Source organism: Nelumbo nucifera, chromosome 2, assembly GCF_055504915.1.
Source record: "Nelumbo nucifera cultivar China Antique chromosome 2, China Antique-T2T, whole genome shotgun sequence".
Taxonomy (NCBI): domain Eukaryota; kingdom Viridiplantae; phylum Streptophyta; class Magnoliopsida; order Proteales; family Nelumbonaceae; genus Nelumbo; species Nelumbo nucifera.
In genome coordinates, this window is record NC_142650.1 from 25037001 (window position 1) to 25108617 (window position 71617).

The window sequence follows — 71617 nt, forward strand, 5'->3', positions numbered from 1 at the left end:
CCAACCAAGCCACCGCTCAGTGAATGTTTTGATCTTTCTCCTTGCTCCTTTGAGACCTTTGTATCAAGCCACTCCCTTTTTCATCTGTGTAAGATTGGTCATCCTTGCACACAAGCACAACCAACCACTTTAGTCAGCTTCCTTCATTTTAGTCACAAAATGTCGTTATCTCAAGTATCCCTTGAAGGTGCCCATTTATGCTGATGCTCATGCATATGTTGGGCATCCATTGGTATATGCTAATTATTTAATATTTAATACATTATATCTGCTCTTCTCCACTTTAATAATGAATATGGCATTAAATAGAACGGAACACGACACCTGTAGCCGATATGGATGATTAATAGAGACACAAATTAGGCGAGGTTAGGTCAGTTGATATCGACCCTAACCCAATCCACACACTATTGAACCCTAACTCTAAACTTAAGCTTACACATAAGTCGGATAACTCAACTTTTTGGGTTGGGTTCGGCTGGGTTTGGGCTTATCTGGCCCAAGTTGGAGTTGGGATCTCTATAAGTTGCATCATATAGAACGCGGACCAAGCCAGAGTTGGGCTGAAAAGTAAAACCGGGGCTTTTGTCAACTGGGGATAGGACATCTAAACGGAAAACCCAGAAAAACCTGATCAGAGGAGTTTAATCATGGTTTTTAAAATCAGACCAGACAAGGAATCATTTTGAGGATCGATTTCTGGGTTGAATGTCCGACCATCCGGTTTGAATGGATGGCCCATTTTAATTTAAAAATAAAATATAAAAAACAGCTAAAAATTATTATCCGGATCAATGGTTTAATGATTCAACTGTCCCGATTAGCAAGTTGCTGACCAAATCAATGGATTTTGGCCAAAAAGCGATTTTAGGGTAAAAAGAAACTGATTACCTGATCGCGTATTGGTTTTTCAGTCTGATCGTTCGGTCCGATTGGTTTTCAATACCATGGTTCCTAACCCATGAAAACCCTGAGCCTCAAAATATAGCATTAAAGCAAAGATTGTGATTAATTAAACACTTTAAAAAGAAGTAAAAGTCGGAAACAAAAAGAATAGAAGACCCCCTGATTAGGAATTTAGGATTGAAAATCTGCATCCATATTCAATTCAATGGACTATTTCATTTGGCACTAGATAGGCCTACTCAATTTGGGTTCAATCCGGTTGGACTATCAGACCCGGATTCAACAGAGAAGAGGCTACTCAAATCGAGTTCAAAAGAATCACCATTTAAATAATGAGCTTTGAGCAAAAAATGAGTTTTGATCCCAAAAAAGAATTAAATTTGAACACTTCTCATACATCCAGACTTAGAAAATTATTTTCTACCCAAAAAACTTAAACATGATTCTAAAAATCACAAAAATCATTAGAATGAATTCACAAAGAGCATACCTAACACAGCCAAAGGGCTTAGTAGGCGATCAAGACTACAATCAGCCTCGAATCCTAATGGATTTCAGATTAGAAAAGGTAGAAGAAAAGTAAGGAAAAGAAGGAAAGAGAGGAGAAGAACATGAGAACACAAAGGTTTGAAAGGAGGGACAGATTCTCTAATTGATTTGCCGCCGCCACTCTCTTAGTATTTATAGGTTATGTTCAGTACATAGAGGAAAAGACAGATCTACCCTTAATACTTACATGACAGATAAAGCAAATAACAAGCTGACCACCAACTAACACTAACATGACTGAAACAAATAATTGGACATACTGTCCTATGAACACAGTGAGGACCACAGTTGTGGGGCCCGCATTAGTGTTCTCTACACTCCCCCTCAAGTTGGGAATATATATTTATCATTCCCAACTTGGATAGGTCTGCCTCTAACTTCTTCCTTGGTACAGCCTTGGTTAGGATATCTGTGAGCTGCATGTTGGATGTGATATATGGGAGACACACTTCTTGTGATGAGACCCTCTCTCGGACAAAATGTCGATCAACTTTGATATGCTTAGTTCTGTCATGCTGCACTGGATTGTGAGCTATATTAATAGCCGCCTGATTATCACAATACAACATCAAGGGCTTCTCATAATCAATACCCAACTCTTCAAGTAGTGATCTCAGCCATAGGATTTCAGCCACTCCGTTAGCCATTGACCTGTATTCAGCTTCGGCACTAGAGCGGGAAACAACACTTTGTTTCTTACTCCTCCAAGAGAAAAGGTTACCTCCCACAAGGGCACAATATCCAGAGGTAGACCTCCTGTCATTAGCACTCCCAGCCTAATCAACATCTGTATAGACCTCCACCTTCATGTGATTATCGTTCTTGAACAGTATACCCCTACCCGGGCATCTCTTCAAGTATGCTAATATTCTCTCTGCTGCAAGAAGATGAGTAGTTCTGGGGGAATGCATGTACTGGCTGACAACACTAACTGCATAACTGATATCTGGCCGAGTGAGGCAGAGATATAGGAGCTTTCCAACCAACCGTTGGAACATAACTTTGTCTTCAAGAGGCTCCCCGCTCTCTGCACTGATCTTGTGATTATGTTCAATAGGTGTATCAGCAGGCTTGACACCTAACTTTCCAGTTTTCGCCAATAGATCTAGAACATATTTTCTCTGAGAGATAAAGATCCCTTGTTTAGATCTAGCAACCTCAATACCCAAAAAGTACCATAGTGCACCGAGATCTTTCACCTCAAACTCTTGATGAATGAGCTGTTTGAGGGACTCAATCTCACTACTATTATTTCCTGTCACTACAATATCATCCACATATACAACAAGCATGGTTAAAGAGGAGTCCACCATTTTAATGAACAGTGTATGATCTGACTGGGCCTATACATAACCGAATTTTCCAAGGGCTAGTCTGAATCTATCAAACCAAGCTCTAGGTGACTGCTTTAATCCATACAATGCCTTATTTAGTCGGCAAACCTTCATACCTGTCTCTGTATCATAGAATCCAGGAGACAACTACATGTAGACCTCTTTCTGTAAGTCTCCATTCAGAAAAGCATTTTTAACATCCATCTGGAACAAGGGCCAATAATAACTTGTTGCAAGGGATAATAGAACTCGGATGGTGATCATCTTGGCTACCGGGGCAAAGGTCTCCAAGTAGTCTATACCATAAGTCTGGGTGAACCCCTTTGCAACCAACCAAGCTTTGTACTTTTCAATGGAGCCATCAACATTATGCTTCACAGTAAATACCCATCTACATCCAACTGTCTTCTTTCCCTTGGGTAAGCCAACTAGCTCCTAAGTGTTATTTTTCAACAGGGCATCCATTTCAACTTGCATTGCATCTTTCCACTCTGGAACTAATAAGGCTTCTTGTACTATTTTGGGAATAGGGACATTGGCAATGGAAGTGAGATAGGACTTGTAAGAAGGAGATAGGTGATCATAGGATAAAAATTGGGAAATGCAGTGAGTTGTAGATGTGGTGCAATGCCGTTTCTCTTTACGGACGACAATAGGGAGGTCAATTCCTTCTACGGCTCCAGATCCAGGTATTACCTCCTATTCTTAGTTTTTCACAAAAAACACCCCCTCTCTCAGCTGGACTTCACACCAGCTTCCCAAAAACTACAATTTAGCCATGTAACTTCCCTAGTTTTTCACAAAATTTGCACAAAGATCCTCAAATGTCACAACATTGAATTTAACTAGGAAAATGGCACACTTTGACTATTCTAAGGTCGAAAGTACCCCTCAAATGATGCCCTTAAGGCATCAAAATACTGTGTTATCACACCCCCCAACTTAACCATTGCTAGTCCCTTAGCAATGCAGTCTTAAAATTACACTGAGCATAGAGATTCTTCCTATCTTAAAGTCATCCCTGGCAGAATTAGTCAAGCATCCTAATTCCAAAATTCTCAAACTCTTTATAGATCGGTATTAGGCTTAAGGGGTAAAATTGTCATATTTTGAATATTGCAAAAACTTGACTTAAAAATCTTATTTACCCTTCCAATTGCAAACTATCTTGATAAGCTGAGATTGATTTTTGAAATCAGGTGGGTATTCTTATCATTTTTGATAGTGGATTTCTACCCCTGAACTTGATATGCACACTTATTTTTATTGTTACCTTCCACCGTTTGACGTAAATCTCGACACTTGGCTTAGGTGAAGAGACCTGGTTACTAAGTGTTAGGTAAGTGTCTTTGGCATTCCCTTTTCCGTTTGACACGAATCTCGACACTTGACTTAGGTGTCCATTGACCCTTTTTTTTGTAGAACTGTTCAGGGTAGTCCACTATTTCTAACAATTTGAATAATTTTTGTCTAATTTCTTCATCTTTCTCTTCTTATCTTGGCAGGGGCAAACTTGGTAGTATTTTCAATTTCTAAACAATTTTGACAATATTCAAATAAGACCAATTTTTGACTCCTATCACTTGCTACCAATTTCTACAAAATTCAATATTCTTTTATCAGTTTCCTTAACTTTTTCTGTTTGGGAATCTCTTTTAATGGAAATAATTTTAAAAATTTCAGTGAAATTTTAATTCTACATATTTAAAGGCTTAGCTTCACATTTTTTTTTCAAAATTTCATTTTTTTTCTCTCTTTTCCTCACCCTCCAACTTAAGTGCCATTGTCCCCAATGGCATAACTAGGATGATGCAAAAGGGACTTAGGCCAAAGGGAACAATCAATAGAGTTTTCCTGAGGGGTTCAAGGTCTGCCACCCGGTCTCGAATCATGGAAAGAAAAACTCAAATCCTAAAAGTAGAAACACTAAAAACTATGTTGGGTTGCCTCTCAACCAATGCTAAATTTAACGTCTTCAGCTAGATGCATTACTCACTTCTTCCATCCAAACTCTTAGACTCACTTTCTTCTTCATACCAACAGGGCTCAGACTGGGCGAACCAAGGGGTAGACAAGTCATCCAAAAGATCGTTCACTATATCCACATTGCACTCATCTTCCCCTAGGTTTGGATAATTATAGGCACTAAAAACATTCAATTGGACTTTCTACTCCCCAAATGAAACGGTCGTCCTAAGTCTACAGGGAAATAACAATTCTCTATCCTAACAATGACATCCTCGATAACACCTCGAGCAGTCTTGACCGACTGATTAGCGAGTTACAGAATTACCGGGGTAGATTTTAACTCGCCGATCCTGAACCTTTCATAGATGATGAAAGGAAGCAGATTTACACTGGCCCCAAGATCCAATAGGGCCCTATTGAAAGTGATTCTAGAGATGACACAACTGATGAGAGGAGCACCTGGGTCTTTCATCTTTCGGGGAAGTTTGTTATGGTCCCGCGCGTAGGATCCCGTCACGGGCCGGTCCACGGTGCGAATGCCCTGCCTTTCCTTACGTCTTCCCTTGCGTGCAGACCCTATTGCGGGACTGAATGGGTGATTTGTCCAAGAGACCACCCGAACTCTCCTCACTCTTTTCTTGGCTGAAAAATTGAATGCTTTATTTCAATTCGTAGCTCCTTAAATAGGAGATTACAGAAGAGAATTCCTTATTGGATTTGGCTAGGCTAGGGTAATCCAACTTAAACTAAAACTCCTAATTACCTACTCCAAATGGTAACACAACTCCTACTTAAGAAGATAAAATAAGACAAGGATAAGGGATAGGGATAAGATAAGGATAAGGTAAGCTGGCGGCGAGTTGGTTGGCTTGACGTGTCCAGATAAGGGTGGGCCCACCCCTATGAGCTATCGTGTGGTCCCCGCTCTGCTACTGCTACTGGGTGCGTGCGTGCAGTGCTACTGCCGTGCAGTGCGTGCGCACGGCTCATGGTGCTGCTGCCGTGCGGTGCCGGGCGTGTGCGCGGTGCGTGCTGCACGCCATGGTGCCGCTGTCGTGCGGTGGCGGGTGGGTGCGCGTTGTGCGCTATCGGTGCATGTTGCTGTGTGGCGCTGCCAGGTGGTGCTTACTGCTGTGCGGCCTGCCGTGCGTGCTGCTGCCTATGACTGCTCCGCAGTGCGCTGCCGGATGGTGTGCCCATAACAAAGTTGGTTTAGGAGGACCGCACTAACATCTGCAAAGAGCATCACTTTTTGTGGGGCCGACCATGGCTCCCTCTTTTGAGTGCATAACTCTTTCAGAAATTTGGCGTAAGCAGGGACATGTTGAACCGCATAGAGGGATGTTAATATGGACTTGTTTGAAGAGTTCCCTGATCTCCTCGTTGCGAATCACTTTCTTTTTCCGCAATGGCCCGGCTGTGAGTGCGGTTGGAAAGGGGACCACATGTTGGTTCACTATGGGCTCTTCTTCTAGGTTTTCCTTTCCTTCTTCTCCCCCCCCACCCCGCCGAACTTAGGGTCTTCTTGCTAATTTTCTTCTTCTCATATGCGCCTTCTAAAATTCTCTCACTCCTTAAGGTTGTAACAGCTTTAGCATTTTCAAACAGGGGGTTCTTAGGAGGTGGTTGAATTTGTTGAGGAAAACCTGGTGGCTGATTCCTAGGGTTTACAACCGGTTGACTCGGTAATTGCCCCACTTCTCTCCTTGCATTAGCTTCAGATAGCTGTCCTATTTGGATTTTTAACCTAGCAATGGACTGCTGCTGATTTAGGATCAGCTGCTGAAGTTGCATGAATTGATCATCTACTGAACAGGATTGTGGAGGTTGTGGGTAACCCTGATACGGTTGGGCCGGTTGGTTCCTAGGGTACACCTGCTGGAATTGACTTTGTAATGGTGGCCTCTAAATCTACTGGGCCATAGAGTTAGACGGATGATGATACTACTGGGATTGTGAATTGGGTTGATGTGTCATCCAAGAAAAGTTAGGGTGATTTCTCCACCCAAGGTTGTAAGTATTAGAGTATGGATCATTGTTGGGCCTTGGGAAACTCTGGGCTGCCTGAACCTTTTCTTGGATAAATGGTGAAAGCTGGGCCGCTGTGGGACAGTCATAAACCTGGTGGGCCGGGTTGGCACAAATGGAGCACACTTCGGGATAGGGTGTAGATGGGCCCGATTGCTGGTTAAAGGTGAAAAATTGATCAAGCTTTTGGGCTAAAAGATCTACCCTGTCCAACTTTCTAGAAATGGCATTCAAGTCCATTTTTGCCTCGGGCTCTATATTATTTCTGACCTCATAGAGCCCTACCCTCTTTGAGGGTCCCACCGACCTTTCATAGGAATACAAAGATGCATTGTTAATGGAATTCTCACTCAAGGTCTTGAAAAGAGCATACGCTTCACCCTTGCTTTTGCTCATAAATGCTCCCCATAGGATGCATTTACCATTTGCCTGTATTGATCCGTCAAACCTTCATAGAAGGCTTGGACAATTTACCACTAGGACAGACCATGGTGTGGGCATTTTCTCATAAACTCCTTCATTCTCTCCGAAGCTTCATGAATTTGTTCACCCAGTGTTTGGGTGAATCCAGTGATGGCTCTTCTCATGGTATTGGTTCGTCTTATAGGGTAGAACTTTTTAAGGAACTCTTGTTGCATTTCTGCCCAAGTTCTAATGGGTTTTCTGTAGTCCCTAACTAGTGCTTGGCCTTGTCTTTCAAGGAGAAGGGGAAAAGAGTCAATCTAAGGGCATCATCATTGAAATTCTGGATCCTTACAGTGGAATAGATTTCCAGGAACTCGTCTATGTGCTTGTGTGAATCCTCACTCAGGTTCCCATAGAAAGAGGGGAGCATTTGGATTGTGCTTAACTTAATTTCATACTGTAAGGCTTGGGTATTTGGCAATTGTATGCAGGATGAAGGGTTATATTGGATTGGAGTGAAGTATTCCTTCAACTTTTTGAGTTGGGCATAATTGATTCTAGCCATTTGGTTGCGTTGTTGATGATGAAGGTACCTCTCTATTTCAAGTATGGATTCTACAGTTTCTCTCCTTAGAGATCTCCTTCCCAACATACAACTCAGAAGTCCCTTTTTCTTCTTGGTGAAATTTGAAATTTAAATTTTGAATTTTAATTTCAAAGTGATCTTTTGAAATTTAAATTCTGAAATTTAAACTCAAATTCAATTTTTTTTTATTTTCTTTTTTTTTAATTTGAAAATTTAAATTCAAATTCAGATTTTGAAATTTAAATTTAAATTTGAATTTTTTATGTTTTATTTTTTTTTTAAATGCAAGCAAATCAACCAGATGACCTAGGGCTAACCTAGTGTTTCCTAAACTAGTGGTTCAACCAATGTGAATCCTTTTAGGTTCACGTGGAATTACACTACTTCGTTTGGTTAGCCAGGTAAGAGGTGGGGATGTGGGAGGCTCTCCTTGTTCTCGCAATGACCTAATTAAGTAACCACAAAACCTGCTTTGGTGTAGTCGTTTAACCTCTTTACTTAGACACCAACCGCCAGTTATGGAAAGTAATTACAAGTTTTCCTAAAATTCAGCACACCATTGAACCAAGTGTGAGGCTTCCCTAAAGGATCTTGGTATTCAAAGATTAAATTAGGGTTTAGCGTAAACCGTACGTGAAGGGTGGTGATTTTTGGGCCAAGGGAGGGTGATGAAATCCCCACCTTATCTTATTTAAGTTGGGTGCCCTTAAATAGATTAACGAAACAAAAACAATCAAACAAAATGAGTGCAACTAATTACAATGCATGAACAATTATTTCTAAAATGCAATTCAGCAATATAACATAAAAGAATAAAACAAACTAATTAAGCAAAAGTAATAATTAAAATAGTAAAAAGAAGAAAACCTAACACATTCGCAACTAACAAGATGATTTCAACAATTAAATAAACCTATATGATGCATGCTCTAGAATATGAAACCCTAAACGTTGGAATGCAAATGCAAGAAGTTTAAAATATTAAATAATTTTTATTTATTTATTATTATTATTTTTTTTAAATTCAAAATTTTAAATTTAAATTTCGAAATTTGAAATTCAAATTCAGATTTGAATTAAAATTTAAATTTAAATTCAAATTCGAAAATTTGGACAATATTCTAGTTAACAATTAATTATTCAATTAAATAACTAAAAAGGAAATTAAATAAGGCAACAACTAATTATAAAAAAACAGAAAATAAAAGAAATAATTATGCAAAAAAAGAAATTAACTACTACCAAAATAAATTCTAACAAGAAAATTGCTATTCTAAAAATTAAACCAAAAATAAAATAAACAAAAGAAAATTATGCGGCAATAAATAAAATAAAATACACAAATTTTATTGTTATTTTTTATCTAAAAAAAGAAAAACACAAACCTAATAAGACAGAAATTTGAACAAGAAATTAAAATAATGAAAGAAAAATAGATCTAGAAACAAAACAAAGAAAAATAATACTAAGAATAATAAATTGGATCTAGAAAAAAATTAATTAAAATTTCGAAAATCATTATTTTACCAAAAAAAAGAGTTCGAGAATAAAAACAAAAAGTCAAAAATAAAATGGGACGACTACACCTGAAACGCAATCCAATTTAATCTTTTGTTCTCTTCTCTCCCATAGTCCCGCAATGCTTCGGTACCCCGCCTCTCGCTATTTCGTCCTACAAAATCAAAGAGAAGTAAGAATTAAAATGAGATAATGGATCAAGTAATAAAACAAAAATAAAAAAATAATGAAACAAGCAAATAAAAAATTTTTCTTTGTTGCTTCCCCGTCAGCGGTGCCAAAAACTTGATGTTTCTAGAAGCGTGTCGCTAACCACTTCGGAACACCAGTTTAATATTTATAAGTTTTTTTCCGATTCTCAAACAATTACAAACACAGTAAAATGGTGAGAATGGGTCGTATCCATAGGGAAGCGAGGAAAAAATTGTTATTTACTTAGATCCGGGAAAGAAAACACAAGTGGGAGTTGCAGAAATACAAAAATTAATTTATTAAACTGGAATAAAATAGAATTTGAACATTGTTGAAAATTAAAAGTGCAAAAAAATAAATACAGAAATAAATAAATGAAAGAAAGAATTTGTGATCCAATCAGAGGTAGCAGTCTCTAGATATTTCATTTAACCCTCGAACTTCTCAAGCTAGGCCTTCCGTCATACCTAGCCGAATTCTAGATCTGTAGACAAGTAAACGGAAATTAAATTGAATGAAAGAAAATTGCAGAAAGAAAGAAACAGAACTAGAAATGAAAGAACGAAAATTAAAACTAAAGATAATGGTTGGGATCTGAATCCAGAGGTGGCAGTAGTGGTGTTGGCGAACTGCAAGTAGGAACCCCTTCTCTTACCTGCGCGTCATCCTCTTCTTCTACCCTTAAACTTCTCAAGATTAGCCTTCCATCTTACCTGGGGGTAGAATCCAACCCTTTCTCAGGAGCCTTGGGTCATTTTTATAGAGAATGGTGGATACAATTGGAATTAGAGAGAAAGAGGGGGCGACAACTGGGTTTTAGCAAAGATATGGGCGCCCTAGGGTTTCTAATGGAGGGTTAGGATGGTTCTGGGGTGATCGTAGGGCTGAGAAGAAAAGGAGAGGGTGCCCAATATTATGTAGGGCTGTGATTTGGGTGCCCAAAAATGAATGGAGGAGATTGAGGCACCTAGGGTTGAAAGGTGGAGATTAAAAGAGGTGGGTGGCACCTTAGAGTGGATGGCTGAGATAGAAGATGGAATGGAGGGCTGAGATCTAGTGGTTAGGGGCTGAATGGTGAGGATTAGCAGTTAGGTAGTGCCCTAGGGTTTAAAAACTACAAAGAGAATGCCCTAGAATGAATGGTGGATATTAGAAGAGGTGGAGGGTGGAGATTAAACAGCTAGGGGCGGCTAGGGTTTGCTAAGAATGAAAAGAATGGGTTAAAAGGCGCTCTAGGGTTTGCTAAGGAGAGGGGAGCATGCTAATATAGTAGGAGGGGCGCCATTCTGGGTTTAGCAAATAGGAGGTGCCCTCCTGTTCTCAGTTTTTTCACAAAACACCCCCTCTCTCAGCTGGATTTCACACCAGCTTCCCAAAAGCTACAATTTAGTTGTGTAACTTTCCTAGTTTTCCACAGAATTTGCACAGAGACCCTCAGATGTCACAACATTGAATTTAACTGGGAAAAAGACACACTTTGACTATTCTAAGGTCGAAAATACCCCTGAACTGATGCCCTTAAGGCATCAAAATACAGAGTTATCAAAATGTGCCATTGAGTTTGTAATTAGAGAGAAGGTGTGAGAATTAGGCCTTTGTGTAGCATTTCCTACAGATGGCGCCAATTGATGCTGTGCAATTTGACGTTCCTGCTGGCGGACAACTTAGACGTTGAACTGGGTAGGTCGTGTGGCCGAACTACAAGAGAGAAGTGATCAAAGTGTCCCGGTTGCTTTACTTGGGGTGGTCACTCTGATGCATAAGTTAGAGACTAAGTTTGCATGTTTGAAAGTATGAGAACTAGAGTGCTTAGAGAGCTAAATCACACGTATATGTTCTATGAAAGGGGATGCCTTATATAGGCAAGTTGTTGTGAAGCTCAAGAAGTGTGTCTGGGATCTCCAGCCCATCTGGTTTGAAGGTGGTTTCACGCCTAGAGGTGGATTCTACGTATTTATCCAGTCTCGCCCGAAGCGGGCAGGGTGATAACCGGCTCTTCTAATTTGGCATCGTGATCCCGGGGAAGTTGGAGATGATAGTTCGCTTAAGGAGGAGGTCACCGACACTTCGGACAAGTCGCTAACTGAAGTTGGGTCTCATTGGCGGGAGCAAATTGCCTCTTACACCGAACTAATGTCTTGTTGGGAAGTTCACAGTTTGGCCTATCGAAGTGGTGCCGAGGTCATCAAGGTGGTTGCGAGGTATTCGAAGTGCTCCCGAGGTCCGCCTACGTGGTGTTGAAATGTTGGATGACTACTACGAAATGCCACATGTCATCACGTTAGTGGAGGGCCAAATTGCCCTTCATCAATCTTCTTTATGTAAAAGAAAATTGGGGAATTAGCTGCATATCCATATCCATAGAGTGTTAATTAGTCTAATCATGGATGATGTCAATCGACATCTTTGGTTAGCGACTCGTTTTTCTTCTTTCATTTTCTTTGGAAGAAGGTGTAGGAAGGGGGAGGTTTTTGTCCACATTAGACAGATGTCACATGGTGAAAAGGGGAAAGTTTTCTCCAAGAGCAAAATTGGATTTTTCAGAAAACTTAAACTGCACATGATGTCGTGTGTATCAGGATGCAAACGGATCAAATCGTATTCGAATCAGGGTATTTCAAATCCCATTTGACATTGTTCACTTCGGATTCGATCCAATATGAAGATCTGATTGGATCTGATAGGATTTGATTTGAATTCGAATTCTATCGGTAAGCCAGATCTTTATATCTGACTCGATCCAGTTTATTTTCTTTAAAAATTAATAAATTATTGAAAGAAAAATAAAATATACTAATTTAAATAAAGTAAACACAAAAAATACAAGTATTTTTTAATTATGTTCATCATATATATACATGTTTTTTATAAAAAAATAAATAACACAACAAATTTATAAAAATATAATGTAAAAATATATCTATAAATAAATAAATAACATATATATTATATATACTTATATTTATAAGTATATATATATATTATATATATATATATATATATCAGATCGGATAGAGGGATCCGAATCCGATCCAATTTCTAATGAAAATTCGATCCAAAAATTCGAACAGGGGTGATTCAAATTCGATCAAATAGGATCGAATCTCAGATCAGATCGGGATCTGATCCATTTGCACCCCTAGTCATGTGCTGACAGAAATGAATGGAAAATCAACGGATGGAAGGTTTTTATACGCTGAGAGGAGGTCTTAGTCGAATGCTTTAAAAAGTGAGGGGATGTTTCAGTATTTAGGTGAAACATTAGGGGTGGTTTAAGTCTTTTAGAACACTGCATTCGATCAAGTAAATTACCCATTTACATCCAAAGATCAGGATTTTCTAATCATGCTGATAGATCAACTTCGAAGCGTCTCTCCGGCCTACTAACAACTATTTAATTAATTAAATTTCCATCGTCTTTTCATTTTCAAAATTTCAAACACATCTGAAAAAAAAAACCGTCTTTTGGTAAACGAATTATCAGTTGATGCGTCTAAACATCAAGAAACAAGAGAACCCAGGACCGTTGATTTGTCCAACAACGAGACTACGATAATTACAGATTCTGGCAAATGCCCCCGGCGCAGCCCGCATCTCTATCTCTTTTTTCTTAAAAGCTTGTGTATTGCGCCGTTCAAGTCGGTTACTTCAGTAGTTATTCTCCACATTATATAAAGGCCCGCATTCCACGACCCCAAGACATTCATTCTACAAATAAGAAGAAACCAAAAAGCCTCCCTTCGTAGCCCTCTCCATTTCTGATTCTTGCAACCTTTGATCTTCTTGGGCGGGATTCCAACGGATTAGAGAATAAAGGTCAGTCTTTTGTATCTGGGTTCTCTTCAAAATTTGTTTTCGTGTAATGGGTTTCTAAGAAACATAAGAAAAAATGTTATTGGATTTGCATCTTTTATGGTAGATCCGGTTTTAAAGCTGAGAGGGGGAAAAAAACAAGTTTTCCACTTTTTTCTATTGATTGTGTTGATGATTTGTGTTGTTTTTTCTTGTACCTGTAGTGTTTTGGCTTGTTTCTGACTCTGCATTTCGTTTTGTTCTGACTTGGTCACTTGGGTTGCCACCAAAATAGAAGGTTGCTTTTTTTATATCATCTTTTCTGATTTGTTTGTTGATCGCCAGAAATTGACTACAAAGGCCACTCCTTTTTTTCTGATGATTCATCAGGTCTCCTGAGAGATAGACAGGAGGAAAAAGGAATTCTTTGGTTATTTCTAACACGTAAACTCAGTTATCAGAACGATTGTTCTTCAACACAGAAAACCCAGATCTTAGAACTCATCCTCTTCTTTCAACAACTGTTTTTTCCTATAGAAAAACGTGGAAAACAAGTCACTTTTGATCACAGAGGCTTGAATTTCGCTGTAGGATCCATTTTGTTTTGTATATTCCTTCACCAAGATACGAAATTGCTTGCAGTTCGCTAACCAGTGATTTTCTGTTCCTTCAACATGCAGGGAGAATGACAGAACCAAAACCAGAGACACCCTTAATACCACAATCATCTTCTCGAAGGCTCCCTGATTTCAAACAATCTGTTAAGCTGAAATATGTCAAGCTCGGCTACCATTATCTCATCACCCATGGCATGTATCTATTAATCATGCCTACGGTAGGCATCATTGCCGCCCAGCTATCAACATTCTCGTTCCAAGACCTGTATCTCCTATGGGACCATCTGAGGTTCAATCTCATCTCCGCGATCCTCTGCTCCACCCTTCTCGTCTTCTTATCTACAGTCTACTTCGTCACCCGACCAAGGCCTGTCTACCTCGTAGATTTCTCATGTTACAAGCCCGATGATGCTCGGAAATGCACAAGACAGATTTTCATGGAGCGATCCAGCCTAGCAGGCACCTTCACTGAACAGAACCTTGAGTTCCAGAGGAAGATCCTTGAGAGGTCTGGTCTCGGTGAAGACACTTACCTCCCAGCAGCCGTTCTCCGTGTCCCTCCCAACCCATCAATGGCGGAGGCCAGAAAAGAGGCCGAGGCTGTGATGTTTGGAGCCCTCGACCAGCTCTTCGCTAAGACTTGTTTAAAACCCAAGGACATCGGTATCTTGATAGTCAATTGTAGCTTGTTCAATCCGACCCCCTCTCTGTCTGCCATGGTCATCAACCATTACAACCTCCGAGGGAATATAATCAGCTACAACCTTGGTGGAATGGGTTGCAGCGCTGGTCTAATCTCAATCTCTCTTGCAAAAGATCTGCTTCAAGTCCACCCCAATTCTTATGCCTTGGTCATTAGCATGGAGAACATCACTTTGAATTGGTACGTCGGCAATGAACGCTCCATGCTCGTTTCCAATTGCTTGTTCAGAATGGGAGGAGCTGCAGTTTTGCTTTCTAACAAACGCTCCGACCGGCGACGGTCCAAGTACCAACTGGTCCACACTGTCAGGACACACAAAGGTGCGGATGACAAGTGCTTCAGCTGTGTGACCCAACAAGAGGATCCCGACGGGAAGATTGGCGTTTCTCTGTCCAAGGATCTGATGGCAGTTGCAGGGGATGCTCTGAAGACCAACATTACTACCTTGGGTCCTCTTGTTCTACCCATGTCCGAGCAATTGCTCTTCTTTACTACATTGGTCGGGAGGAAGCTATTCAAGATGAAGATCAAGCCATACATCCCTGACTTCAAGTTGGCTTTCGAGCATTTCTGCATCCATGCTGGAGGAAGAGCTGTTTTGGATGAATTGGAGAAGAACTTGCAGCTATCTGATTGGCACATGGAACCAGCAAGGATGACACTTTACCGATTTGGTAACACCTCCAGCAGCTCTCTTTGGTATGAATTAGCTTATGCAGAAGCCAAGGGGAGGATCAAGAAGGGAGACAAAACATGGCAGATAGCATTTGGGTCAGGGTTCAAGTGTAACAGTGCAGTTTGGGAAGCTCTGAGGACCATAAACCCAGCAAAGGAGAAGAACCCATGGATGGATGAAATCCACAATTTCCCAGTAGATGTTCCAAAGGTCTCATCTATCTAAACTCCAATCGAGCTTGAATGGTATTAAACCTTTTGTTTCTGTTCTGGGCCTCTGTAGCTCATGGTTGTACTAAGTTGTGAGTTTTTGTTTGGATGATGGGTTTGAACTTTGGAGGTAGCATCTTTCATGATTTTCTGTTATAGAGCAGGATGTGGTTTAGGCCAGCAACAAGTTTGCTTCATGAAATGCCATATTGCCATGTATGGGGGACTTCAGATGGAAAACAAATTAAAAGGAAGTTGGGTGCTTCATACTAAACTTCTTCATGACTTGGGGTCAAGAGATCCCAAATGGAACTGATTAAATTAATTGAGATATTATTCCTGTTACCATCCATGGTACATTAATTAGGATTTCATTACTATTGTTATTCAAGTTGATTTGAATGTTTTATATAGGTGCTCTGTGATCTTTTTCTACTTGTATCTTTCATAAATGAAGATTTTGCCCTTTGCCCATTTGTTTTGGCCTTGTTCAGGTTGTGATCTTGATCCTCATTTGCTAATGGGTTTTCTCAATTTGCAAGATCTGGTGGGTTTGATCTGAATTTACACACCCTATCTGTTTCTTTACTAACTTTATAAATAATATTAGGCCTGAGGCCCTGAGCTGTGACTATGAGCAGCACTAATGATCTCCTTCAATTGTATACTATAATATCAGCAGCATCTTGAGAGATGACAATAGTCAAAGGGTTTTAGCCATTTCGTGCAATTATGGTGGTAGATGAGATAAAAAAAAGGGAATTCCATAGTTGCAGGTGAGGAATTTTCTATTTCTTTCGTAATATAGTAACAAATGAGAACAGGATTGTTGAGGGTGGTGGGGAAATTTTGGAAATTGCGTTGAGGGTGGTGGGGAAATTCGAATGGGACGAACCTGTCCCTCTTTTTTAATGACAAAACTACCCCCGCTCGAGCTTATCATCTTCTTCTTCCATTCGAAACCCTACGGTAACAGGCAACGGCGGCGTTTGGTTGCGGGTCCACCGGCGACGTTTGATGGTGAGCAAAAAACGGCCGGCGGACCTGCCATTTTGCTCTTACCTTTATGTTTCTATAATATTCCATCAATTTGTGATTTTTTTTTGCGTTTTTTTTTTTTAAGTCTGAAGCTCTCTTTTTCTCTATGGTCGTAGATCTGTGTTTGGGCGACTTCAACGGCGATATCCCACCATCTAGTCGCCGGTGACTAGAAGGTGAGGTCGCCCAAACTCCTCCCCTCCATGTTTGTTTTTTTTTTTTTTTGGTTTTTTGGATGGTTATTTCTCAGGTTTGATTTTTTTTTGGTTGACGAATCCGAAATTCTTTTGGGCGTTTTTTTGTTAGAAATCATGTAAACAATTTGCATGAGTTGGATGAATATTTGTGTGAAAATTTTCTGAAGTTGAATGAATATTTGTGTGAAAATTTGCTAAAGTTGAATGAATATTTGTGTGAATATATTAGTCAATTGTGATTGAATTTTTTTCTTTATTTGATATGAATATTTGTGCAAATATATTCTTCAAGTGTGAATATTTGTGATTTTTTCATGAATTTTTGTTGGCGTTGTTTTTAATTTTATCCTATTTTATTTTTTTGAATAATCCCAATTAGGTCATCCTATTTTATTTTTTTGAATAATCCGAATTAAGTCATCCTATTTTATTTTTTTAATTTGATATTGGTGGTGTTTTTTATTTTCTTGAATAATCTGAATTTCCTATTATTGATTTATATGTATAGTTAAAATTATCATATTTTAATTTTTTTGTTGATTTATATGTATTGTTAATATTATCCTATTCTTTTTTTTTTGAAAAATCCGAATTTAGTCATCCTATTTTATTTTTTTGAAAAATCTGAATTTAGTCATCCTATTTTTAATTTTATTGATTTATTTGGAAGTATTTTGTGAAAATTGCACCTTGAAAGTGCCTTTTGGAAGTATTTTGTGAAAATTGCACCTTAAAAGTACTTTTTGGAAGTATTTTGTGAAAGTTGTGCCTTCAAAATGCTTTCTAGAAGTATTTTGTGAAAGCTATGCCTTGAAAGTACTTTCTGGAAATACTATTCAATATTTGTTAAATTATTATTATTGTTATTTATCAATATTATTCATTATTTTTTATTAGTATTATTATTATTATTATTGTTGTTGTTGTTGTTATTATTATTATTATTATTATTATTATTATTATTATTATTATTATTATTATTATTATTAATTGGGTCCATGTGGGCTCTCAATTGTTATGATGTGGCATTTTTCATTGCAATGTATAGTATAACATATGAAAAACATTGTATGTATATGTATGAATGAAGTGAGGGCTAAAATTGTTATTTGTGTCAATATAAACACTTATGGGAAAAGAAAAGTAGCTTATCAAACATCCCCACCCCAATAAGTGCTTAAAAACATAATAAGTGATTTGGCAAGTGGGTCACCAAACAACCTTAAGTAGTTGTTAAAATAAGTAATTTTAAAAAGTACTTGTGCAACAAGTACTTCTTTTAACAACCACTTAATCATCAAACAAGGACAAAATACATTTACCCGATCAATTATTTCCGAGGTAAAACAATAAAGCCCTATTTGTTTTTCAGTAAGTTATTGCATTTATCCATGTTGTTTTATTTTTTAAGTAAATAATGCAATGACCATTTTAGCCGTAAAAATTAATTATTAAAAGGGGCATTTTGTCCCGTGCTTCCTTGCAGGTGAGAAAGTTATTTACCCACCTAGGAAATGGGTATCCTAGGAAAATAAACTTTCCATAGTCCCCACATAAATCTGAAAAAAGAATTTGGGTTTCTTGTCAAAATCCCATTGACTAACTTTCCCTCCTTTCAAAATCCAGAAAAAGAACACCCCCTAGATTTTGAGAGGGGGACAGTTGGTCAGTGGGATTTTGATTCCCATTGACTAAGAATCCTATGTTCTTTTTTTAGATTTATGTGGGGATCAAGGAAAGTTTATTTTATAAGTAAGTGACATCCATCTCCTATGTGGATAAATAACTTTCCCACTTGGGGAGAAAGTTACCAACACTTGAATGGGACAAAAATGCCCCTTTTAATAATATATTTTTATGGCTAAAATGGTAATTACCTTATTTACATGTGAAATAGAAAAATATGGGTAAATGCACTTACCCGAATAAGCCTTTCTTGAGAAACACCTACCTGGTGCATTTACCCGGGTAGATAACTTACTGAAAAACAAGTGAGACCTAAAAGTAACACTTGCCCAGGTAAAGAAGTTTCTAGTGCTTTTGTACGCTAGTTGTTACCTTGGTAAAGAGAGAGGTGAATAACTTATTGAAAAGCAAGCGAGGCCTAAAAGTAAGACTTGCCAAGGTAAACAAGTTTCTAGTGTTTTTGTACGCTAGTTGTTACGTAGGTAAAGAGAGAGGTGAGAAGGAGAAAGCGGTTATTAGCTTTCAAAAAGCCTATCAATTACCATTGATACTGTTATTATTAAATATCCGATATTACGGGAGAAAAAGTAAAAAACCCATCTAAAGGGAAAATTGAAGGTTAGTATCTTGTATTTTGGACCTAGTTTTAGAGTTGGTCCCCAAACTTTAAAACGATCCAGTGTCTAAACTTTCAAACCATGTATCCTTTTATATGCCATTTAAGGCTGATTAACAGTAGATACTAAGTTCACCACTCATTCATGTGAGGGTTTTGGTGGTACGGATCTAACCTTCTATTCATGAATAGCATAGAGGTTGAATTTTATTTTATATACTTTTTTGGGTGAAGTAGGATTTTGGGTTTGGACTTTTTAGAATTATTTTTTATTGGTTTTTCAAATGTATATTGACATTCACCCCCTTATAAACATATCCCCTTGAATTGGGAATCTTTCCCTCTTGATAAGAGATCGGCTTTAATGCTCACAAGATTGTATTTACATTATTTTCATAGCCTTTTACAATCATGCATTAGGAATATCTCCATAGTTGTATGCTTTTTCTTATGGGAAAATACTTCCAATGTAAGGCTGTATAAATACGGTCTTCTGACGATCAAATCTGATTTCCCTTCACACTGACCCAAACTGTACCACCTCATTAAGAATTCTGAGGTGGATTGGGATTAAAATTAACAAATTATACTATTTGCACTGTACATATTTGTATTTGTACTCCTTTCAAATTGAGCCTTAGGGTTTTCTGTGCATTGGTAAATCATTTCACTCAAGGTTTAAAATATCGGCCCGTATCGGCCGATACGTACTGTTTCCATAAGAAATTGATACATGGAACATGTAAAATTCATGTGCTCTGTTTCTTTTCGTATGTGCCGGTCGATACGGGTCCGTATTGGGTCATTTCAGATCTGTATGGGCCGATACAATCCCGAAACAAGCCGATACAAACCGAACCGTTTTGGTTCCCCTTGTTCAATTAATCTATATTTAATACCAAATCTTTCTCATTAATGTCTTTTTATTACTTATCTATTTAAGTATGACTTCTTCATTAATTAGTTAATTATTACTATATTTAAGGCAAATTTAAATTTAAATTTGAATTTTAGCGCCTAATTACATATCTCTCATTAATTCTATTAATTATTGACTCTCTTCTCTTTCTCTCTCATTAATTTCGTTTTGTTAGTGTAAAAACTACAAATATTAACAATAGCAAGACTTAAACCCTAGTCACCAAATTTTAATGCACATAATTTCGCCACTAAGCTAGTCCGATTTATTTGTTTTAATTACATGCATTTTTAGTTTTAAGTCAATTGTTTTCTTTTCTTAGTGGTGCTTATTAATAAATGCTAAAATTAATTATTAAAATTTATATATTAATAAATATTAAGATAATTATATCGGTTATTTGAAAATTGATGTATATACATTCATATTTTAGTTTTTTTTTAATTTTTTACATTTTAGTTATTCCTTCATTTTTTGACGGCTACTAATTATGTCTCGATATGTCACATTTTATATAAAAATTAAATTATGGGTTTTTACATTTAAAGTGACTTATTTACAATCATATAAAACTTGTAATCATTGTTAATAATATATTGTTTATGATTTATTTGAGTTTCATAACATATTTATGCGTATCTTGATTTTTCGTCCATATCCATACGTATTTAAAACGTGTCCTGATAAGTATCTTAAAATTGTCTTTCTGATACACTTTGCGTTTCCGATACTTTAAACCTTGATTTCACTTTAATATTCTCCTCATCTCTAGTAGAGTTTGGCTTTAGTTTAGGCACCCTCAGTCAAGGCACCATTCGCACGCAATTGGAGGACGCGCCAATTGAAGCATGCTAGGATGTTTCACGCCGTTACTTAACAGTGTCCTCTCCTCTCTCTTGACAGTGGCAGTGAACCAGCGGTGGATTCTCTCCTATTTCAGACCTCCACCTCTAGCCTCTCATCCTCTATTTCTTTCTCTCTCTCTTGTCTTCCCCTCCCTTTTCCTCTTCTTCCCTTCTCTATTTCGTCACTGCCGAGATCTGGAACACTCCCTTGTTCAAGACGAAGCACAGCAGCGGCAAGCAGTGAACCCAGGCTGAAATACGATCAGGACCAGTGGCAGCAGCGGGAGTTAACAGCGATTACCCCCTCCCATTTTCTGATCTGATTCACCTTAGTCGAGATTTACCCTGAAGGAGAAAGAGCAAATCGGGCCTTCTGTTGCCAGCGGCGCACCACCAGCCCACCGCCCCAAGACCATCCCTTTGGACTCAATCCTATAGCACTTGACTTCACTCACCGGCGCCGACTCACTAGACGTCGGCACCTACTTGTGCCAACTCTTCGACGGCGATGCAAGCATCAAATTCCGCCTGTAAAAGCTTTAGAGCAGTCTGGTGGGGTCTCTACACCCAGATGTAGAACCTCGATTAGCAATTCTCTGCATGCAAAGTTCTACTCCTAGGTCCCAATGGCTAATACTATCACCAAATACTTGGTGTTAGACCCCCGTTTCTTGAGCTTCACCTGGGTGTGATGCTCCGCAGTATGTGCATTCGTCAATACCCTCCACCCATTAATAATGAAGCCACTACTACTGGAATTGTACTGCCTCTTCCACTGCCATGGGGGTGAGAAATTGGGCTCTGTGTGAACACAAAACACCTTAACAATCGCATCCATGAAGGGACGACCTTGACTACATTTTCCCATCGGGGTGGTGGCTCAATAACCGAACTATGTCTTGCAAGATCTCCAGCGACAGAGACAGCAATGACACTCTCCATTATTCTCGACCGTCCGAGAAGTCTTTCTCACTAAAGAAGCGACGACACTCGTATCAGCTTTCATGGCATGCTTTACAGCTTTGTGAGGTTGACCTCGTCCCTTGCGGGTAGTGGGAGGATTGACCTCTTCAATTTCAACATCGCTGACGAAGAAAATGTCATCGATGTTAGCCGATGAAGTGACTCCGATATTGTTCATTTGGAGGTTGATAGTTTCAGCAGCTGGTTTCTTGGGCTTTCGACCTTGTTTCATCTTCTGGTCTCCCATCTTACATTAGGGTATTTTTCCAGTTCCACTGCAACAGAGAGTTGTTAGCCGACAACACTCTTATTCACTCACTGACAACTCTCTGCACCGCCAGCCCACCTTCCCAAGACCATCCCTCTGGACTCAATCCTGCAGCACCTGATTTCACTCACCGGCATCGACTCACTAGACGTCGGCACTCACCTATGCCAAGTCTTCCGCGGCAACGCAAGCATCAAGTTCCGCCTGCAAAATGCTTCAAGCAGCAACCTCTCCTTGAAGTTGATTCGTCCATCGGTGATGGTTGTTTGTCACCGGCGGTAATGAATGTTAAGTCGCTGCCGGGTGAATTGGGGAGAGAGAGAAGAGAACGAGGAATCGAAAAATGGGTTTTGCTTAACTAACGGTGTGAAGCATCCCTCGCATGCTTCACCTCCAATTGCGCGAATGGTTCCCTGACTGAGGGTGCATGGACTGAAGCCGAACTCTCTAGTATGCTTGATTTTACTGTATGTGCCATTTGATTCTGTATTTCTGACTTTTCAGCAGTGAGTAGTGACCACGTGAGGGGAGAAACTGAGAAATGACAATGACCACTTCCATCATTTAATAAAGTATCTGAAATTTTGAAATTACAGTCCCCATAGTCTACTAGTAGCCCCTTATAAACAGCATAAGGTGGATTCAACATCAATTATCAATCTATGGTTAGGATTCATTTCACCGGTGGGGCTAAGAATTGTGAGATGTAGATTGAACGGTCATTCTCACTAAAGTAAAAGTCAACTGATTTGGTTTTGGTACCGGGGGAGTGAATGAAAGTGAGATATGAAGAAAGAAAGAAAAGCTAACGACTTCTAATTTTATCGTTTAATGAGACTGGATCTGTTCCTCACACATGGCGCCTTACACCAATCTCACAGGTACATCCCACCGTGCACTGCGAATATTTCTCCATACTTATATTTTATTATTTACAGGAGATTTTCTTAATACACAGTAGGATATGCCTGTGAGGTCGTTGTGAGGCGCCCGATGTCAGGAGCAGATCCCAATTCTCATTTAATGCAGTAAAATTGAATTCAACTAATTTGGTGATTAGGATATCCGGATTTGATTGATGGCTACCTATGCTATATTCCAACTCACTGTAAAAGCGTGGTGTGCATAGTTTTAAAAATGAACCGATCAAGGGTCTGGTTACCGGTTCGAACGACCGACCTGTTTTGATAAAAAATAAAAAAATTTGAAAATTTGAAAAACGATCAAAATTGTTCGAACGATTAACCGGCCGATTCAACGGTTTGCTGACCAAAATCAACTGTTTTGGAGGAAAAAACGGTTTTAGAAAAAAATAAAACTAATCAAGTGACCGATTCTCGGCTTTTCCAGTCCGACCGTCCCTTCCGGTCCGGTTTTGAAAACCATGATCGTGTGTCATGAACACGGGTGCTAGCTTTCCATGTGATTATTTTCTATCAAAATTCATCTAACCGTTAGGAGGGGGGTTCGAAATACAACGATCAATAAGACTTAAGCCTCTTGAGCAATGATATGAGCTGGTTGGACCATGGCTTATAGATAAAATTTACATCAGAAAATAACTTAGGTTATGTTTGGGAGTATTTAAAAATAAATGTTTATTTGAAATAAGTGTTTATTTAGATGAGGATCATACTATTAAGCATTTATTGGTATTTTAGAAATAAATTCAAAATAAATGTTTATTCTTTAAGCCTAAATTTAAAATTTTAATTCTTTTAAGGACTTATATAATAACCATTTTTTCAAAATTACCCCTAGTTAGATTTTAAAATATCCTCCGTCTCAAAGAAGAAGAAAAGAGCAATGGCGATGGGGTTTCGGCTTGGGTGGTTGCTGCCATTAAATCCATGGATTGAAAGACTGTAATTAAGCACATCCAACAGTCCTTTCAACGCCTTGAGTCGAAGGCAATCAGCCATTTTCATGACTCGTTCCAACCCATCCAGCAGTGTATTCAAAGCCACATCCACATACCCATCGAACTCGCTGGCCACCTCACCATTAATTTCTGACTCGTGTAGTCAGCCGAACCAACTCAACCATTGGCCTGTCGGCCAAGCCCACGGCCCACCTGTTGCCTCTCCATTTCCATTTCTACCTTCTCTTCTTCCAACTTGATCCTCCTGCAGAGCTGCTTCATCTTTTTCAGTTGTGCCTCCGACATTTCCCCTAGACTAGACCCATGGGTTTGAGTCTGGCGCAGAGAATCGACCAGTCGGAATGCCAACGAGGGTCTCCCATCTGTCATCCATGTGAAAGCATTCTCCAGAGGAGACAACCATGGTGGACAAGAGAAACCGAGAATGTCTTCATGAGCGGCAGCCCACTTCGTAGTGCAGTAAGTTCGGTGTTCTGGCTCATGGGACTGGTCTCTTGCCACAGATCGGTAATATTTCTTCAAGGTCTGTTTCCTGTTGGCAGAGCCATTTCTTACAGAATTCTGAGAAATCTCTCCTGAACTAGGCTTTTCATGTCTTCTGATCTTTGTAGCTAGTTAGTATGTTCAGAGACACAGACTAATTAAGATCATAGAGCTGGTGAAATTGAGGTTGAGGTGGGGGTTGTATTTATAAGGGTGAATTGTCGAGGGAGTTAAATTAAGGGTTAGAGAGGAGAGAAGAGGTGGAAGGTAGAGTCCAAGCCAAATGAGGTAGCGTGGCTTTTGCATGTTTACGCCGTATATTTTGAAATTTTGAAAGGAAATGAAAGAGAGGATTTTTAAAAAGTAAGTAATGCTTTTAAAAGTTTTCAACATTTTTTTTTATATTTCTGTTTATAAAAATTATTCTTATTTATCGTATTTATTTTTTTAATACGATGAAAAGATGAATATATATGATATTAAAGATATACCCAAATGTTTTGTACAAATTTTTATATTTTTCATACTTTTGTGTGTTTTTATTTTTTAAATTATTATTATTATTATTAGGGTAAAGTATATTTTTCATACTTTTGTGTATTTTTATTTTTTTAAATTATATTATTATTATTAGGATAAAATACAAAAACCTCCTTTGACAATCATAGAAACCTCCCCTATAATTTTATTTTTACGTTAGTAAAACGTGTATAACTATAAAATTACCCCTAAATGTCATCTAATCAATTTGTAAAATATCATATTTGCCCTTAATCGAACAACTTCTTACACTTTCTAAATGCAAACCCTAACAGTTGCAGCTGCACTATTATTCGGAATATTCCACTTCTCAAAATATTCCATCCATTTTCCGATGACCGTTCTTCACTGGAGATCATCAATGCTCAGAAGCACAGCCCCAAACATAAAGATTTGAAGCATTACAGAGATGGTTGTTTCCCCTGTGAACGGAGAACAAGGCTTAAAGGAGAAAGCTGTAGACAGATAGACATGAATTTGAAGGAGAAGAGGGAAGTGAGCACATGGAGTTGCAGTTAACGAGTAGAAAAAAAAAACTGTTTGGTTTGTTTTAGCTTTTTGACTTAATTTTCTATTGTCTCTTGTTTTTTCAGAGTTGAGAAGAAAGTGGTAGAAATTAGAATCACGTCCCTCCAAACGTAAAGATTGACGGAATCACTTGCCATCATTTTTCAAATATTTTCTCCAATGGCAATGGGAAGATTATTTTAGTAGTTAAAAAACGATAGTTGATATATGGTCTTTGGTGTGTGCCACCAAAAAAACTCAGAAACAGTCAAAAACATTTATCCCTTCCGAGTAATAGCGCCACTGGATTGCTTTCGTCTGTCCTGTCAAAGAAAATAGAAAGTGTAAGAATTGTTCGATTAAGGGCAAATATGGTACTTTACAAATTGATTAGATGACATTTAGGGGTAATTTTGTAATTATACATATTTTTTTTTATCTTGATTATTGATGAAAAGAAAGTTTTTGTTGAACTTTTCAAAAATAGAGGGGAGGTTTTTATGATTATCGTAAATGTATTTTACCCTTATTATTATTACATCAGGGGTTTACACATTTGAACCAAAAAGGTTGAATTATTGACTTGCCACCAAACGGGAAAACAACTCTATTGTGTTGGTTTTAAGTTTGTATTTTATTTCTATCATCAATAAAAACAATTATTCTTTATCACTTATTTTTTAGGGTAAAATATAAAAACCTCCCTTGTAGTTTAAAAAAATACTACAGTTACCTCCCTTCCATCATTGTCTCAGCTAGAAAACATCGGCCTAATGCATTAATTTTTGAAAAACTTTTAATTTTTAACTAAAAAATTAAAAATTATGATTAAGTGAAGTTTAAAGAGTAAAGTAATTTAATTTTGTAAACTCATTATGATTAAGTGAAGTTTAAAATGGCAAATCTAGCATTTTGATTATATTAAAAGATTTCCTAACAAATAATAAGGGCAATTTTGTAACTTCAAAGTCTCTATTATGGAGACAATAATATTTTTTTTTCTTGATAATGAACTAAGACAATGATGGGAGGGAGGTAACTGTTGGATTTTTCAAAACTAGATGAGAGGTTTTTGTTAAAATGAAACTTCAAGGGAGGTTTTTATGATTGTCAAAAACCTTAGGGGAGGTTTTTATATTTTAGCCTTTTCTTTAATATGTTTGACTTAGGGCATGTTCATTTGCTCACATCTAAAAGTGCAATAATTAAGAGGTATATTGGTATTGATGGACTTTTCTTTTCTTTGAGCTCTAAATAAAGAAAATGTTGTTTTGAATTCTGAAAATTATCAAATATCCATTTTGACCCCATATATGGGAGTTTTTGTTTGTCTTTTTAGAGTATCATTAGAAAACAAATAACTGTATGATTGCACTTTAAGAGATAAGAGATAAGAGGAAACGAACAACCATTTTTCTCTTAAAGTTAAATAATTCCTCTTAAGAGATAAGAGTTAGAAGGAAACAAATAGGACTTACATTTTTTGTAAGATTCAATAAATATTAATGGATTTAATACCTTAAATTTAAGATTTAATGAGAGGGACTTGAACAAGTAAAAAAGTTGTTGTTTAAATTACATTTTTGTCCTTATATTTAGAGAGCAACCAAATTCAAATATTGGGATATTTTAGTGAAACAAAAGTTTTACTCTCATTCACACTTTTAAGTTTTAATAGTAGTATAGATTATTGAAACAAAAAAAAAACAAAAAAAAGAATATTTAGTCCATTCCGAAAAACCTACCTGTACTTTTAAATATTTTACCCATGATTTTGTACATGGTGTTTCATATCAATATGACATACACACATGGAAGTGATGAAACAATAAAATGCCATTGAAGACTAATAGTAGTGATCATGACCAACATTAGAGTTTCCAACTCTTGGCATGATTTTACTTTTTTTGTTTTGAATATTGATAGATGCCCAAACTTGTTAGATTTATAGCAGTGGTCTAACCACAGACATATAACCACAGGTATATATCTAATTGCATTGGTGGTCAAAACTTGTTAGATTAATGGATTTTTCAAAACATGGAAAAAATCCCAAAAAATATAAAAATGTTTTATTAAATATTATAAATGTTATTCATTGCCGGAAAAAACTATAATATGACCTATTTCAACTACGAAACAAAAATTAAAAGCAACGAAATAAGATAAAACAAAGATCAAGTATGCCCAGCAAAAAAAAATTGCACAATCCATAAACCATGGATTAACAAATCCTATCTGTCTAACAAAAACTATCTGTCTAACAAATCCTATCTGTCTAACAAATCCATAAACCATGGATTAACAAATCCTATCTGTCTAACAAAAACTAAGAATATAACCAAGATTAAAGCAAAAAGATGATGAGCAGCATTCAGGGTAGCCTCAATCCATAAACCATGGAAAATCTTCAATGTACACAACCAAAATACGTACAAGGCCTTCTCAATGATTCTCATTCATTATCCATAACATGAGAGCATAAGTCATGCTAGTCCTTGGAGGACTTGTTGATCAAAGATTTGTGAATGTGCGGAATCACACCTCCACCAGCTATGGTTCCTTTGATCAGAGTATCAAGTTCTTCGTCTCCTCTGATGGCAAGTTGCAAATGCCTTGGTGTTATACGTTTAACTTTCAGATCCTTGCTGGCATTGCCTGCCAATTCCAACACTTCTGCCGTAAGATACTCCAAAATAGCTGCACAGTACACAGCAGCTGTTGCCCCTACCCTTCCATTTGCTGTAATCCTTGACTTCAGGAGACGATGGATACGACCAACTGGAAACTGCAGTATTATGATATACACAGAACAGACCATTAGAGGAAGAGATATGCAACAAATATGCCAACAAAACGAATCTGGATTTGCTCTTCAAAGAGCGTGCCTCACACCAACTTCACAGCTCTTTCAGTTCTGCATTGAGAACATCTCCCATACTTGATGTTGTAATTCATGGGAAGATATGTCCAATGCATGGCAACAATGTACTCTGAGTTTGATGTGAGGCACCCTCTGTGAAGAGCAAATCTGATTCCCAACAAAACATGCTTAAGTTTTTGTAACGAGTGCACTTGCAAATTAGGAAAAAAAAAAACAGCATGTAGAGTCAATGTTTAGAATACATTTTACAGTGGACTCTTGTGTCCTGGGAAACAAAAACAATGACTTCCCCATAAAATGGGGAGGCAGGAAGCATGTCAGAAACTAATAAACATAAACAGAACAAACAAGGTAGGACCGAAGTGTTCCTTGGGCATTTTACATATATTGTCCATTTTCCAAATATAAAAAAAGGTAGGACTGGTTCTTGTTTCTCTCTGTCTCTCTCTTGCAAATTTTCAAGCACCATTTTTCTTCTCTGCTTCTGGCAGGTAGTGCAGAATAGATTAGGAATATTTTCCCTAGTGAAGTTGCAACCAAAAGAAAAAACTTCACAATAATATTCAACAAGGATTTTTTTTTGGTAATAAAATAAAATTTAGGCCAAGTTTTGTTTATCCTAATAAGCGCTCATGGGTGTTTGGTGAAAAAGCACTTATTTCAAACAGGGGTAGTATAGGTATTTTTAAAGTGTTGTGGCAGACCAAAACAGGCCAGAAAAGAAATAAGCATTTACGAATAAGCTCAAAATTTGGGTTTCTTGAATAAGTGCATATTCCTAAAAATAAGCACTTATTCAGGCTTATTTCCCAAATGCAAATAAGTGTTTATTGGAGTGGTCCTGGCCCAAAATAAGTGCTTATTCGAATAAGCTCTCCCAAACATGGGCTTAATAAAAGAACAAAGAGATATTACAGGGAAAGTGACCAGAAGTCACCCAACAGAAAAGAAAAAGAAGAGATAAAAAAAAGATATTACAAGACATGTAGAAGATAGTTGTGGTGAATCTCAAAAAAGTTGTCCTCTATGGTTCTAAAGAATCTAAGTTCTAAACATTGGATTTCACTGCTTCTGGCTCAACCAAGATATACTTAATTTGACAAAAACCTTAGCCCAGCCATTTGGGAAGTTGCCTACAGAATCTTGCTTTTTCATTTCACTCAATCAAGGGCCATAATGTTGGTTAAATAATGACTTCTCATATCTTTTTTTTTTATTTCTTTCAGAGGGCTACACAACGGGGGGGTAGCCCATCCCCCAACCCAGGTGCAGGTGGGATTCGGTCCCAAAGTCTCCACTACAACCAGCAGGAGACCTTACCAACCTGCTGGTTGGTGGCACCTTGCACTTCTCATATCTTCTATCAATACTTCAATCCACATCCTTTCTGGCTCAACCAAGATATATGGTGCTCCAAATGAAAGTAACAATTTGATCTATCATACTCCTTTGTCCTACCAGATCCAGAAAAAGCATATGATTGTTTTAACTCAACCAGATCCAATCTAGTCTAGCAATTTCCTTGGCAAGAAGGATGCCCCTGGATCATAAAGGTATTCCAAAAGTTGAAGACTTCTCCAATGACCACAAAAATCTCCACCACTCTGCATGGACCATTCCCAGTCTACAGAAAAGAATAACCAACAAAATACCAATATGAGTGAGATTCCAATTCCAAGTGACAGCATTCTCATGGTCACGGTGAAAGAATGGTAGAATCCATCTGATGGATGCCATAAAGATTGCAGAATGGGTGGGCGAATTTCAAAAATTTTCCTACATTCTCTCAACTGGGAATCGTATTCCCTAAATTTAGAATACAATATTCAAGGATCCTACTTGAACCATAATCGAACCAGATCTGAACCAAAAAGGATGGGAGGAATTATACCTAATCCAGAGATGCAGTATCTCCCAAAGTTGGTGTTCACGCCCAAAGAGGATACCAAGATCCGCTCCTGCTGAAGATGACACAGCTATATGTGGAACGGAACTAGCAGGGTGTGTCCTACACACTGAATCCTTCGCAAGAATCCACTGAAAACTCTAAACACCAAATCTTTTCAGTCTTTTCTGCAAAACTGATGTCAAGAAACAATTTCTTAATTTCTTTCTTCTTCAAAGATCGAATCTTGTAAGAAATAATGGCGGCAGTTGGAGGAGAACTCCTGGGACGAAGATGGTTGAATTGCTTCTCTTCTCTCTGGATTGTGTATGAGATTTGATCTCAATATGCAAGACGATTTCTTGCACACAATCCCCAGGTTCGAAATCTGATTGTTTTCTCTCTTAGGGTTTCTCCTCCTTTCTTCTTAATTAAGAAACCTCCTAATTAGGAGTTATCCCAATCCAAATCAGTATTTGGATAGGGGATGATCTTAATCTTATCTGCAGATTAAGTTAGCTTACTCCTGATCTTATCAGGAGGTTACCAGATTCAAATCTGATTTGAATTTGGTCTCCCATAGTGGATAAGGTTAAAGGCCCAATCCTTTTGCTAACTTCAATCCCAGATTCGCCCCATAAATAGGTGATCATCAGCCTAGCTCGAAATGGGCTTTTGGCCCATTAAGTGTTTAGTGCTTAACTAGTTTCCAATATGCTGCCCAGTTGGACTTCTTTGTATGGCGTGGGACCCAAGCATTGATCTACACACCAGCCACATGGGTTCGGCCCAGCCAAATTCACTGAAAAGCTCAGTAAACCCCTGAGCCCATCACATGGACCCTATAGGCCCAACACTTACATTAAGTGGTCCTTGGGCCAAGCTATCTTATAAAAAACCTAAGGACTGTGGGCAGGTGCAAGATTAGCCCATCAGGTACTATCCTAAATGGTCTTATACTTAACCTCTCAGCCCTTAATGATCAAGCACTGCCCGACAAGAGAAGACCTCTCCCTCGGCTACAAGGAACAGTGCCGCACTCTCCACTCACATGGATCCCAGGAATTAAAACCATTTGCAAACATTTTGAAACCGTACAAATATATATATTCCAACAATTGAAATCAACTGCCAGCAGTTTGGTTTCCATCAGAGAGAGTGCATTCCCGATCATTACCTTTGTCCGACAAAGGGGCTGATCCTGTCACTATGATCACCCACTTAGATGAATTCTCAGACTGTCCCAACATACCCAGGTTTTGATCCCCGCTAAGGATCTCACTGATTGGCATATCAAAAACAACTCGATCCGACACCTAGTGAAGTGTCATAATCGAGTCTAAGGGTCAGGTGTAACTTTCCAGTTTTGCCCATCTGTCTCCAAGGTCTAGGGCAATACTGGAAATCTGGTCTGGTTCAAGGATTCGAGTAATCCCATACTGCATGTGCCTTGGGTCTTACCCTGGTGGCCGAGACAGGCTATCCCAACACTTGGTGGCACACTAGTATCAGCCTTGGTAGGATAAATCTCCCCAGACTTATCCAATGGCTGTGAACATTTAAAAATAACACGAGTCTCTATAAGTGTCCAGTTTTAGGGTCTTACACAGAATTATACCAAACAACATGAATCAAACATGCACTTTATTTATTTACACTAGATATCAAAAGTACATCAAATCGGATTGAAGCTAAGGGCATAGAAAATTGTCTAACAGCTCCCACTTGCACTTAGGTCAAATATTGTACAAGTCGGAGTCCCATACTTTCCACGTGTTTCTCAAACACCTTCTGTGTCAGTGGCTTAGTCAATGGGTCTGCCACATTATCCGCTGATGCTACCTTCTGAATTAGGACATCCCCTCCACCAACGATTTCTCGTAGTACGTGGTACTTCCTCTCGATGTGCTTTAACTTTGAGTGGGCCCGAGGCTCTTTAGCCTGGGCGATCGCTCTATTGTTGTCACACAACAACGGGATGGGTGATGTGCTGGACGGAATCACTCCCAATTCGTGTATGAATTTCTTCATCCACACGGCTTCCTTGGCAGCTTCACTTGCGGCAATGTACTCGGCCTCGGTTGTGGAATCTGCAGTGGACCCTTGTTTGCTGCTTTTCCAGCAAACAGCACACGATCCTATCGTGAAAACATATCCAAATGTAGACTTTCTATCATCTGGATCCGACTGGAAATCGGCATCAGTATACCCTAGAACTTGTAGTGAACCACCCTCGAATACCAGACAAAACTCTTTTGTCCTTCGAATGTATTTGAGTATGTTCTTCACAGCAGTCCAATGCTCCTACCCTGGGTTGGCCTGGTATCTGCTTACCACACTCATCGCCTGAGCAATGTCCGGGCGAGTGAACAGCATGGCATACATGATGCTCCCTACGGCTGAGGCATAGGGAATGTCTCTCATGCCCTCAATCTCTTCAAAAGTCTTGGGAGGCATCTTCTTGGAGAGAGTGACTCCATGCCTTAAAGAAACGTTTCCCTTCTTGGAGTTCTCCATGCTGTATCTTTTGACAATTTTGTCAATGTAAGCAGCCTGGGATAATCCAATTATCCGCTTTGATCTATCTCTATAGAGTCGAAGACCTAGTATATATGAAGCTTCTCCAAGATCTTTCATGAAGAACTGCTGTGATAGCCATACCTTGACCGAAGTCAACATTCCTACATCATTCCCAATGAGTAGGATATCGTCCACGTACAATACCAAAAAGGTGATCTTATCCCCACTGGACTTCCTGTAAACACAGGGCTCATCCGGATTCTGCTCAAAGTCAAACGTTTTGACGGCAGAATCAAAACGGATGTTCCAACTCCTAGAAGCCTGCTTAAGTCCATATATGGATCTATTAAGTTTACATACCATGTGTTCCTGACCAGTAGCAGTGAAGCTTTGCGGCTGCTGCATGTAGATATCTTCACCAAGATCTCCATTCAGGAACGCGGTTTTGACATCCATTTGCCAAATCTCGTAGTCATGGTACGTTGCTACAGCTAGCAGGATCCTGATGGATTTAAGAATGGCCACGGGCGAAAATGTTTCCTCATAATCGATGCCTTCTTTCTGAGTATACCCTTTCGCCACCAAACGAGCTTTGTAGGTCTCAATCCTGCCATCGGGGCCCTTCTTCCTCTTGTAGATCCATTTGCAACCAATTGCTTTTACCCCGAAGGGCGGATCTACTAGAGTTCAGACACCATTGGTCTCCATCGAGTCCATCTCAGCTCTCATGGCCTCCACCCACTTCTGGGTATCTATGTCTAACATAGCTTCCGCATAAGTTATGGGATTCTCCTCACTAATCAAGGCTTCCACCAAGTAACTATCCTGGTCATAACCATATCAGACTGGTGGTCTGGATACCCGAGTGGATCTTCTAGGTTGGTCACTACCTAGAACTTGTAGGACATCTCCCACTGCTCCTGAGCTCTCCTCATCAAGAACTATTTCCTGACGATGGGTGTCCAGGATGTATTCGGTTTCTAAGAATTGAGCGTTTCGACTACAGAACACTTTCTGCTCAGTTGGGTTATAGAATAGATAACCCACCGAATCTTTTGAGTAGCCTATAAATAGGCAACGGCTGGTTTTGGACTCCAACTTGTCCGCACTTATTCTTTTAACGTGTGCAGAACAACCCCAAATTTTCAAGTGTCTTACACTTGGCTTCCTTCCGGTCCATAGTTCATATGGAGTTTTCGGAACCGATTTGGTTAGAACCCAATTCAGCACGTAGATAACAGTCTCTAATGCATATCCCCAAAGGATGTGGGTAATTCTGAGCGTACGAGAAGTGACCGAACCATGTCCAACAAGGTCCTATTCCTCTTCTCTGAAACACCGTTGAGTTGAGGTGTAGCAGGAGAAGCTAGTTGTGACACTATCCCGCTGACCTTTAAGTAGTCCCTGAATTCGTCAGAGAGATACTCGCCACCTCGATCCGATCGAAGGGCCTTAATTTCTCTCCCTAATTGTTTCTCGACTTCCTGTCTGAACTCTTTGAACCCTGATTACCCAGGTCGCAATGGAGCAACCCAACCATTGTGCCAAGGTCCACCCTCAAGAGAACTTCTATCAAATATCAATAATAAACAATAATAAATTTACATTACACATAAATAAAAATCACAAATCAAATAAAATTGGGGGTAGAGAAAATTCAAGAGGCCTGTAACAATCAACATAAAGACAAACGAGCCAACTTGATATTTGGCATTATCATCACAAAGAGGAGTTTCATGTTGTTTAAGAGCTTTAAGAGTTCAACAGCAACATACATAATAACAGTATACTTCTCACCAGTCCAAGAAAACTTAGAAGTTAGAACTTCTAACATGATGTTTTTTTTTATTGGCAACATTGATGTGTTTATTAGAAGTCATAAGCATTACTCCATTATCAAATGGGTGTCAGAATATGCTGCACTTGTTTATGCTGATAATATCATCATTTCAATGATGCTAAAAAGGGGATTGATAATCTGAAAACTTCATGGGGTAGAAGTTTACAATGAAAGATTTTTCAGTCCATGCAAGCTTAAAATCATCACATCTCCAGGATACCCTATGCATCTTTAATACCTGTGAAAGAGTTTAAGCCATGGCATCATCTACCAGACACATGACCATCTTTTATTGCAGGGCTACATAGATGTTGATGGGACTGGTTCACCTGGGATCAGCATTCTGATATTGGCAATTGGACCTTCATTAGCGAAAATCTTTTATTGCTCTTTTTGGCTAAAGATAAAAACTATGCTTTGGCTCTCACTACTGTCAATTAGTATGAATTTGCAGTGTTGAAGATAAACCCTTTTCTTTTCAGCCTAGTGATTTAGTTGATTTAAGGATACGAGCCCAGCTCTGTGTCGTCAAAGTTCACACATTTTACCAGCTCAGCAAGTGGTTCCACCACTTAATTCCCAGAACATGAGGACTGATAATTACCAATTACAATGAGACCAATATGATTTGGAAAACGGTAAGCCTGTAAAACTCCTACCTCGATTTCCTAATAAGTCAACGCCGTCGAACTTTTTAAACAGCAAATCGAAACAGAATTCAACAAATCAAACGAGTACAAGCAAAAGTCTTCCTCCAAACTCCTTTTTGCTTATAAAACGAAACTGTCTTCACTAATAATTCCACCAACATATCTCACCATCTAGAATGCCATCCTGAGTAGGCAATGAATGTCTTTAGATCTTATAACTCGCATTCCCGTCTATTTTACAAAAGACCGTCTTTTCTAGCTTCATTAGGCTATGCTTTATCTTTGTCATCCTGCTAATGTTTCTCCACTTGTTTTATGGAAAGTTAAAACTGCAATTGTCAATATTCTTAGCTACCATGCACCCATGAGGGGAAAAGAATCAACCCTTGTAGGATTCGACCAAGGAGAAAGAAAGACACAAAACAATCGAACAAAAATGTCACCTAGTAAGAGAACAGATATTTATAATATAATATGGAGAGAGGGAAAGAACCTGCAATCCAGCTCGAGAAGAACGAGAGACGGGTTTCTTCTTGTCTTTGTCTTTATTCTCACCCAGGGCTGAGGATTTACCTGTAATAAAACCTTTCGCGCCTTTTCCTGACATCTTTCTCGCAAGAGATCAGAAGAGTACTCGACGATTCGCACACAGAAAACTAGTTTTTTGAAGCACGGCAAGAACGAGAGAGAGAGATGAAGAGCTTAGACTCGAAAAACGATCAGGCAGAGAAGCTTAATACTGGTACAATCATCAAATGACAAAATTATCCTTATCTTTAACTGAATTTAACTCGTCATCCACGAAAGGCGCGTGAGCCTTAAACATGCCGGGGGGCCCGGGTCCGCATCAGTCCTACAATTTGCTGGGCCGGGTCTGCTCCCTTACTTCAGGCCCGGCCCGAAATATTGCTGTTGAAAGACCCGTCTTTCTTGTTTTTGTGGTTTCTCTATCCGTTTGTTAAAGCACTCCCAAATGCAGTCTTTATACTATTCTATTTCTATGTCCATGGTAAATCGAATCCGATTCGAACTCGACTATAAGTACAAACCAATGAAATTTGGATCTACATCTGCCAGACACTCGATCCTCTTACCCAAACAAAAAAGACCCGACTGATCCGTTTGCAACTCCACACAGGTACAGATGCGTACGATCGTCAGCTGAGCTGACGGAAAAATCCCCAAGAAGGAATAAAACCCGAAAGTCACCCTATAAGAACGAGAAGCTTATATGCATTTCTCTTGCGCATAGCCCTTTCAGAATTGAGAGTTCTGTACATTTCTTCTTTTTCTTTTCTTCCTTTTTTTTTGTTTCTTTGTTTTTTTATTTAATTTTCAATAATTTTTGGTTTCTTCAGAGCTGTTCTTTGGAGGGTTAGGGGGTGCGGATTACTTTAAAGCAAGAAAAACCGATTCATTCCTCACTTGGGTTAGCGTTTCCCACCTGTGTGTAAAATGCCGCCATTCCTTCTCATTTCTGTATAAAGAATTCCGATTTTTTCCACTGTGACTGTTTTCTCTGATAAACACTCCGACGTCTCCGTCTCCGCCTTCGCCTTCAGAAACGTCTTCTTCTTTTCGATTAATAGCATTAGTTTTATTAAAGGGAATCGGGTATACTTGTATCTTCCTATAGATCGCTAGAGTAATATTTAGGTTAGAACATTTCCGATCAAGAATTTAGGGTTTTCTTCCCCATTTCCTCAGATTTTGCTTGAAGGTTTGGCCTTTTTCTAGTAGGGTGTTGAGTTCTCGAATTTGTGAGAAGGATGGATAAGAAAAAGGTGGCGGTTCCTCTTGTTTGCCATGGCCACTCGCGGCCGGTCGTCGATCTCTTCTACAGTCCGGTTACTCCTGACGGGTTTTTCCTCATCAGTGCAAGCAAGGGTGAGTCTTTTTTTCTTTAATTCTTTAACAGAGCTATGTCTTTTAACTTATGCAGCATATATTAAATACATATTTTAAATATCTTCACTGTTTCTTTCTGGCTATTAATTTTTTTTTTCTAATATAAGTATCAGAATCTTGATTAGATAGCCATGGAATGCTATCTGTTAAGTTTTAAATGCTAAATTGTATGCGATATGGCACAGGCTATTTTTCATATTGCCAGAGAAAGATTTCATTTTCTTGTTCAAGTAGTCTTTTGTTCATATGGTAATACTCTTGTTAACGCCAGATTCTAGTCCCATGCTGAGAAATGGAGAGACTGGGGATTGGATAGGGACCTTTGAAGGGCATAAGGGTGCAGTGTGGAGTTGCTGCCTTGATACCAATGCTTTACGTGCTGCATCAGGCTCTGCTGATTTCACTGCGTATGGAGCCTTAACTTCTTTCTGTTGAAAGTTTATATTGATATCACTGTTAGCCTGTTAACTCAGTCCTTGTAATGAGGGCATGCACTATTTAATAGTTATTCCTTGCTAAGGCAAGGGGATACCCATAATATGTACTACAGGAATGCTGTTCCAAAACATTGAAGTCATGTTTTTCTTTTTAAATTTCTCAGTTTCTAAAATTTTGGTGTTCCACAACTGGGTCAGTTTTTTGGTTGCTTTGCAATTCTTGTTGGAATAGGATGTATTTCTCTTTCTTTCCCCCTTTATTTTTTCCCTTCTTTGTCTGTTGCATTTGTTCCTTGTTTGTTCTTGAAGCCTCTTTCTTTCTTATTATGTACAAATGGAAGAGACAATAGATATACACGGTTCTAAAAACAATTTGGGCAATCAAACTTGTAGGTAATACTATAGAACTCGGTGTTGTTAGATTTTAACAGTTCACAAAACTGGAAAGGCCACTGGGTCATGGGTCAAAATCAAACAGTCCGACCACTGGGTCATGGGTCAAACTGGAAAGGCCACTGAATCGTGGTCATTCTTCTTGTTTTTATACAAATGATACAGGTCAAGTCTCATAAATCATGTTTTTGCAAAAATACATATACATATTTTTTTATCAATAAAGTACATATACATATTTGATCAATACAGATTAGATAAATAAATAAAACACAAAGTGTCATGGCTTAATGGTATCATGCATGTATATAGGATGTCACTGGTTCAAGTCTCTCCACCATTATTTTATAACTTATGATAAATCAATGACCTAGGTGGGTTGCTAAAACATGGACGGTTTTAAAATGTTCATCAAGGTTAGTAGGTGGTTAAGACATTTTTGGCAAAAAACAGAAAACTGGTATTCTGAAAACTGGAATGCTCACTAGTTCCTAACTCTGACCGTCTGGTTCAGTCTGAGTCTGTCAACATTGAGGGAACTCTTGCATGGTGGTTTATTTGGACATGAATTGGAAGTATCAGAGTTATTTGGACCTCGTCTTCCTTTTTTGCAGATATTTTTCTATCTGATTTTGTAGACAGTTGTATTATGATGGTTAATTGAGCAAATATTTTAATGCCACAAAAAGTTAAAAAGTAAATTATTTGAACCACATTTTCCTTTTTGCAGAAAGATATGGGATGCATTAACAGGGGATGAATTGCATTCTTTTGAACACAAACACATTGTTCGAGCATGTGCATTCTCAGAGGTAATTGAGAATATACATGTGTGGCTATTTTGTTTTCCAGAACTGCTTTGTTTGTACTTCCGTGTCTTCAACAATTTTCAGTATTTTTTATGATTCCTGTCCTGGATAACTTAACATTATGTTCCTTGGTTGATTTAATCTGACTTCCATGATCTGCTCTGCACATTCTTTTTATCAGGTGGTATGTTCTATCCCCTCTCTTGTGATCTATGTTTCTCTGGAATTCTTTAATATTTTGTATTTTGATCTTCTACTATTTCCAATATCTGCACAATAAATGATATACATATGGCTTACCCAATTGATTGATTCATATTGTCTTGTACTCTGCATTTGCTATGTTAGAGTCCTATAAGTGTTTTTTTCACTCACATTATATCACAGATTTGATCTTTTATATGAGAATGTGCTTTTTCTTTATTCAAGTTCATTACAACTAATTTTGTGTAGAGAAATAGCTAATTAGTTTGTGGTCCCACTGATTTAAACCCTAAAACACAAACCAACCTGTTTCCTCTGACTCTTCCTGGTCACTGGGAAATTCTCCAAGATGTCACACCTGGGGCACCTTCTGTAATCTCCAATGACCTCCAAGAATCAAGCGATTAAAGCTGTAATCTCCAGCCCTAGAAAGTTCTCATGTAGCCAGCTGAATCAGGCCTACATGAGAACCCTAATTGATCCTAAACTTGGCTCTGATACCAAGTTGACTGTAACCAACGATGATCTGATTGGAGTTTCTTACTATATATGAGAAGTGATCTAAAGATAGGTCACTAGCTTACCCAGTTAACACATTCATTCTGGCACTCGCCATGGTTTAGTCATGCTACTTTAGTGCCTAGGAATTCCAATACTGTACATATAATATGCAAGGAATTAACTTCTCTTGCATCTACAGGTTGGATAGTAAAATGCATGCATGTGGATTGTGACGTAACATATTTATGTATCGTACTATTAGCCCAATGGGGATGAAATGACATAAATTTCTGAAGTCTATGACATTGGGTTATCTAATGTTATTGTTAAATGCTCAACTTTATGATATTTTTGGTGTATATTGGGGAATACCTTTTCTCTTGTACTGTCTGCTCTGCATCCTGATTCCTGATACACCATTTATAGAGTATTTAACTTTGTTATTGATCAAAGAAAAAAGGTCAATAATTTTTTTGAGAATTGATAAAAAATAAGTTTTTTGAGAAGTACCAGTTGGGAATGAGATTACAAAATCTTGCTTAGCCCAAAAGCCAAGACCCAGCCATCAGTCTATCTGTGTTGGTAAGTGGGTGAGCTTGCATGAAACCTCCTTTAACTGGGTTACTCATTCTTTTCTAAATATTATGATTTATGATCAAATTATCAATTAATTGAAGCTTTTATAAGATTTATTTTCCTCTTTTTTTGCCCCTAGAATTTATATGGAATTAGGAGGCACTCAAAGAAGGAAACTGGAATCTAAATAAAATGAAAAGAAATTTGAAGAGAAAGGAAGCACTCAAGCTCCTGATCCTTTTTACTTGATTCTTGAAGGTCTAAACCAAAATAGAAGAAAAAAAGGAAAAAAAGGTGTCATCTTAACATCTTGGTACCTTTTTTTCCAGATGAGAATGTCTAAAACTTGGTGAATGACTTATTTCTTTTGATTCTTATTTTGTTCTATTGAAAACTTTGCTTTTAGACGTATACTTCATGTCCAAAAGTTCAGCTAATTTTGAAGTTATTATTATTTTTGGTGGGTGTTGTTCAGTGTTGCATGACTCAGACCAGATAGGATGGTTGAGCCAGTGAACAGTAACCATTCTGGGTCCTAGTTAAGTAATTGTCTTTTATGGTTTGAGCTGGGTAACTGCTTAGTTAATCAGTAAAATTGTGACCCTACAAGCATTCCGGTTTTAGTTCAGTCTCAGTCTCACAACATTGGTGCTATATGATATCCTCATGCTGACAAGCATAAGAAGAATGCTGAGTTCATGTCTGTGAGTGGCCACTGACCACTTTGTGTGAAATAAATACCAAAGGTTAGGTCCATATCCAGTACACCGCATCTAAGACCCCAGATAGCTGGGGCCAACATTGGGTTGTGGCTTTTTTTTGGGTGTTATGTGCATGGATGTCAGTGGGTTGAGTTTAAGTGGTAAATCAGCATTCACCTGACCCTAAATCTGATAGGGTTGGGTAAGCCATAATTGGGTTTTGGGTAAGGTTTGGGTTGAGGTGGACCTGTGCAAAGCCCTGCTCAATTGGCATTGTCACATTGAAACATTTGCAAAATATAGCCTTGATTGAGCATATGTATATTTTTGTTGTACGGGTTGGGTTGGGTTCAGATCCAATTTCGTTTAGCTGGGGAGGGACAAATCTGGTAACTATGGTTGGGAATACTAGGTGATTCTTTTTAAACTCTCAGTCAATTATTGATGGGATGTATATTACTTAATGTTCCTTAGTTGGATGTGCTTCTCATTTTAGGTTTGTTTATCTGTGTGCAGGATACACACCTGCTGCTCACTGGTGGAGTTGAAAAGATCCTTCGTATTTTTTATTTGAATCGTCCAGATGCACCACCTAGAGAAGTTGATAGATCTCCAGGTTCAGTCAGAACTGTAGCCTGGCTTCATAGTGACCAGACAATCTTAAGTTCCTGTACTGATATGGGTGGTGTAAGGTATACATATGATACCACATGGATATTGTAGCCTTCTTATTTATCTGCAGTTCACCTTCTCATTTATTTGGGGCAACATTTAAGAAATGGAATGAAGATCGTCATTGTGAAACACATGACAACTTCAAATTGTTGACATGCTTATGACAGTGTCTAAGTGCCATATTTATGGTTATATGAAATTCATTATATGTTTAGTTGTTAGATTCTATAAATTTCCATGATATTTGTTAAACTTGTAACTTATTTAACTGAATTGGAGTATATGTGCAAGGATGTGTTAACTTTGTCTTTTACACTATGTTGGATCTACTAGTTGTACATCCAAATATAATTGTATGAGACATTATGAGACTCTGAGCAGAAGACCAAAAATAGAAATATAATGCTAAAACAATAACTTGGTTGCTTGGTATGGCATTGCTTAATATTACATACATTTATGAATGTGCAAAACATGTCATATTTAATAAGCGATAGTTAATGAGAACTTGTAGAGTTTGACATAGTTTTAGGTTCAAACGAAACTAGAAAAATTACCATGGAAGCAGGTATTGAGTCTATTGACTTTTGGAGCATGCTGCTACAGAACAAATTATACTTGGTATTGTCCACGAAATGATGCTGCAGTGCAACTTGGGTGAGATCAGATTGGGCTTTTGTCAAAATTTGAATGGGCTCAGCCCAAAGGTCTGAGCCCAAAGCATTGTAAAGTGCTAACTTGGGTCAACCCAAGCTGCACCTCTATGCAGGAGAAGCTGAAAAAGTATTGAAAATAAGTGGTGTGCCTTTGTACTAGAGGCATGCAGACAACACCAAGCAACCCAAAAGAGTAAGGCTGTGTTTGGTTTGAAAGAAAAGGTAGGGAAATCTGGTACATGCAGACAATATTGGAAAAAGGAACAATGGGGTGATTCATGTGATTTTTGTAAATGAATGAAAACTTTAACCAAGAAAAAGGTCAGAAAATAAGGCTTCAGTCATAGGGTAGTGCATAGAGTGATAGTACTGTATTTAATGTAAAGTTAAATGCATAGGTGATAAAGTGAGAAAATGTGATGGATAAGTACCACATTGAGTAAAGAACTTGCATATTTTCTTATGATGATTCAATTATCTTTTAGAATCAAAAGCCTCTCTGAAGATTTCTCCTATAGATCTTAAGACTTGGTTTGGATATACTTCTACTTGTGAGAAGTGTCTATTTTGGCATTTTTACACACTGCAGTCTGCACAAACTAGTCTGAATGTCAAACTGCTGAAAAAATAAATGTTATAAAGAAGAAAAAAACAGAAAATTAAAGCCTTCTAAGAGCTGAAACGTGGAACCAACACATTTCTATATTTAACAAAAGTAACTGCAAGACTATATTTTTCCAACAAAATATATCTAATTTCAATTAAGTTTGTTGTTCCCTGTGGACACGTGATTGGCTATTACTATGTAAAGCACTGACTATAGTATAGCAAATTTGTGTTATTTAGCACACCCATATATTGTCTTTCATATGCTAGCAATATAAAACAAACTAAAGAGATCTGCCCCAATCTATTGGGGTTTATCTAATGGTTGGGAATTATGAATTGCATACCGAAACCTGAATCGGGTGAACTGCAAAATGTGCAATTATGGAGTGCTTTTTGTATTTTTGCCTCATGTTATCTTGGTGAGTTTACAGGTTATGGGATGTGCGTAGTGGTAAAATTGTCCAAACACTCGATACTAAGTCTCCAGTAACTAGTGCTGAAGTGAGCCAGGATGGCCGCTACATCACGACTGCAGATGGATCAATGGTTAAGTTCTGGGATGCAAATCAGTAAGTTCCAAATTGAATTGCTTTCAATTACTTGGCTGGGTTGGTTTAACTGTTTTGCGTTGTTAAGGATTTTTTCTTGTGATACAGTTTCACATTAGTGAAAAGCTACAACATGCCATGTACTGTGGAGTCGGCATCACTGGAGCCAAAGCATGGAAATAAGTTCATTGCTGGTGGAGAAGACATGTGGATACATGTCTTTGATTTCCATAGTGGTGCAGAGATTGGTAGGTATTTGTAAACCAGTAGGTTTTGCCAGTGAAAGAAATGATGTTTTTTGTTTTTGTTTCTATTTTGCAAGAAGAGTGACACATAGTTTAAAGGAAAAGATATTTCTGCACGCCTACACCTAATACCTGAACCAAATCGTAACTTGCAGTCTTAGTTGGGTTCCTAATGTGAAGGTGCCAGCTAGCCTGCTGGTAAAGTCTCTGGCTGGTTGTAGCTAAGACCTGGGATCGAATTCCACTTCACCTGGATTTTGGGGGGGGTAAGGGTTTTGGGGGAGGGCTACTCCCTGTTGTGTGGCCCATTACAAAAAAAGGGGTTCCTATATGTATAACAATCTTAATGAATGATGTGCAAGAAATGTCTACATGCATCAATCCTGAGTTAGGGATTTGGTGATGCTAGAGTGTTATTATTAAAGGCTTATTCGTGATTGCAAAATCTGGATTATTGTTTTCTTTTTACCCTATTCTCCTTTTGTAGCTGCAATGGCTATAATATCTTACATTGGGTGCAGGATGCAACAAGGGTCATCATGGTCCTGTCCACTGTGTTCGTTTCGCACCTGGAGGGGAATCCTACGCATCAGGATCTGAAGATGGAACCATTAGAATATGGCAGACAGGTCCCTCTCATGATGAGATTGAGACGTTTGGAGCAAATGGACCAGCAGGGAAAGTGAAGGTAACGGCAGATGAGGTTGCGAATAAGATTGAGGGTTTCCACATTGCAAAGGATGGGAAGACTGAAGAGAACAAGGAACCAAATGATGGCCGACGTTGCTCATAACAATGTCCTCTCTTGATGGATTGTTTGTAAGGATATGATATGGTCTGTCACCTTTGAACAATTTTCATTTGTTAAAAAAAATAAATGAACCCATTTTTTTTTGTACACTTGCTGTCAATGAGCTTTAATGAATGCTTCATCCAGTCTAAGATTTGATCTCCCTATTTACCATGTCAAGGAATTTCTGTAGGACTCTGAGGCTCCTTTTTTGGCATGGATATTTTGAGATCTCAGTATGTCACTCATCCTACAGTTTTGCTCTATATCGCCATTCCTTCCTGTCTGCGGACTGAGCCTCCTCCAGGTTTCCCTACCTTTACCTTACTTTCCTACTCTCTTTCAAACCAAATACGCTCAGTTTGGAAAGAGTGCAAATACAAATCTGTTTAATGCACCACGTATTTGTAATCTTCCCAAGTTTGAAAAGAGTGTAAATACAAAGGCTTAGAAATACTGCACCGAGCAAAGAATTGTATTGTGATTCCGTCCCTCCCTTCCCCTCCTTTTAAGCTATGCTGCTGATATTTTAAAAACCTATACTTGTTTTATTTGAAAACGATTTAACACAAGGCACTGAAACTGTCTATTTAACACCCACTTTCGCATTAAGGCTCAGTTTGGGAAGAGTGCAAATTACAAATATGTAGCAAATACAATTCACTTTTGCACTCTTCCCAAACTGAGACAAAGGGTCGCAGCTTTATGGATTGGTCCAGGTTTAACTGTTCAAGGCTATCGCTGGCCTGGGCTTTGGCCCAATGTTGCTGATTAGGCTTAGGCTTCGTGCCTTTTATTAATTTGGATTTCGTACTATAATAAGTGAGTACGAAATCTTTAATGGTCATGATAATAGTAAATAATATGTTTTTAATTTTTTTTTTATATTTTTCCGTTTATAAAATTTATTTTTATTTGTCATGTTTATTTTTGTTTAATATGATGAATATATGATATTAGAGATGTGTTCCAATGTTTTCTATAATTTTTTTGTATTTTTTGTACTTTTGTATGTTTTCATCTTTTTAATTTTTATTATTATAATACTATTTAATTATGACATCTATGATTGACACATTTGACCCAAAAGGTTAAATTGTTAACTCCCACCAAATAAGAAAACAACTTCATTTTTTGGTTGGCTTTAAATTTGTATTTTATTTCTATCATCAATAAAAATATGGGTAAAAGATTTAAACATACCCTGAGTTTTCATAAATTGATTTAAATGTACCATGAGTTTTTCAAAAGACTTAAGTATACCTTCTAGCTAATAGATTTGATAGAATCAATTGAAAGGCTTTTTTCCCTTCATCATTTTTCAAAAATTCAAAGAAAACCAAAGAGAAGAAATAAAAAAGAAACGAGACCTTGACTTTCATCTCCATCCAACCTTCACTTGCCCATTTTCATTTTAACTCGTTTGTATAAAATTTATTGTAGCTTTATTATTTATCTTATGCAATGATGGAATGCCTTAAACCCTTAATTCTTATACTCTTGTTTGCATGTTTTGTTCAAAGGACGTGGACAAAATTTGTATATTTAGTCTCTCGGAGGTGGATATTGAACATTTCTTCCGTTTCTGTTTGTTTGTAAGGGTTGTGTCACATGCGCACTACTGGTTCCCAGTCTATGAGTTTGCTTCAATGGTTTTGGTCTTGTATTTCCACTCTAAATGCTATGGCGGGCAAGGAATCTGAAGGTGTTTGAAAATAGAACATTGACTCTAATGAAGCCATTCAGGTAGTGAATGGATTTGATGATGTATTTCTTATTGTTATGACAATTACTCATTAGGAGGTGCCAGTGACTGCCGATTATTCTTTGCCATCTTTTCAAGTTTCGAGTGGTGGAATTTCTATTTATTTTGATGGTACTTTAAAATACGAGGATGGCTTGTGTTTCTTTATCAAGCTCATGTCAATTCATAGTGGCTTGCTCAGGACCTATAGATGGGGATGAACCAATTGATGCTAAGGCCTAGGGTTTATGGCATGCTTGGGATCTCTATTAATTATGTTCCTAGATTGTTAAATGGTATTGCTCTGCCCTCACGATATAATCTTTTCTATTTTCAATGCATAAATTCTGAATTTGGCACAGGACCAAAAAAAAAAGTATATATCTAATCTATGAACCAAATCCTCAAAATCATGGCAAATGCAAACCCAACAACCTGCACATCTCAGCTATTCAATATCAGAACCATTGCAACTAAAAAAGGGTGATTAGGTTTCGTTGGCTTGCAGAAACAGAAAAAAGAAAGGATGTTTATTCTTTTTAGGGGTAAAACATGATTTCTAAAATATTAAAAGAGGTCTTTCAAATGGTAGTTAAGGTTTTATCAAAAGAGGGTATAATTAAGTCCAGTAGGGCCAGCTAATACTGTATTCTTAAGTCTATTTGAAACGGTTAAGGTATCTTTAAGTCTATTCGTGAAAACCCAGGGTATGTTTAAGTCTTTTATCCTAGAAATAATTATTCTTTGTTACACTTATTTTTATTTAAATACCTAATTAATATAGTATTCAATGAAAGAATAGGAATTAATACCCTAAATATAAGAATTAATGAGATGGAGTTGAATGATGAGAAACGTAGTAGTTCAAATTACATTTCGTGCCCTTATAATTAGAAAGAGAACAATTCAAAAATTGGGGTATTCTAGTCAAAAAAAAGATTGAATGAATATTAATGGGAACTAATACTTTAAATAAAAGAGTTAATGAGAGGGATTTCAATAGGGAGAAAATGAATTGTTCAAGTTACATTTCTGTCCTTACAATTTAGAGGGGGTCCAAATTCAAAAAAATGGGTATTTCTGTCAAACAAAAGTTTCACACCATCACTTACACTTTTAATAATAGTATAGGTGTTAAGAAATAAAGTGGATAGATTATAGATACTGACCCTATACTTAGGGGGTTGTGACACTTAATATCCCGAGCTTTGTTTGGCAAGAAAAATCCCCCATACTTCTAGATTTAGGCACTTTTTGCCCCCTGCCATTATCTTTCCTTCAATTATTTGCATGGAATATTTCATTGTGACTGTTATGTGTACTTTTGTACGTTTTTAAAACCCTTGGCTACCTCTTTTAACATAGAGTCCATTTGATTCTCAGTGGATTCAGAATGGTCTATCCCCATAGTCTATTTAATTTAGACATTAATTAGAATGGTAGTTGGAATCAATTGAATCAATGAGAGGGTGGAAATGACCATTCCCTTAAAATGGGGGAATGTCATTCCATTAGTTATGGGAATGGGTCATTTCAATTCCAATTCCTGACCCTTATTCCCACAACCAAATGAGCCCTTGGTTTTTCTAGAATTAGAATACTAACTCTTGCATATTTCTCACTAGGGGTGAGCATTATTTGGTTAAAACCAAAAAACTAAACAAAAAATTTTCGGTTTTAGTTTTTTTTCCTGATTCAGTTATTTTAGTTTTTGAATATTTTGGTTTTTAGAATTAGAAATTCGATTAATCAAAAACCGAATTAATCAAGTTTTACTATATAACATATAATATATAATATATAGCATATGATATTTAATATATAACATATTTGTATGTTAATATATAATATAATGAAATTTGATTTCATAATATATATATATATATTATGTTATAATATAAAATATATAATATAGTATATATTATTGAAATTCGGTTTTAACCCAAAAAAAATGAACCAAAAATTTTAGTCTTAGTTTGATTTTTAAAATTTTGATTTATTCAATTCATTTTTTAACCGAATAAATCGAATGCTTACCCCTATTTCTCACAACAAAGGCTGGTAGAAATTTCGCCAATTCACACCCTTTATGAAGGAGCATTTGATCTTCAAATACCATGCTTTACATATATATTTGTACTTTTTGTCGTTATTGCTATTAACTCATAGAATCATAAGGGGTAATTGGTAATTTTACTTTTACCATTATTAAGTATAAAGTAATACACATCAATATCATGTATAATACAAGTGATGTTTGAATATATATACTTGTCACTATTTGAAAAGACGATAAGTCATTGATCCAGTACTCACTAAATGAATGAAATTCGTACTAGGGTTTCTTTGTTAGAGGCGCTCTCAAAGGGATTTCGTTGGGCTCTCCTTTACCTTTTTCCTTCTGGTTTCTCTCCCTCCTCCCTCTCTCTTTGTTTTGAGAGAGCCTCCCTCCCAAGTTTTTTTGAGGTTTTCTCTTGAGTTTATCAATGTTTTGTTTCTCTATTCGTTGTTTGATTATGTTCGAGGTTCTCGCTCAAGCTCGTTGTCCGCAGGCGAAGGCAATCTTTTGGTTTCCTCCTCTGTCAATTCGCGGTTCTCCAGCAATTGTTGTTCATGGTGAGTCTCGTTTCGCAATTCTCCGATTGATGCTACTCATAGTGAGTTTCCAATGATGGCAGTCTTTTGGGTTCCTCCTCTGTCAGCTTCGTTCATAGTCTGTGGCGGATTGGTGATATGTTTGTTTTCTTATGTTGATGATTTGACCTCATCGTTCTCTCATTTGCAGCAAATCTTTTGATCATTCATCATCCATTGTCTTATTTTGTTATCTTGAGAAATTGTTCCTGGGTTTTGTATCAATTTCTTGATTAAATGAAATATGATGCTTATGAGTGATTTAAAAAAAAAATGTACTCACTAAATGCTACTAGCAACATACTACAAATATATTGGCAACATTTTGTAAATATATTATTTATATATTTACAAAATAATATATTATTTATTTATTTATAAATATATTTATATATTATATTTTTTATAAATTTGTTATATTTTTTATTTTTTTATAAAAAATATGTATATATAATCAAAATAATTAAAAAATACTTGTATTTTTTGTTTTTACTTGATTTAAATTAACATATTTTATTTTTCTTTTAATAGTTTATTATTTTTTAAAGAAAACGAGTTAGATCGAATCAAATTCGAAGATCCGACTTGTCGATAGGATTTGAATTCAAATTGAGTCCTATCATATCTGACCTGATCTTCAGATTAGATCGAATATGACATGATAACGTCGGATCGAATTCGAATCTGATCTCCAACTTGATCTTCATATTAAATCGAATCCGACATAAACAACATCGGATCGAATTTGAATATATCCTGATTCGAATATGATCTAATCCGTTTGCATCCTTATATATTGGTTTCTTACCTTATAGAAAAATAATAAGTATCACATATCCCTAATCTTATAGGTGAATAAATAATTTTGTCACCTTGGAGAAAGTTGATAAGAGGTGTTGGGATCATTTTGAGAATCAAACCTACAAATATAAAAGTAAGTGAATTTACCTACCTAAATATCTTTAAAAAAAAAGGACTATTTTTTACGGGGAAAAATTTAATGCGGAAAAGATATGATATAAGAAGAGTTTTGAGCAATCAAAATTCATCCATAAATTTTAATAAATAATATCTGATTGGACTACCACGTTTATGATTCCTTTAATTAGTCTGAACTTTTTCAGATATCATATCTTTTCTATATAATAATCGAATTAGTTTGAAAAAAAAAAGAAAAAAAGAATAAACCGATAGTTCCGGTCACTTGGTAGTTGGACTCGGATTGGACCCGACTTAATTAGGCAGCAACCGACCGATCAATGTTATGGACCTGAACTAGACCCGTCCATCGATTAGAATCGGGGCTAATCGGAACTGGTTGGCATTCATCGACGTTCTCGCAATAAACGCCATTAACCCGTAGGCGGTGAAGGAGTACCGCCCAAGGCAGCGAAAACGAAAACGCCGATCATCGAAGCGAAAAAGCTACTTGACTTGATTCCGAAGGAAAGCCTCCCTCTGTTGAAGAAGTTTCTCTCTAATCAGAACGATAATGGCTACGGCAGCGATAGACAGTAAGCAGGCAGCCGCGGCTACACCAGAAGAGATGTGCTCTTCGAAGACGACGAAGCAAGGAGAAGGTCTCAGACAGTATTATCTTCAACACATCCATGACCTTCAGCTTCAGGTCCGGCAGAAGACTCACAATCTCAATCGCCTTGAAGCTCAGCGGAATGATCTTAATTCCAGAGGTACGTCGATTTCTAACCCTAACCCTAACCCTAACCCTGTATTTTGCTTTCTCAAGCTTTTATTTTTTTCCTTGATGGTAGTGTTGTAGCTTTCTTGGGTTATTCTTGCTGATTACTGATCTAGGGTTTGCATAGAAGAGTTGACATCCTGTATGTGTTATTTAAGTCTCATTTTTTTAGTTATGGATAAAGAAAACTATTGTTTTTTCAGTTTCTCCCAATTTTTCTGAGAATTTTAGTTTAATTGGGGAAGGAATTGTGGTTCCCCGGTAAGAGATGGCGGAGGCATTTGTTTCTCAGTTATTGGCGCTTGGAACGATGAAGGAATGGGAAGAATATAAGGGCTTTTATTCAGCTGCTAATGTGGGAACAACTTTAGACGGAGTTTTGGGCTAAAGCATTGATTTTTGTAAACTGCAATTTGTATCGTTGTTTAGCTAATTAGTTATGTTGTTTTATGTATTGTTTTATAGGAGTCAACTCTCATCTTTTCTAGGCTTCATGTAGAGATGTTGGGATACTTTTAATGTTTTGGTTGGTAATGCTAAGCGGATTTTATAAATTGGACAGTCAGGATGCTTAGAGAGGAATTACAGCTGCTTCAAGAGCCTGGATCATATGTAGGAGAGGTGGTGAAGGTTATGGGTAAATCGAAGGTTTTAGTGAAGGTGAGTTGGTTTTCTATTCCTTCCTCTTTTCTCATCGCAGGAAAATGCAGCCCCAATTTATGGTGTTTTTGAGCTATGCTTGGAATATAACTTAGTATGATACTCCATTGGGAGTTGGACTGTTGGAATCGGGTTCTTCTGTTCTGATGCTTATTTACATTGAGTAAAACAACTCGTACATTTGATTCCATGTATTATATGAAGACAGTGCATTCTTCTGTCCATATGGTTATGCCATCATAATTTACTGCTATTTTGTGCTTGCTTCTGTGTCAACGAGTGTGTTAATTCTTGGAATTTACTTGGTAGCTTAGTGAAATGGTAGTCCAACCTTTATAGGTAATTGAATTTCTGGTGCATTATGCAATCTTTTTCTTTTTCCAAAGGAGGAATATTGGTCATTCTATCGCTCCATCTGTATTGACCAGTGAGATCATATTATCAGTCATAGAGATGTTGTTACTTCTGAATCTTGGGCCTGGTTGAGTCATCTGTGGACTGTGGTTTACATGTGAATTAGAATGAACCAAAGTTTGGATTTGGAAACAATATGTTTAATATCATAACAGAAAAGATTTACCGGATGTAGTTGATTGGCATCAAATAAAAGTATAAAAGAAAACAAAGCGATGCAATGCACCTTTTATTAGCTTAATTGGATTACTGGATGCCTAGACAACTGGATCTGTCAATGCCATTGTAGATAAGCTAAAATAAATGACTGATTTCTGACAATGTTTAGGATTCTTGTTATATCATATTCAAAGCATTCAGTTTATGCAATATGGGGGTTTTGGCTTCTGGATTTTTCCTTGTTTTTGGTCCTTAACTCCAATTTCCATCTTTGTATCAGACTCTGATTCTTTCCTGCTTTTTTTCTTCTCTTTACTACTTACTTATTTGCTTTAAGCAAGGGAAATTCACTGTGAAGTATATATTTTTTTTTTCTGATAAAGAGGTGAAATGTTGCAGCACTATTTATAGAAGTAAATATGCAATATATTTACTTCTAGTGTATAATGCTTCTTTTCTACTTTTCAGGTTCATCCAGAAGGGAAGTATGTTGTGGATATTGATAAGAATATTGATATCACAAAGATCACACCATCAACCAGAGTTGCTCTTCGTAATGATAGTTATGTGCTTCACTTGATCTTGCCCAGCAAAGTTGATCCCTTGGTCAACCTTATGAAAGTTGAGAAGGTTCCAGATTCTACATATGATATGATTGGTGGTCTTGACCAGCAAATAAAGGAGATCAAGGAGGTTTGTCAGTTTTCCAGTAAATTTTATTTTTATTTTATTTATTTACATTTTACAATTGGGATTTAGATTGTAAGCTTTGATGCCATATCAAATTATCAATCTGAAAAATGGTGTTGTTATTCAATTATTTGGTGTATTTTATGACTTTTATTGGAAAATGTTGAATTTATGTCTTTAGGTTATACAAAAATACATAGTTAACATTCTTTCCATGTGATATTTTTCCTTTTTAGGTCATTGAGCTTCCAATCAAACATCCTGAATTATTTGAGAGTCTTGGAATAGCTCAACCAAAGGTAATTTCATCCTGCTAAAAGAATACATCTTTCCACATTATTTTTGCAAGAACTGATTTGCACCAGAATTGTGATCAATTTTTCCTGTCTGAACTTTGATAGGGAGTCTTGCTTTATGGACCACCTGGTACCGGGAAGACATTGCTGGCAAGAGCAGTGGCTCATCATACTGACTGTACTTTTATCAGGGTATCTGGTTCTGAGTTAGTTCAGAAATACATTGGTGAAGGTTCTAGGATGGTTAGGGAACTTTTCGTTATGGCCAGGTTTGCTTTATTCTCTTTCCTAAACAACCAACTATATATAAATAACAGTAGTGTTAACGTACCTAGCATTTGTATCTGTCCATTTATTTCTGTGCACAATTTTATGCATTGAAAGGATATATAGCATTATAAACTTAGAATTATTCTTTTATTTAGCATTTTATCTTGTATCTCGTGTTTATAAGTTTTGTCTTTGCTTTCCACAGGGAGCATGCTCCATCAATCATTTTTATGGATGAAATTGACAGTATTGGATCTGCTCGCATGGAGTCTGGGACTGGCAATGGTGATAGTGAAGTGCAACGTACAATGTTGGAGCTTCTAAATCAGTTGGATGGGTTTGAAGCTTCCAATAAGATTAAGGTGCTAATTGTTCCTTTAATGTTAAAAGTAGTGAAAATGTTGGTGATTCCATTAAAAAATATTAAGTCCAATTTTCATTTGTTTAAACTATTAAATGAGTTATTATTTACAGGTTTTGATGGCAACAAATCGAATTGATATTTTGGATCAAGCTCTCCTTAGGCCTGGACGGATTGACAGGAAGATTGAGTTCCCAAATCCCAATGAAGAGGTACATGCTACATTCACCATGAATTAATGACCTAGTAGCAAATGACAAATTGCTACATCTTGAATTCATAGCAGAAGTGGATTTGACCGATCATTTTTCTTGAATTATTTTTGTGGCAAGGGAATAACATGTATGCCTATCTGGCTGTCTATTCCTATCTTCTATGAATCTAGCACCCTTTGACACTAACAACCCAGACGTAATTGCACTTTGTGGGTGCCATCTTTGCATTTGGAAGATTATGCACAATAAAAAGCATTTCAGCTTTTCACCATATGAAAAAAATCTCCTTGCCTCCCTTGGCAAGATCCACTTCAATTTTTTTTTTTTTTTTTTTGGGAGGGGGGGGGATCAAATCTTGAATGACTGATGTTGATTGGACAAGTATCATATACATTAGCTTATCAGATTGATGCTTGGGTTTGGTTTATTTTGTCTCTTCCCTAATGGCCCTTTTTTAAGCGACAGGAGAGGGTCTTTATTTTACTATGTGCCCAGAGAATGTAAAATGTGTGGAGTAATAGCTATTGCTAAAGTCTACTCAACTTCCAGCATTTTCTATCTATTCAACTACTCCTAGACTTTTTTCCCTGTGATCTTTTTTTTTTTTATGAGCAATGCCAAAATTTCATTAAAGAGACCTGCCATACTGCTCAATTAGAAAGCAGTCGGCCAAAGTTGGTATAAACAGATACAATTATAGTACAATACCAACTCCTTTTTCATGGAATTCTGATTGCAACAATAATTGGAAATTACAGATTATAACACAAACCTGGACATCCTCATTCAGGCTGATTCCTTGCCACCCCTACCCTGGTTAAAGAGTTTGTTACTTTATTTGCACTTCTAGAAGCCCAATTGAATGAGATATTCAATACGGTGCCAAAGATTGTGCTGTCTCACCATCTTCCTGACTGTCCAAGGAATCATATCTTGTTTACTCAACCAACAAATTACACTTTGGCAGTGTCCTCAACTTCCACGTTCCCCATTCCATTCATGTTCATCAATTTTAGACCTTAAATCAAAGCATGTAGTTCATGCCTTTGGAAAATTTCCAAAGCTGATGGGACCAGAAAAGCTAGAAGAATCTGTCCATTATGCTCAGTTTGGGAAGAGTCATCTTCATAATCGTCCATGCCTCATCCCAAATGGGGTCAGCTACATGAAATCTGTTTCGCCAATCATTCTATTTAAAGCCATATCCACAGTTAAATTATTAGTGCTTAAATTGTTTCTTACTACTACCCATGTCCTTTTTGGTCTTCTATGCCCATGCCCAAACCATCTTAAACCTATTCTCTCATTTTATCACCTATTGGAGCTACTCTTAGGTTCCTATGGATAACTTCATTCCTAATCCTATCCTTTCTAGTTTTTCCACTCATCCATCTTAGCATTCGCATTTCTGCTACAGTCTATTTTCTGGACATGTTTCTTGACTGCCCAACACTCTACTCCATACAACATGGCTGGCCTCACAACTGTTTTATAGAATTTTCCTTTAATCTAAGTGGTATTTGCTTATCACATAAAAGTACAGATGCACCCCTCCATTTTGCTCTAATTCTTTGGGTGACATCTTCTATTGAACCAAGGTACCAGAAATGGTTACATTGAATTATCTCTTGGTCTCCAATCCTAAGTGTATCGTGATCCACACTCCTATTGTTACTAAATTTACATGTCATATACTTTGTTTTAGTCCTACCTACTTGAAAACCTCTTATTTCTAAGCCATTTGTCCATAATCTTAATTTTGCATTTAATCCTTCATTAGTTTCATCAATTAAAACAATGTCATCCACAAACGACATGCATGATGCACCATGGAACTTCCTCCTGAATATGTTTAGTCAATTCTTCATCTATGATCAGTGCAATAGATAAGGGCAAAACCTTATATTGTATTTATAAACCTTATATTCATATTGTACACATTTGTATTTGTACTCTTTTCAAATTGAGCCTTATGATCCCTAATTACACCCCCAACTCCTGAGTCTCCTGGTTTCCCAAGCTGCACTAGGAACCGAACCGTGGGGCAATTTTCTGGACCGAACCAACTTGTTTGGTTTATACATTCAACCGAACTGATGCAACCGGTGGATCGGTTAACCGCGGTTTGGTTTTTTGGTTTTTTTATGCCTTCAAAATTAAAAAAAAAGGGCATTGGAGACAGGGAGAGTGGGGGAAACACAGAGAGCTCAGAGACGAGAGAGAGAGCTCAGAGATTGGGGAAGAACGAAGAAGAAAATTGATTTTTGGGAGCGCCGAAGGCTGTCGCCCGTTGGTCCGTTGAAGCTATTGCAGTTGGGAGCACCGAAGGCTGTCGCCCATTGGTCCGTTGATTTTTGGGAGCGCCGAAGGCCGTCTATGAAGCTATTGCAGTTCATTTTGAGAGTGCCGAAGGCCGTCGCCCGTTGGTGGGAGAGTGGGAATCTGAGAGTCTGAGAGTGAGAATTTGAGAGAGAGAGAGAGAGAGAAAGGGAAAAGCAAAGGTTTTACTTTTAGGCTGAAAAGTCTGGCTGTTCGCAGTCTGGCACACTTTAGAGCCTAGACTGCCGAACTGAAATGTCTGAGTTCAGTATTTATTAGATTTTCAAAAAAACAATAAAAAACAATATATAATATTAATATAATATATATATATAAATAATATTATATAAATATATATTATTGTGTATATATCGGTTGGTTCGGTTAACTGCCGGTTTTTTAAAATGGTTAACCAAAACCGTACCGACCGGTTCAGTTTTCTCGTTTTTTTGCTCACCCCTAAGCTGCACCCATCAAACTTGAATGGGTTTACCCACTACTGGTGCATTCCAATTGATCAACCTATCCAGTTTTCTCAATTGAAAATCAGCAATAATTTTCCTGTGATGATGTTGTCTGAGGTGTTTGAGTTCTTTTTGCTAATTTGTTTTTTCCATATCCTGATTTGGTTGTTTAATTATTTCAGTCCCGTTTTGATATCCTAAAAATACACTCAAGGAAAATGAACTTGATGCGTGGTATTGACCTAAAGAAGATTGCTGAGAAAATGAATGGTGCATCTGGTGCGGAGCTCAAGGTATGCTTACTTATACATGGAATTCGGATTAGCTGAATGCTTTAGCAGTTCAGCGGGCTGTGGAACCAATGATGAGGTTCCACGCCAGTAATAAATTCATGGGCTCCACTGAACAGCTAAAGTGTGTTCAGCTAAACCTTGCAATTCTACATGTACTTTTTTCTGGTAGTCATTATTTATTCTTTGCTTGCTAATGGATCCCTTGATCTACTTTTTCGCTCAATATGCATGTATATAAAATTAAGTTTTGGTGATTTTCAATCAACTTTGATAACTCACATGTTAAAACATAAATTTTACTTCCTTTTTCAGGCTGTGTGCACAGAAGCGGGGATGTTTGCATTAAGGGAGAGGAGAGTCCACGTAACACAAGAAGATTTCGAGATGGCAGTGGCCAAGGTCATGAAGAAGGAGACTGAGAAAAACATGTCTTTAAGAAAGCTATGGAAGTAGTTGCGTTTAGATGCTTCTATTTCAGTTCTAGATGGATATGGTTTGGGATATCAATTCGGTTTTAACTTTCAAGTTTCAACTGAGCATTTCTTTAACTTGTGTTCCATCTGCCGTAATTTTTTTTCTTGCTTCCTTCCCACCTCCCTTGTTTTTTCTTTTTTATATAGTGACAAGTCGAATTGTATCAAGTACATGAATCACTATAGATTTGATTTTTGGTGGCTATGCAATTCAAATCTTAATTCTTAATGGTGGGATTCTCCTACGACGCCAAAGAAAGGTTTTAGGTAGACACCAGAATTGTATCAAGTGCATAAATGGAAGCTTGCTAATTCTCTTTTTGTTTTTGATTCTTTTTCTTTCTATTTTTCCCCTACACAATTCATGTTTGGTTGTGGGTCGTGGATTGGATACTGAATCCTATTTTCAATATATTGATTCAGCATTATTTCGTAGTCATGATTCATTTTAGGTTGTCTATTTTCCGACCTGACGACTTTACGAGGTCTGTTGTTTTCATGAGCTTGATTCTTGCAACTTATTATGGTTTAAAGGCACTAGCTGGCTCGGCTGGTATTGTCAGCACTGTTACTTGGGTGGCCTTAGTAATTATATATAACTTTCATTCGAGCAGGTCTGATGACCAAATCAAAATGGTTTTATATTTGTCTGATGACAATTGAGGAAGGGACCTGATTCATCTCACCCCTACGGCCCTACCCATAACTCCCCAACTCGGTGGCAGCAAGATTTGATCCAAATCTTCGCTACAATCAGCCAGAAAACTTGTCTATGTTTTTATATATATTTTTTAGTTTTTTGAAAGAGTCAAAACAGTGACCTTCGGACCTGTGATCCAATGACCCAAAATGGTTGTCTGGTCTGTCTCTAATAACAGTTTAGTCTATAAGCATCTTGGTGGTTATTGACTAGTTTCATGGGATATTCATCAGCACATTTATAAAATGTCGGGTTTCTTAGTTCAATACAGGTTCAAAAATATTTTAATTGCGAAGTGTATTAGTAATGCGAAGCATCGATTCTTTGAACCTTGTCACAACTGCACAAGGTATAAATATATACACATACTTCAATAGTTCATGTGAAGTGTGAATCATCGGAATACACTTACAGATGTTCAAAGTTCAAACAATGGAAGAAAAACCAACCATTTAAAACAGTTGAATATAATTTTTTTATTAATACTTAAAAATGCTAATTTTATAGTTCACATAAGATTGGATTAAAGGCATGGAGTAAAAGGCCTGCACCTCGTCAAAGGGATGAGTGCAGAGTGACCAACTAGGTCATTGGCAATGTGATAACGTTCTTGCATCTCATATAAAGAGCTTTGTGTTCAATTCTCCATAATGTACTTTGATTTTTAGCATCAATTATAGATTATAATTTAGAGAGATGCAATTTTCCATAACACTGGTTAATCACTCTTTGATGGGCATACCAAAAGAGGAATCCCAGACAGCTACTGACCCCAATTGTCAGGTTCAAGAACATGCAAGGGAGAAAACCATTCTATACATGTTATTTACTTCAACTTTTGCCAGGTTTCACAAAGTTACAGTCATTCACATTCTACACAGGCATCGACCAGAGCTGTTCTTATCATGTAAAAGAAGCATTATGTCCTACAAGAGTTTAAGCATTTTCAGACGTTCTTCATGTTCCCGGTCCAGTTTTGGCGGTGTATAGCACCCACGAAGATCCTCCACTACATATTCCTGCAATGTATTTTTTAGCAAAACTAGTAAATGCCAGAGATATACTCCCAGTTCCTGAATAATGCTAAAGTATTTTGAACCATCTCCATGCACTTAAAAGATCTCCATGAGCCCAGGAAGGAAAATGAGGTCCAGTGATTTTACAGATGAATTATGAAAAAGGCCTACTTGCACACATTGAGTGATCTTTACCTTTGTGAGCTCCCTCTTGGTAAGGATGTGATAATGTCTTTGCCAGATTCTCTGAATAGCCATTGTGGCAGCAAGGAAGCCATAGGCAATGCCAAGGATGGTGAAGATGACGACAAAAATAATAACAAGGGCAAAGCATGCTTCCATAGAAGCTGGGAAGCAGTCCAATATGCCCCATCCATAACAACAGTTACGACAGCCAGCCATGCATGGGTCATTGTTGTTGAAAGAGGAGCAGTGTAATATGAGACCAAAAAACCCCAGCAGTGCAAAGAAGGCTAGGACCCCTGCATTGCAAATGGAAATGTCAAAGTCAAAGTGTCAAACATTGCACAGATCCAAGAAATGTTTGAAATTTTGAACTACGCTTTGAAACCATAGTCGATTCATTGACCTCATAGTATGCAATAAGTCTTCCAAACAAGCCAAACAGGGTAGACTTGTTGGTAATAGATCCAGAGTTAATTTATGAAGAAACCTAATTTATTTGGTAGCAGATTTGTATCATTATGAAATGTGAATGTGTTGTAACTTAAAGAAACTCCCTCCCCAGACCCCGCATTGGTGGGAGCCTCATGCACTAGGATGCCCTTTAGGTATCTAGGAATAAATATGAATTCTTCTATTACATTGACAATTTTGAGATAGATATGAATTCATGCATTAAGAAATTAATTGATAAAATGTTCTTAAAATATCTTTTTTTTTCTTTAACTAATGCAATATATGGATGAAACTTCCTTCTACAATTTTTTTTTCTATTTGTGGCATCATGATTGATCCTTATGCCACAAGTTTAAATGATTGTGCAATTAGAAAAATCAGACCCATGGCATCTCATTCTAGTCCAACCTATGGCATAAAAATGCTTTCAAGCCATTCCATGAGATATCCACATAATCTAAATTATTTCTATTTTCATGTATGTTAGCCTGGTAATTTATAGCTTCTTGCAATGTGTATTTCTCTATAGCTACACTGAAGGTAGACAGTCTTTACTCTGCTGCTAGAAAGGCACTAATGTTTCCTCATTATTTGTTGGTCAAAAATTAGATGGATAGATAGCCATTAATGTAACAGGGGATACACTTGTACACGTTATTTTCATACATAATGAAATACTTTATTTTAAAAATAAAAAAATACAACAATGTAACAAAGATGCAGACAATCTGTGTCCTATATTTTTTTTATCAATATCTGTGTCCTATATCAATATGCAGCAATTGGCACTTTGAATTCCAAAAAACTGAAATAGCGGTGTTCACAGTCTCCTTGTGTCGAGTATCATACAATGATACAAATTTCAGAAATGGAGAATCCTTATAACATAATTTATGACACATAAGTAAACACCCGCTACATTTTAAACTACTGTGATTTATAGCCCCTGGCATAAGATACAATATTGGCCTCAGAGATAACAGTGAAAGGAACAAGTCATACCAATGCAGTAGTAAAAGGGTATTGGATGCTTTGATAGGATACGGTCCCAACCATCACTGAATGAATTCCTGAAGCTCCCATTTTTGTCCATGACGTACGCAAAGCCACCCATTGCAGAAATCACCTGAACCAAAAATACAAAAAGACTAGTTTCAGCATTTTAAGGCAGGCATTTATGGGCAAAAAAGCAAATTCAGAACCGTGTAAAGAAAATGTGTTTCCCAAGCTCAGAAATGACAGAAAATATCCCGCACAAAGATAAATGCTTCTTGCTGTGAATAAACAAGGGAGTCTCTGATACAGGTACATATTTCATCTCAAACAGCATAATAGCTCATTGACCAATTGATTTATAAAAAGAGAGGTTCATTGATCAAGCTAAATGTTCTGTGCAGAATCATCAAATGTGGCCAGTCAAATAATATGTTTTTTTTGGTAGACAACCCAAATACACTCTTTTTGGCTTACCAACTATATTAATTCCATTGATTTAAGCACTTTCATGACTTGGTGGTTTATTCATTCATAAAACATTCCTTTCCAGGGTTTAATTTAAGGATGGATATATGAGATGCATAAGAAGAGCTGAAGAAAGGGCTTCCAGTATCAATTATCCAATGACCTTTCAACAGAAGGAAGTATAGACCATATGCTGTATCTCACCCAGGAAAGTCTTCAATCAGGAGGAGAAATTATATAACTTTGCCTTCCATAGCAAAATGAAATCCTTTGTGCAATGCAGATGTCTATGTATGCTGCTCAGTACTACATTAATTGTTTTCAGACTCTGATTCATAAAGGACGGGAGATAAAATTTGAACTGTACAAAACTCTGTTGTAATAGCAAATATTCCAGTATCATGCCTGAGCAAATTGGAATAGCAAAGAGATAGGAAGTAGGTAGGCAAATTGGAGAGAGTACTCTTAATCAGAGTCACCCTCCCCCCAAAAGAAAGGTATTTAGCCTTCCAAGAAGCCAGCTTCCTTTCCAATCTCTCAATAACTGGGTCCCAAATAGCAGAGGAACCACCACTCACCCCAAGCGGGAGTCCCAAATATTTGACTGGGAGAGATTCAATCTGACAAGCCAAAATACCAGCACACTCAGCTAAATTGGAAACAAGTCCGACTGGGATAATTTGGCTGTTATTCCAATTAACTTTCAAGCCTGTAATCACTTCAAACCAAGAGAGAATCCCAAGAATTAGCTCCACCTGAGAGGGGGAAGCATCCACAAAACATACTGTATCATCTGCAAATTGATGAATGTTCACCTTCTCTCCCCCCGGCACCATTGCAAAACCTTCCCAATCCCCTGACTCAGCAGCCTTCTTGCAGAAAAGAGTGAGGATCTCCATTACACATAGAAATAACAGAGGAGATAGAGGGCCTCCCTGCCTAAGACCCCTGGAACTATCAAAGAAACCTGCAGACTGTCCGTTTACCAAGACTGAGAACTTTGGGGAAGCGATACATACTTTCATCCAATTCCTCCATTTCTGCCCAAAATTCATTTGAAGAAGCACAAGGTCTACACATCTCCAGTTAACATGATCGTAGGCCTTCTCAATATCAAGTTTACAAATCAAACCCAGAGAGTCTTCTTTTTTCCTGGAATGAATGAGCTCATTGGCAATAAGAACTGAATTTAGCATCTGTCTACCCGGAATAAAAGCACTTTGGTTATTTGAGATAACCCTAACAGGACTTTAGATAGGATATTGTAGAAGCACTTTGGTTATTTGAGATAACCCTACCAAGAACTGCTTTCAATCTTTCTACAAGGACTTTAGATAGGATTATGTAGAAGCTATGCAACAGACTAATTGGCCTAAAATCCTTAGATAGGATTATGTAGAAGCTATGCAACAGACTAATTGGCCTAAAATCCTTAATATTCACAGCACCTTCAATCTTTGGAATGAGGGTTATAAAGGTAGTGTTTAGACTTCTCTGCAATGAATCCCTCTCAAAAAAGTCCTGGAAAACATTCAATATATCCTGTCTCACCATGTCCTAGCATTTAATGTAAAAGAGATTTGTAAGACCATTGGGCCCTGAAGACTTTTCATCAGCCAACAACTTGATAGCTTCTTTAATTTCCTCCTCAGAAAAAGGTCTCTCAATGAAAGAAGACTGCTCATCACTCCTCTTCCTCTCTTAGCACCGCTAGTTGGTTGGACTTTAGCTGAGTCTCGCCTGCCAGAGCAGACGCTTGGGAAGGCCAAGATTTCACAACCCCAGCATCGGGATCTGAAACTCCCTCTCCACCCTTCTCCCTACCAGCAGCAGTCCCCCTTCGTTCCTGAGAATCCCGAGCCTCCCCAGAACCCACACCCTGAAGACCACCGCCAACCTAAGGACTGAAATCTGGTGTCAGGTTCGTCCTTCGAACAGAGGATGGACTAGACTCAATATAACCATTGAGCCCAGGCCCAGCCTCCATAATAAAAGGTTGAAGAGTTGGCTGGGCTGAATAAAGCATTCCAAGCCCATTAACTTCATCCGAAGTCCCATGGGCCCACTGAAACTCGAGTGGAGGAGGCTGACAGCCCTTCTGACAATTCTCTGGCGCACTAACTTCCCTAGGGGCCAACTGGAGCTCTGCAAGGCATTCTCTGATTAAGGCTTTAATGACCTCAGTACCCCAAGCCTGCCCACTGCCCCTCAGATTTGAATTTCGAATCTCCTTCACAGTTGGATCCTGGGTAAACCCATCTATACCATTCGAAGTCACCAACATCGGATGGCTCAAAAGAACCCCCAAACCTGCATCTTCTTCTCTATCTACGGTCACCGAAGAAGCAACTCGCATCTTCGTCTTCTGATACCTCTCTGCTACCGAAAAACCGAGAAGCTCACTTTCACCAAAATCTTCCAGAATTAACGTTTTGGAGCAGTTCGAACTCTCCTTGTCTCCTTTAGGGACATTGCGAGACAGCCCTTCTCCACCTCTCCAACTTCAAACAGATGGCATAACTTCTTGCCAGATCTGAACCGTGAAGACCACTTCAACCTTGCTCGAAATTTGGTTTCCCCTGCGGATTTTCATTCTTACCCACTCGCAAGTCGCAATCTTCAACGAGGAATCGTCCTCCTATATAAAACCCCCACAAGCATCCCCAATAGCCTTTATGACACTTGGGCACAAGAGCAGGAGTGGCAGGTCATAAACCCTAATCCAGCATGACTCCAGGTCCTCTCCCGCACTTCGAAGGGATCAGGATAATGGCATCCCGCACTCGCCCCCCACCAATCCAGCAAAAGGGGGTTTCTTCCCATTTGCCACGGACCTTGTCTTAAAACCCAATCTGCACCAGCTCTTGACGGACAAATAAAGAGGAATAGACCATCTGCCATTTCCTTCACTCTCACACCCCTCACCTCTCTCCAAACGCCATTTGCCCACCTCTCTACCTCCTTAATCTCCACCCCCCATCATAACCTACCCACCAAACAGTTCCTCAAAAACTCTCTTCTCGCAATCACCCCCTGAGGATCCATTGCTACCACCCTATTACCATTAACCCATTTCACCTCTGACTCCCCAAAAGTAGGCCAAACCCTCGCCACCACCACTTCTCTGTAAGAAAGATTGCATCTTACCCTCCCATCGTTCTCCAATCTACGAAACCAGGCAAAAGCTTCCCATCTTTGCTTCCCCCCCTGAGGATCCGTTGCTACCACCCTATTACCATTAACCCATTTCACCTCTGACTCCCCAAAAGTAGGCCAAACCCCCGCCACCACTTCTCTGTAAGAAAGATTGCACCTTACCCTCCCTTCGTTCTCCAATCTACAGAACCAGGCAGAAGCTTCCCATCTTCTCTTCCCCCCACCTGCTCTATTATAAGAGAATCCGCACTCCATCAATAACTTCAGAAAAGAGACCCTTCACCAGCAAAACAGACTGAAATCATCACTGCATTGAAAAAACCCTTCATATCCACAAATCCGCAATCTCAAATAAATATGCCAAGCATGAAACCTGCTTGAAAAGACTTTGCCAAGCATAGGGAAAAAAGATTGAAAGAAAGAGATAAAGATTGTACAACACTTGGTCAAAGGGAAAAGACTTTGCCAAGTCACGCTGGAGCCTTCAAGTAAAGATTCTTGGTGTAGCAGCTTTAGATTTCTTATTATAGTTCTGTTCAATATTGTGACAGAATAACCTCTATTGATAACTAAAAAATTTTGTCAAACTAATTCTTTTTCTTCTTGGAAAAAATAACATAATTACATTCATTTTCTTTATCAATTATTAAATTCATTAATACACTTTATGCATCATTCTGAAATACAAGATAATGATTAATATTGAAACTTAAGTACTTCTACATTTCATCCAAGAAATTTTTACAGTGCAAATAAAGAACATGGCTACATTCATTTGTATCCTATTCAATAGGTACATGGCGTCATGGCCAAGTTCAATGTCTTACCATATGCAATTAACTCCATTAATGGAATATGATAAAATATGGTGCACTCAAAACTTTTAAACTGTGCAAGGCTCTTTTGTTTCTACTCATATCAATGGAACATAGGAGGACCAGCATATTTCCTGAAATGATTTACTGAAACTTTCACTTACAGTTTGTACTGCCAAGAATACAAGGAGCACATCCCTGGCCACGAAGATTCTAAATTTGATTTTACGCCAAGAATAGTCCTCTAACAAGTCAACTTGAAGATGGAATTGTGCCTTGCAAGTTGTGCAGTGGGAAAAAGCAAATCCTTCCTGTAACAAATATACTGATTAAAATCACCTTGCTACCAGATCCATAACATACACATAGTGTCACAACCCTCTGTTAATTCAAGGTTTATTTGTACAAGTATGTCATTTGCACTTCAAGAATTAAAATTTGCCTTCACTGAGCGCCAATGGTCAAGGCATGAACGATGAACAAACTGTTGAGTGCCTTTACACATGCATGGGGATATCAATCCCTCACCTGTAGCAAAAATTAAGTAAACAAATAAGATTTAAATTGTAGATGGAATATATGCTACTTCATATCAAATTTAATTACAAACTCCGCGTTCAGTTTTTTCTACACGATTGGCAGAATATTTTACTGCAAGAAATTAGCTTTCCCCTTGACATAAAGATCTAAAAGACTCAAAACAAAGAAGGGTCATGTTTATAAAATGGAAAATGAGAAAATACACTGCCACAAAAGGTGTGCCTGTAGTAAGGCACTGAATACATGCCAAATGGATGGTTCTCCCCATCTATCCATATTAGAAATCAGGAGCATGATACCAGGACTTTTGGGCTACATAACATATTAAACCTTGATTGACCAAAATATAGGTAATTTACTTTTATCATTAAATAGTAATAGTTACTAATCTAACATTTCTACTGAGTAAATTAGTGAAGAAAGTTACATTACGGTATAGTTTAAACGTGAGCATCTACCAAAAGTTGAAATAGCCATCCCAAAATGGTGGAGTTCCTTGATTCATGAATTATCATAAATATCGTCAATCTTGAAACTTTCTAAACAAATTCCAGTTTCTATGATTTTGCTGCCATTATCAATAGAAGAAGAGAGCTTAGTTTTTATATAAATAATGCAGAATGGTAGCAAGCTATTTCAACAGACGTATAATATTGTGCTGAAGTTGATTAGATTCAATTATTGGAAAATGAATTGCACCTGCTTCACCATCGTACTCGAGGCAGATACGACAGCAAGCCGCAGAAAAAGGTTCAATCTCTTCATCTTTTATCTCGCTCGAACTTCCTGTGGAAGTGTTGGCCTTGTTCTCGAGCAGAGGATCGGAATCGCTTGGATTCCGTTCACTCGAAGGTTCCAGCTGCACTTCCCCTTTCATTGATATATAACCAGAATCCCAAAACCCTAGCGTAAATCCAAGATTCCAAGATTCCAAGAGTCAGAATTCGAACTCTAAAGAAGAGACGGGCGAAAGAATAGATAGGTAGACAGAGAACAAAAGACTCAAATGAAGATCAAAAATTGATTCAAAGATAGACTCTCGCGGAACCAAAATGTTCCGAAAACCCTAATAACTGATTTCTAGCAAAGATTACCCAACAAACAGCTGCTGAGATGGCGCAAATCTATAAATATGGGAAGAACTAATATCAAATTCAACAGAAAGTTATAAAGATTCTGTGAAACTTCTTCATAAACAAGGATACGATGAAAAATTTTCAGAAATAATACCTAAAAACTTGCGACGAATTATCTCTAAAATTTCAGATAAGACCAACCACGTCGAATTGATAGAATAAAAGAAGATAAATAAATAAAATAAAACAAAGAAGAAACGTAATAATGAAAATTAGCAAATAAAAATCTCGGAAAGCTTGGTTTACATGTTTCTTTCCGAAAGAGCCAGATTATGCTACAATGAGGGCGCTCTCATTGTAACTGCAATGACGTGTCCTCCCCATAATGGCTGTCGGGCCCACATAAAAGGGATCTGGACTAACCATCAAATCTGTATCACGTAAAAGATCACATGCCTAAATAGATCGGAGAGATCAGATGATCTCCAGCCATCCGATTCGTTAATTCCTTTTAAGATTCTAACAATTGCTTATCTGCCGTCGGATAGAGTCTAGCTTTCCTTATCAGACAATTGAAATCATGCGACTATGTTGATTTTTGGTTAAAGACCCATCTGATGGTGGGCCCGATCATCTTAGTTGATGCTGGTCATCATAAAAACAAGAGGAATAAAATCTAGTTGACGCGTGGCGTTTACACCCATTCTCGATTGTGATATCATTCAGAACATTCAGTTTCGTGTTTCGAGTATACCTCTTCATGGGCTGGGCCGGGTTTTTAGTCCCCATTAATGAAAATATGCTAGGCCCGAGCCCTAGCCCGGCCTGACCTACGGGCCTATAACTTGGGCCCGAGCCTGAGCCTGAAGCCCGACCTAATAAATTTCGCAGAGAGAGAGAAAGAGAAAAAAAACTCATCGTCGCACTTTGACAGAGATCCCTCATCAGTTCGCAACTTCGCATCTGAGAGAGAGAGAGAACTCACCGTCGCACTTTGACAAAGATCCCTCATCAGTTCGCAACTTCGCATCAGAGAGAGATAGAGAGAGAGAGAAAGAGAGAGAACTCACCGTCGCTGCCGGAGTTATTGCGTCGATGAACGTTTGCCGCCTCACTGTGGAGTGTGGAGGTTGGAGAAGAAGGGTTCAGCTGGAAAAAGAAGAGGGAAAGAGGCAAGGAGATAATAAAAATATGGGGCTATTCGATTAGGGTTTTTTAGGTCTAGGTTTAGGTCGGGTCGGCCGGGCTCGGGTCGGGCTATTTTGACAAAACCCGAGCCCGGCTCAAATTTATTGTGGGCCAGGCTTTTAGGCCCGAGTTTAAGCCCGCGGGCCTATAACCATGTTCAAACCCGTCCGAGGGCCGACCTGGCCCGTCGGGCCACCCGACCCATGAATAGGTCTAATTTCGAGCTCCCAACGCAGTGGCAGGCTACGTTGTAGAGTAGGGTACAACTCCGTCGGGTTGGGTCGGGTTGAGGGTCAACCCAGCTCGACCATAAAATGTACAAACTTCTGTTTTGGGCCTGATCCAATTTAGGTTCAAACCGAAATTTATCAAGCCAGGCCTAACCTGTGCTTAACTCAACACAATTACACAATTGGGATGGAGTTTGGCTGGGCTTAATTAAGTTTGGGTGGGTTGGTTGGATTTACAAGAATTTATTAATAGTAAAGTTGATGGCAGACATATACAAATTTTATTTACAAATCTATATGTACATACTTTAAAACAATATTTTTATATATAAATAAAATAAATGTTTATATATATATATATATATTTGTTAGGATGGACTTGAATCGGACTGGGTTCAAATTAAGTTTAGGCTATCTCATAGATAAGGCGTAACCCAAACCCACCTGCAACTTGAAAACTTAAGCCCAATCCATATAAAAACACGGGATTGTCAGATCGAGTTCTGATTGGGCCGGCCCACTAGACCCTACAGTATATTCTTGTCGTGTATCGAGATCATCTCCCAACGATAATACCAGAACTGATGTGGGAGATGTTTTCAATACACGCGGGGATGTGCTGTGGGGCGTTATGGGGCGGAGATGTGAAGTCAACGTGGCGTGTTTGGTTTTCATTTGCTTTGGTAACGTGGCGTGTATGGTTACTTCGAAAGGAGGACTGGACAGTGGACATCGCGCTTCTCAACAGGTTGGCCCACACTGTTGTCTGTAGCGCGTGTAGCGCACGAATACTACTGCTATAGGCCCCGCTGTTTTTTTCTCCACTGACCCGGCCATCCTTAGATTGGGCCTTTCCTTTTTTGTTTGTTTGGCTTGTACTGGGCCCGCTTTCGGCCTTCATTTTTTTTTTGCCGTTGACCGGAGTTTTTAACAATCGATACATTATTTTTAAATTTATAAATATATTTATCAGGATAAATATTAATATTAATATCTACCAAAAAATGGATATTAGAAAATTAAATCCATTAAACAGTTATGGCTCTTAGCATTTGGCCTTTTACCGAATTTATTATCATACAATATAAATTGCAATATTTTGAACCTTTAGCAAGAAGGAAATTAGTATATTCTTATGATGAATACTTTGGTGGAAAAATAAATCCTTCTAATGGGACAATCTCGATTTACAGTCCTAATAATCCTAGGATGAAGTTAGAGATCAATTTGAAAGGACTAAAAGCATTGGTTGAATTGCTTTCACTGCTTTGAGAAAGCTATTAAAAATAATTCATCGGAAAGCCTGATTTTCTACTGTATGATAATGGATTTGAGCTTGGTGTTCGGACCGGCCAGGTCTAGTAATCAGATAGCAAGTTAGCAACCCAATTGGCCTCTTTGAATACATGAGAAAATTTAACTCTCAGCTCACCCCTTTTATGGTATTGAACAATCAGATACTATTTGCGGTCCTACAGCCTGGTTCACATCAGCCTCCACAAGGACCTCACAATATTTCACAGCACATCTCCGCCGTGTATTGAGAACACCTCCCGACGATAAATACAAGAAATAATGAAACATCATCAGGAGGTGCTCCTAATACATAATGGGATGTGCTGTAAGACATTGTGGGGCACCCCCTTGTAGGGGGCTGATGTGAACTCCTTACAGCCAGGTCTAGTGATACCGTGTTGTCTAGTTCAGTGTATTCGGACTATACATGAATTCGGATGGTCTCCCCACACCACTTCCCAATTCCCAACTATGTATTAGGAAATGTTTCCATGACGATTACAAAAGATGTTTTCAATGCACGTTAGGATGCGTTTTGTGGGGAGCCAATTTCAACTAACTATACACAACCTTTTAACTCAATTTGGAAAGAGTACAAATACAAATATCTATAATATAAATGTACTCTCCATATTTGTATTTATACTCCTTCTAAACTAAGCTTTTTGGTCATATAATTACAAGTCGCATGTTTCATTAGACCTGGCAAAAAGTTGACCCAATCTGTGAACCTGACCCAACCCAACCCGAAAAAACAAGGTTAGGGTCTCATATTTAGCTATCTGAATGTGAGGGTGACCCGACCCGAAAAACTGGGTTAGGTTGGGTTGTATCATGGGTCAATCCACTGACCCAATTGTCAAGTCTAATTGGCACTATTTATGCATTGTTAGAAGTTTCCACTTTTTATTTTTTTCTATTTAGTCTTTACTCTTTATTGTTTACTCTTTAAATTGTTAAATGTTCAAGTTTTTTATTTTATATTTGGAATTTTAAGGTTAATTCCGTTAATTTTGGTATTTTTCATGTAGTTTTTCTTTATTTTTTTAAATCTCAGTTATGTTTTGGGTATGACTCGAATTGACCCATGGGTCAACCCTATCCTAAACATTTAGGGTTAGGGTCTAGTATTTGATAATTCAACCCGGCCCGAAATCAACCTGAAGTGTCTTGACCCAACCTGAACCCGACTCACCCAACCCAATTGCCAGGTCTAGGTATCATCTTTTAATTATGAAGAAAAACTTTGTCTAATACTCTAATTTGACCACTAGCTCAAATAAAAATATTTAAAAAAATATTATATTTTAAAACCATTTCCTATCAAAATAAGTAAATATTGTAAGTTTTTTTTTTTTTTCTGCATAAGCATATTATATTGCTTCAGTTTATCAAAACAGATTTACAGATGATCCATAGATTTTTCCTTTATCAAAACCATTTCAGCTGACATTTCCGTTTTTGACCATCTAGGCTATCTGACCTGGTCCAGTTTTGACAACACCAGGTAGGTGTTTTCCATTTAGGCCTCGCTCACTTTTTGTAGGTAAGTGTTTTCCAAGAAACATTTTTCTCAGTAAATGCATTTATCCATGTTCTTTTATTTCCCAAGTAAACAAGACAATGACTATTTTAGCCATAAAAACCAATTATTAAAAGGGCATTTTTGTCCCATCCAAGTGTTGACAACATCCCCCAAGTGGGAAAGTGGTTTATCCACTTGTAAAATGGCTATCACTTACCTAGGTAAGTGGGTAAGTGATACCCACGAAAATAAAATTTCCCTGATCCCCACATAAATTTGAAAAAAAAAAAACATGGGTTTCTTGGTTAATGGGAACAATAATCCCATTGATCAACTTTCTCCCCTCAAAATCCCTAAAAAAAAATGAATGCCCCCTTAATGGATGATTCTCACATAACCTAAGAAACACATTTTCTTAATAAATGGCTTAACCAAACAAATTTTCAAGCTCATTGGGGAAATGTCTATTTTGGCACTATGTCTGCATTGATTTTCTGATGGCAATGATACCAAACACCATCTAATTACTTATTTTTTGAAAGATTATTGATAGAAAACTCGGGAGAATTTGTCGAAGTTTGAATGAAGATATTTGGTAGAAAATAATTTCTTTCTCTGTTTGTCTTGTTAGTGAGCAAATCAGTCTAGGGGTGCAATTTGGATGGACTTGAGTTGAAATTTTGTCAAAATTTGAGTCGGCCTGAAATCTCGGGCCTGATACATTGCAGATTCTTTAAATGAGACATCCCACTTATACCCTTGGCTGTGTTTGATTTGAAAGAAAAGTTTTGTATAGATTTCCCTACCTTTTCCATTAAACCAAACATAATCCACCACTGCATGGCATCCAGCAGCACATTGGAAACACCTTCCCATGAATTTAATATAGAAGCATGAGAGATATTCCCAATGTTCCGCTAGATGACTTGCTCTCACAATCGGTAGGGGTATGTTTTGTTATTTTATTGAGCATGTGCCTTATATCAAAATTGTGATACGTTTCATCAATATCTTTTATTTTTCTTA

The 71617-nt window shown here is 37.8% G+C and overlaps 4 protein-coding genes, 1 non-coding gene and 2 pseudogenes across 8 annotated transcripts; 4 read left to right on the forward strand and 3 right to left on the reverse strand.

Moving 5' to 3' along the window:
* The first annotated feature begins 7268 nt into the window (after positions 1–7268).
* Positions 7269–7375, forward strand: LOC148802008 (small nucleolar RNA R71). Its single transcript, XR_016083247.1, has one exon. It is a non-coding gene; the product is annotated as a small nucleolar RNA R71 (small nucleolar RNA).
* A 5562-nt stretch (positions 7376–12937) lies between these two features.
* On the forward strand, positions 12938–15957 carry LOC104595311 (3-ketoacyl-CoA synthase 11 pseudogene; annotated as a pseudogene). Of its 2 annotated transcripts, none has more exons than XR_016082807.1 (2): positions 12938–13302; positions 13959–15957. The product of XR_016082807.1 is annotated as a 3-ketoacyl-CoA synthase 11 pseudogene, transcript variant X1 (transcript). The 2 variants fall into 2 exon arrangements; XR_016082808.1 differs by lacking the exon at positions 12938–13302 and adding an exon at positions 13606–13865.
* Positions 15958–22373: 6416 nt separating this feature from the next.
* On the reverse strand, positions 22374–25244 carry LOC104595451 (protein DOG1-like 4; annotated as a pseudogene).
* A 2544-nt stretch (positions 25245–27788) lies between these two features.
* LOC104595312 (putative histone H2A variant 3) lies at positions 27789–35927 on the reverse strand. The gene is made up of 2 exons (XM_010256001.2): positions 35700–35927; positions 27789–28215 (listed from the first exon to the last, which is right to left on the reverse strand). Exons 1-2 carry the CDS (start codon positions 35811–35813, stop codon positions 27919–27921), a joined length of 411 nt encoding a protein of 136 aa, XP_010254303.1. The 5' UTR covers positions 35814–35927; the 3' UTR covers positions 27789–27918.
* A 374-nt stretch (positions 35928–36301) lies between these two features.
* LOC104595313 (uncharacterized) lies at positions 36302–44410 on the forward strand. The gene is made up of 7 exons (XM_010256002.3): positions 36302–37093; positions 37386–37521; positions 38675–38756; positions 41252–41427; positions 43107–43244; positions 43332–43471; positions 43990–44410. Exons 1-7 carry the CDS (start codon positions 36976–36978, stop codon positions 44259–44261), a joined length of 1062 nt encoding a protein of 353 aa, XP_010254304.1. The 5' UTR covers positions 36302–36975; the 3' UTR covers positions 44262–44410.
* Positions 44411–49893: 5483 nt separating this feature from the next.
* Positions 49894–57178, forward strand: LOC104595314 (26S proteasome regulatory subunit 8 homolog A). The gene is made up of 9 exons (XM_010256003.3): positions 49894–50327; positions 50898–50995; positions 52037–52261; positions 52495–52557; positions 52660–52823; positions 53030–53186; positions 53299–53397; positions 56366–56476; positions 56789–57178. The coding sequence occupies exons 1-9, from the start codon at positions 50129–50131 to the stop codon at positions 56927–56929; spliced, it is 1257 nt and encodes a 418-aa protein (XP_010254305.1). The 5' UTR covers positions 49894–50128; the 3' UTR covers positions 56930–57178.
* Positions 57179–58449: 1271 nt separating this feature from the next.
* LOC104595315 (uncharacterized) lies at positions 58450–66659 on the reverse strand. Of its 2 annotated transcripts, none has more exons than XM_010256004.3 (7): positions 66507–66659; positions 65976–66179; positions 65179–65264; positions 64901–65047; positions 60307–60430; positions 58861–59147; positions 58450–58668 (listed from the first exon to the last, which is right to left on the reverse strand). In XM_010256004.3, the coding sequence occupies exons 2-7, from the start codon at positions 66151–66153 to the stop codon at positions 58576–58578; spliced, it is 915 nt and encodes a 304-aa protein (XP_010254306.1). In that variant the 5' UTR covers positions 66154–66179; positions 66507–66659; the 3' UTR covers positions 58450–58575. The 2 variants fall into 2 exon arrangements, with proteins under 2 accessions (XP_010254306.1, XP_010254307.1); XM_010256005.3 differs by lacking the exon at positions 66507–66659 and adding an exon at positions 66371–66502.
* Positions 66660–71617: the final 4958 nt, after the last annotated feature.

Coding starts and splice junctions, on each gene's coding strand:
- LOC104595314 (XM_010256003.3), top strand. CDS start 50,129: ATGGCTACGGCAGCGATAGACAGTAAGCAGGCAGCCGCGGCTACACCA. Junction 52,262..52,494: donor AAATAAAGGAGATCAAGGAG/GTTTGTCAGTTT, acceptor TTTCCTTTTTAG/GTCATTGAGCTTCCAATCAA. Junction 56,477..56,788: donor CATCTGGTGCGGAGCTCAAG/GTATGCTTACTT, acceptor TTCCTTTTTCAG/GCTGTGTGCACAGAAGCGGG.
- LOC104595313 (XM_010256002.3), top strand. CDS start 36,976: ATGGATAAGAAAAAGGTGGCGGTTCCTCTTGTTTGCCATGGCCACTCG. Junction 38,757..41,251: donor GAGCATGTGCATTCTCAGAG/GTAATTGAGAAT, acceptor ATCTGTGTGCAG/GATACACACCTGCTGCTCAC. Junction 43,472..43,989: donor CCATAGTGGTGCAGAGATTG/GTAGGTATTTGT, acceptor CATTGGGTGCAG/GATGCAACAAGGGTCATCAT.
- LOC104595315 (XM_010256004.3), bottom strand. CDS start 66,153: ATGAAAGGGGAAGTGCAGCTGGAACCTTCGAGTGAACGGAATCCAAGC. Junction 60,431..64,900: donor TATTCTTGGCAGTACAAACT/GTAAGTGAAAGT, acceptor TTTTTGGTTCAG/GTGATTTCTGCAATGGGTGG. Junction 58,669..58,860: donor CCAAGAGGGAGCTCACAAAG/GTAAAGATCACT, acceptor AATACATTGCAG/GAATATGTAGTGGAGGATCT.
- LOC104595312 (XM_010256001.2), bottom strand. CDS start 35,813: ATGTCAGGAAAAGGCGCGAAAGGTTTTATTACAGGTAAATCCTCAGCC. Junction 28,216..35,699: donor CTTCTCGAGCTGGATTGCAG/GTTCTTTCCCTC, acceptor ATAATACTGCAG/TTTCCAGTTGGTCGTATCCA.